We start from the raw sequence: 72,089 nt of genomic DNA on the forward strand, positions 1-72,089 counted from the left end.
TGTGCTGTCCCAGAGTTCACTATGTAAGATGTCATTACCATCAGCCCAGTTGTGCACATCAAAATATTGGTTCATTCTTGCTCCCTTTCCTTTCCCTCACCTTCAATAAAATCAACCACTAAGTCTTGACCAAGCCAGTCTCCAACGTGAAGCCTTCAGGTCACTTTCCTACCAGCCTGCCTGGTTGCTGTCAGTCACTTGAAAACCTTGTGCAGGCTCTCTCTCACTCCTGAGATTTCTAGTGCTCCATTTCCTGGCTTAGACCAATCTGCTCTCTGTAGAACACTCTGAATCATGCTTCAGGATCCAGAAAAAGAGGCGCTCCTTTGAGAATGCCTTGTCTCACATCTGGACTATATCTTTGATCCTCCTATTTGTGACTGTATTTTCCTCTGCTACAGCACTTATCATAACTTAGTGTTAACACTTGTTAATTGCCTGTCTTCTCAGCGACATGTAAATCCCTTGAAGGCAGGTATCTTATCTATCTGGTTTATCATCAGAGTTCTTGGAAAGTAAAAAGTGCTGAGTACTTATTTGTTAAATGGGTGAATGGATTCATCTTTCCTCAGGAAAGAGATGCTTGAAAGAGGCAAGGGAACACAAAGAAACAGTCACAAAGAAAACGCAGATCTCACTTCCCTCCCGTCACTTTGCCTACAGAGAGTAGAACTGTACAAAGTGAGGCTGTTGTGAACATGTGTATATTTTGGCAAGGAAGCATGATATCCTGAGTGTGAGAAAGAGAATACTGGAGAGGTAAGCATGGAAAAGTGATGGCATTGCATTGGTCAGGGACTTGAGCAATATTACCAATGATTGATGGCACTATTATTACATTATACTTTACAGATTTCAGACTAGATCCCAATCTACAAGCCAAAAGAGGCCTTTACAATATAAGGCCAGTTAGTCTCTTCTTCCAGTTAGTCTCTTGCTCAAGTAACTCAAGTTAAAAGCAAAGCTGTATCTCTATAGAGACACAAAAACCCTTCAAAAAATCAATGAATCCTGGAGCTGGTTTTTTTGAAAAGATTAACAAAACAGACATCTAGCTAGACTAATAAAAAAAGAAAGAAGAATCAAATAGACACAATAAAAAATGATAAAGGGGATATCACCACTAATCCTATGGAAATGCAAACTACCATCGGAGAATACTATAAACACTTCTACGTAAATAACCTAGAAAATCTAGAAGAAATGGATGAATTCCTGGACACATACACCCTCCCAAGACTAAACCAGGAAGAAGTCGAATCCCTGAATAGACCAATAACAAGTTCTGAAATTGAGGCAGTAATTAATAGCCCACCAACCAAAAAAAGTCCAGGACCAGACGGATTCACAGCTGAATTCTACCAAAGGTACAAAGAGGAGCTGGTACCATTCCTTCTGAAACTATTCCAAACAGAAAAAGAGGAACTCCTCCCTAATTCATTTATGAGTCCAGCATTATCCTGATACCAAAACCTGGCAGAGATACAATATGAAAAAAGAAAATTTCAGGCCAATATCCCTGATGAACATCAATGTGAAAATCCTCAGTAGAATACTGGCAAACTAAATCCAGCAGCACATCAAAAAGCTTATCCACCATGATCAAGTTGGCTTCTTCCCTGGGATGCAAGGCTGTTTCAACATATGCAAATCAATAAAGATAATCCGTCACATAAAGAGAACCAAAGACAAAAACCACATGATTGACTCAATAGATGCAGAAAAGGCCTTTGATAAAATTCAACATCCCTTCATGCTAAAACTCTCAATAAACCAGGTATTGATGGAACACATCTCAAAAATAATAAGAGCTATTTGTGACAAACCCACAGCCAATATCATACTGAATGGACAAAAGCTGGAAGCATTCCTTTTGTAAACTGGCACAAGACGAGGATGCCCTCTTTCACCACTCCTATTCAACATAGTGTTGGAAGTTCTGGCCAGGGCAATCAGGCAAGAGAAAGAAATAAAGGTATTCAAATAAGAAGAGAGGAAGTCAAATTGTCTCTGTTTGCAAATGACATGATTGTATATTTAGAAAACCCCATTGTCTCAGCCCCAAAACTCCTTAAGCTGACAAGCAACTTCAGCAAAGTCTGAGGATACAGAATCATTGTGCAAAAATCACAAGCATTCCTATACACCAATAATAGATAAGCAGAGAGCCCAATCATGAGTGAACTCTCATTCACAAGTACTACAAAGAGAATAAAATACCTAGGAATACAACTTACAAGTGACATGAAGGATCTCTTCAAGGAGAGCTATAAACCACTGCTCAAGAAAATAAGAGAGGACACAAGCAAATGGAAAAACATTCCATGCTCATGGAGAGGAAGAATCAATATTGTAAAAATGGCCATACGGCCCAAAGTAATTTATAGATTCAGTGTTATTCCCATCAAGCTACCATTGACTTTCTTCACAGCACTAGAAAAAACTACTCTAAATTTCATATAGAACCAAAAAAGCCTGTATAGCCAAGACATTCCTAAGCAAAAAGAACAAAACTGGAGGCATCATGCTACCTGACTTCAAACTATACTACTTTATTTATACTACTTTGATTTTTGTAACCAAAAGAGCATGGTACTGGTACCAAAACAGAGATATAGACCAATGGAACAGAACAGAGACCTCAGAAATAACACCACATATCTGCAACCATCTGATCTTTGACAAACCTGACAAAAACAAGCAATGGGGAAAGGATTCTCTATTTAATAAATGGTGCTGGAAAAACTGGCTAGCCATATGCAGAAAGCTGAAACTGGATCCCTTCCTTACACCTTATACAAAAATTAACTCAATATTGGTTAAAGCCTTAAATGTAAAACCCTAAACCATAAAAACCCTAGAAGAAAACCTAGCCAATACCATTCAGACATAGGCATGGGCAAAGAGTTCATGACTAAAACACCAAAAGCAATTGCAACAAAAGCCAAAACTGACAAATGGCATCTAATTAAACTAAAGAGCTTCTGCACAGCAAAAGAAACTATCATCAGAGTGAACAGGCAACCTAAAGAATGGGAGAAAATTTTTGTAATATATCCATCTGACAAAGGTCTAACATCCAGAATCTACAAAAAACTTAAACAATTTTATAAGAAAAAACAAACCCCATCAAAAACTGAGCAAAGGATATGAACAGACACCTCTCAAAAGAAGATATTTATATAGACAACAAACACATGAAAAAAAGCTCATCACTGGTCATTAGAGAAATGCAAATCAAAGCCACAATGAGATAACATTTCATGCCAGTTAGAATGTTGATCATTAAAGAGTCAAGAAACAACAGATGCTGGTGAGGCTGTGGAGAAATAGGAATGATTTTACACTGTTAGTGGGAGTGTAAATTAGTTCAACCATGGTGGAAGACAGTGTGGAGATTTCTCAAGGATCTAGAACCAGAAATACCATTTGACCCAGCAATCCCATTACTGGGTATATACCCAAAGGAATATAAATCATTCTACTATAAAGACACATGCACACACATGTTTACTGCAGCACTATTTACAATAGCAAAGACTTGGAACCAACCCAAATGCCTATCAATATAGACTGGATTAAAAAAAATGTGGCACATATACACCATGGAATACTATGCAGCCATAAAAAAAGAAAAGAATGAGTTCATGTCCTTTGCAGAAACATGGTTGAATCTGGAAACCATTATGTTCAGCAAACTAACACAGGAACAGAAAACCAAACACCACATGTTCTCACTCATAAGAGGGAGTTGAACAATGAGAACACATGGACACGGGGAGGGGAACATCACATATCGGGACCTGTCAGGGATGGGGGCCAAGGGGAGGGAGAGCATTAGGACAAATATCTAATGCATGTGGGACTTAAAACCTAGATGATGGGTTGATAGGTACAGAAAACCACCATGGCACATGTATACGTATGTAACAAACCTGCACATTCTGCACATGTATCTCAGAACTTAAAGTAAAATAAGAAAAAAAAGAAAAAAAAAAGCAAAGCTATATCTCAAATTGAACTTAAAGGACAGGAATGGGGTGTTAGGGGCAAGGTGTGGGCCTTGGAGGTGTATCTGCTAGTTCCACTTACAGTTTCCATGATGCTTCTGAGTGTTCATGGCTTCTTATAGGATATACTGCCAGAGGTATGCATGGTAATTAAAGCAGTTTCCCAAGGCATATGAAGAGGAGTATTTCTGAACTTTTCAAGTAAATACCCTAAGTGTACTTTGGTTTGCATTTACAGCTAGTCTTTTGGTTTGAGACAGACTGAAGAGGAAAAACTAAGAAAAAATTAAACTGAACAAGATAGTGATGGTTCAAATATAATGCAAATTATCATTTGAAATAATGCAGAGGTATGTATAAACATGTTGTTTAAAGTTATGGAGATTACTTCTAGAACTAAAAATACCAACAGTTCCATATAGCTGCCTTGTTTCACAAAGAAGCTGCAGAAGCCAATGGTAGAACAAACCCAAAATTCTCCCTCCACGTTCTCAGCTCCTGATAAGGTATACACAAAATTAAGACAGGAGCATTTAGATTAGAGTAAGTATATATCTCTGAAGAGTAGGCAGCTCTGAGATAGAACCAGGGATGACAAAAGGTGATCTCAGTCTACAAAACACTTTCTTCACAAACATGAAGAAGTCCTAAGATCCAGAATTTGTGAGGGCATATAGACCCAAATGCAGGTGAGGTGAGCTGACACACTAGAGGAGAGCTTTCGGGAAAAAGGGGGAATTCAGGATAGCAAAGATTTGCACTTAATGTGAACATCATGGAAGCTCCTCTATACAGTATCATCCTAGTGAAAAAGATCTTTGAATTTCTGCAGATTCGACTTTTTTTCCCACTCACTTCTTACATTTGGAAGTATTTTCCTTGTTGAAAAAATAGCTCTTTTGAGATTATTGGAATGAGGCTGACCAATGATAAGCTGTGAGCCTTGATATCCTAGATGAAACAAGAATATCTTCAGGAGAATTTTATAAATATATGGACCTTCCTTCATACCCTGGATGTCGATGGCATCACATTTGTACTGGTGAGAGCTTATCTAAACCAAGTGGCAGGTGAACCACACTTCCCGCACTGGCTGTTCAACATAACCTACTTTCTAAACCAGGTGGGCCCCACTCAATTTTTAGCTAGCTCTATGTCTTGGATAAATTCCCCTTGGAGTGCCAGCTCCTTGTTGGCTTTGTCATGTTCTCCTGCCTCATCATCACGGCCCAGGATAACACAGTACACATCTTTGATTCCCTGATTATTCTGGAAAATGTTGTTAGTGACCTGACTCAGCCTCAAGTCCTGCGGGTCCTGGGAGAAATTGGAGCAAACTCTGGAGGGTCTTAGACATTATCATCATCTCTCAGGGCATCTCTCCCCAGACGAAGAGCTTAGTCAAGGGGTATGCAGCATATTTGCACTTGAATACAGCAGAAGTAAAAGGGCACTCAAACAAGATGGCAGTCTCTGACTATAAAGGAGAGGCTTCACCCACCAAAGTAACAAGGAAGCATTCCTTTAATCTATTCAAGATCAGCATATGTCAAACTGAGGCTCATACCCTATGAGTAGGTCATGAAACAAATTTGCAGGGTTACAGCCAGGATTTTGTTATCATTTATTCCTTTAGTTTTGTATCTTAAGAATGTTTCTGTTAACAAATGCCTATGTTTAAATTAACTTAATTATGTTTTCGCTTTTTAACAGAAATCTAAAATTAAGTATTACTTTATAATTTTTTCACTTACATATCTTGTGTATGTGTCTGTCTATCTGCCTACTGGGTTGTAATACGAAGTATACTTTTCTTTTATATGTGGGTCCTGATGTTTGTGAAACATTGTATTTGTGTGGTTATGGTACTGCCTTATTTGCTCACTGGGACCAGGCTACAGAAAGACTCAGGCTGATACGCTCATGATCACCTGTACCAAGTTGCTGGTCAGTTCAAATGAAAGCTAATCCTAAAACTCCACTGCCATGATCAAAATAACAAAGAAAAAGGTAACAGCTGAAAGAAGATGCTGAATTGTCCCAATATCAAGGAGTAGAAAAAGGCAGAGGACCAGAGCATAGAAAGGGAAGCCTCAGAAAATCAGCCCTCTTGAGTTGAGCCAACCCTCCAGCAGCTGCAAGAAATTCATGGGGAGAATCCTGGCGTACATACAGGAGGAATTGTGGAAAGTCTTACCAGGTCCTCAAGAGGATTTCTTAGTGCTCAAGTGATCACTGTAGAACTGATGAGAATATAATTTCTAGTCAATTATTCACATTCTGCAGTTTGGATCTAAGCAGAGAATAAATAGGTGATGGGTAGTGTCAGGCACTCCCAGAACTTCAAAAATATGACCTAGGAGGGTGAAATTACAGAGGATAAATATGCCATGATTGAGGCTGGTCAACTGTAGAAATGGAAGTGTCAGTAAGTGGCTACCGGGAAGATGTGGCCTGATGCTGTCCCCATGCTGTGAGCCTCCCTCAAACTCTGGATTATAGAAAATGGGTGTTTGAGGATTTGAAATAAATAGAGGCTGTCTTCCGGAAACCTTCTATTATACAGGCTTTTATAATAGAATCTTCTCTGGGAAGTCCTGTCAAGATTCTTGTCCAGAAAGTTTATTAAGACTTCATAGCAGGTTTTATATCCTCACAGATATGATTTTACCCACAAATAAAGACATCTCCATTCATTTAGGATAATGTGGCTCACAAGTGGCCAATGGTGAAAATGAAATGCCTAAGAAATGATCCGCAATGGCAATTATAACTGGAAAGAAACCCAGACCTTCCAGTTATCCAGGCAATGCAGTGCCTGTGCGATCTAATTGGCAAGCTAGATAAACCACCAGAAGCTTTTTGGATGAGCTGATCTTGGTGCAGGAGATTAAGTTGTGGGATTTGATTGTTTAGTTTGCTCAGAGGAGGAGTTGAGAAGAGTGACTTGAATGTTGGCCTTGAGTCTCTCTCAATAAGGAATTAACCAACCAGATTCTAGCTTGTGAAGTCTGAGGACCAGAAACATGGCTGTCTCTGTCCGTATGCCCATCATTTGCCATTTTCTGGCTCTGCCATCATCATTTTCTCTCTCTCTCTTCACACCACTTCTACAGTAATAGAATTGTTTACAAGAAAAGGCTTCCAACGCTGTAAATCTTTTGTACATAATTTAAAGATTTTCAACAGACATCTATGAGTTCATTACAAAGAACCCAATGGCATTAGGTTGAAACAAGTGTACAAAATTATATGCACACTACGTTGTCATTGCATATTCTTCTCCCAAGAAAAATCATATCAATTTTCTACTCAAAACTATTTCATAATTTTGCTATTTAAATAATGACTTTGCAGCCAGGCATGGTGGCCCACGCCTGTAATCCCAACACTTTGGAAGTTCAAGGTGGGAGAATCACTTGAGCCCAGGAGTTCAAGACTAGGCTGGGCAACACAGCAAGACCCCATCTCTACAAAACATTAAAATTATAAAAAGCAAACAACAAATAATGACTTTGTAACTTTTTGTAAAAAACTATTTGGCATTTTATCATGTACATTTATTACTCTAACAAAATTAAATAAAAATTTCTTATTTTATCTTAATTCAACTAAGTGTAACTCTCACTTAACTAACTTTTTTCCTCAGCACTAAAGAGGCATATAAAAATATAAAAAGCTATTCATTTGAAAATTTGAACAAAACTAATATCCAGAGAATGGTCAGCAATGACAATTTACATCCATTACTAAATTACTGTATCATGGTTTTTGCATTGATTACCCTTAGGAAATGCAAGTGGATATTCCCTATTACATTTTGGTGATTCATATTTCTCATATAACCTTTTTTGAAAATTAGCTACATTTCACCAGCCCTTAAATTTTACAACCTCATTTCAAGATTTGTCCCGTGACTCCCTCACAAATTCAGAGCCCCAGAGTCGACGTCAGTATTTTGCCTTACCATCTCATGTGTTCCACCTAGTGGTCAGAATGAGACCAGCTGACTGAAAGGTCAAAAGATGGTTATGATGTAAACTGTGGATGCTGCCACCCAGGTATCTTTAGTGTCTAGAAATCCAGCACTTGGTGACAATGGGGGCTCCCTGTGTGATACAATGGCATAAAAGTATGAATTTTAGACTGACAGTATTGGAAAATCAACTCAGAAAAAAAATCAATGTGCTTTAAGTAATCAGCGATTGACTAGTGCCAGGAGAGCCAATGACTAGTTACTTATTTTAACAAAAATGCGTTATTGAAAAAAAAATCCAAATACTAAAGGTCACAATTATTAAAATTATGTAGTTCACCATAAAATTTTACTCCTCAAACATAGCCACACGATTATGCTCCAAGGTAAAGCTGTGGGCAAACTCTCTATAGTACAGACACCTGAGGTTGGGGAAGCATAAAAAGAATTACAAAGCCAAAGTTCTTCTGAACAGTTTTTCAGAAACGTTTTTAGTGATTTTTAGTCCTTACCCAGTATCAATCCATTTCAAAGTGAGTTTCCATTCATTCATTCAGCAACTATACTTTGACAGGCATTCTTCCAGGAGCTAAGATAAAGCAAGAAACAAGGCAACTAAGAGTTTTCCCTCATGAACATGATATGTTAGTGAAGGGAGACAGTTAAAAAATAAGTAGATCATAAAAATCACGAAATGATTTTAGATGGTGATAAGTGCTATTAAGACAGTATAGCTGAGTGCAATAGGATACAGAATGATGGTGGGAGTTGAGGGGATTCTTCCTTTGATCTGTGACTTGAACGTTGAAAAGGAGCCACCATATGTTGAGACGGCACAGAATTCCAGGCAAAGGGGACAGCACACATGACTGCCTTAAAGTTACACTGAATGTTTTCTGATTGAAGAATTGCTAGGGGGCCATTACTTGGTTCAAAATTATCAAAAGAGAGGAGGTAAATGGTAAGAGATGAGAGTAAGGATGTAGGCAGGAACCATCATATTTAGAGCATCAAAAGCACGCTAAGGAATGCTACTTTAAACATGAAATAAAACCAAAAAGTCAAAGGATAATTTGAGAAGGAACAATAATATAGTCTAATATATATTTTTTGAAAAATTATTTTTGCAATCATTTAATGATCAGACTGAGGGAGCCAAAATCAGAGACCAGCACAGGTAAGGATCTTATTAAAGTTGTACAGATGAGAGATAGTTATGGCTGGAAGTGAGGCAATAGCAGAGGAGGGATTGAGAAGAGTGAGATTCTGGGTGTATTTTTAAGATAGAGTCAATATGCCTTGCTGATAGGATGGAATCAGGAGAAGAAAAGAAGCCAATGTTGACATCAAGGATTTGAGGCATTAAAAGAGACTTCTGGGGATGAGTATATTATTTAAGTGGGGGGGAGAAAGGAAGAGGGTACCAACAGTCCTGTTTGACATGCAAAGATTGAAGGATTCCTAGCCTTCCAGAGGAGATCAGATGCCACCACATTTTTTTCACAGATTTTAGTTTCATAGTTGTGTGATCATTACATCTTGAGGTAATTACTATAATCAACAACTTCTAAAAACCTAGGATATTTCTCAGCAGCTAACTGCTGAATTTGTGTCATGACCAAAAACTGAATGTTAAAAACCAGTCTTAAACTTCCTTATATTACTGTTACTCTACTGCTTTACCTGGGAATCCTAATCACATGGAAGTGTAGAAGCATGCATTTATCTCAACAGTATTTTTCGAGGAGATGTTTGTGCTGAAATCAGAAGCAAGAGCCACAGTTTAAAAAGTTGCAGAGAGAGAATCCCTCTATATAAGCACAGAAATAGGTTACTGCACATGTCTTTTGGGGGGAATTGACGGAGACCAATATGACTGGACCCAACAGAGAAAGGGAAAATGTGGTGGGACAGGAGGCAGGAGAAATAGGAGAGAACGGAACATAATAAAGAGTTTTGGCTTTACCCTAAAGGCAGTGGGAAACAGGAAATGGCAAGATCAAGTCCTACTTTTAAAAGATTATTGTGCTACAATATGGAGAATGAATTAGAGGCAGGGCTAGAATCAGACCTTTTGAGCCAATGTTGCCTAAAACATGATTATGTTCCTCAATTACAACACCCCCCCAACCAGACACACACACACACACACACACACACACACACACACATACCATTCTGTGATGCAAAGTAAAAGCAATCATATAATATATAAAACTGTATTTAATCTTTAAGTCACCCAAATGTACATGGGTGCTGATATTTAAAGAGCTTTTTTCTACTTTTTTTCCCATTCCCTTTTGTATGTTTATATGGGTGTCTTCCCCTGAAGACATTTATGTCTGATTTCTTGGTACCCTAAGCACAGGTTTAGTTCACCTGTTGGGTAACTCATTATTAATCAGACAGAGGCAGTGGTTGAAGTGAGAAATGCTGGTGGCTTGGATGAGGATGGTAGCAATAAATTTATTAGGAGGTAAACAGAGCTTGGTGATGAACTGCTAATAGGAAAAGAAGGGAAGGAGTCAAGAATGACTCCTTGGGCTGTGGGCTGGGCAACTGGCTGTATAATGTCATTCAGTGAGACAGAGAAGTGGAGGAGGACTATGTCTAGAAAAGACTCTTAGTGATGATCTGATCTAGGGCCAGTAAATGGAAGGCACCAAATACTTCTCTTACCCCCAGTAGAAACTGATTGTTAACCACAGTAAGCATTCTATCCTGCTGTGACTTAGAATCATGCTTCAGCTAAGATCAATCTGTCATCTCAGATCAGATAGAAACCCCTCCTTTAGAAGGTAAAAAAAAAAAAAGATCCAATTTTAAAAATCCAGCTCTACAGAAAAGGCATTTTGAATAAATGCATATCCTTAAATTACTGTTTTAATTTAAAATTTTAATGAAAACATTTAAACAAAATTCTACATGTCTGTGTTATACTCTACCATTTTTTTAGGCCTATAATTTAAGAATATTACCTGAGTTCATATCCAGGACAGCATTGGCAAACCAATGGAGAAATAAAGATAAATCGACATTAAATAAAAAGGTGTTGTTTGGGTATATAAGTATCAATCGACAACTAAAACTTAAAAGTTGCACGCTTCCATCTGATGGTCTTATATCTCATAGGAGTGTCCTTTGGTTCTAGAAAGAAAACAAGAGATCACCTGGACCATCATTTGAAGATGAGGATGAGGATGTTGAGTCCCAGGGTGGCAAAGCTTTTGGCTCGAGGTCACAAAGCTTATTAGTGACAGAGGTTAGGTAGAAACAAGTGCCTCCTAATTCCCAGACCATTGCTCTTACCTGTGGACTACACTGACTCCACAAACACACGTACCCTGGAACCCTAACTGGATGACAGATATGAAATGCAAGAGAAGTCAACATACTGGATTGAGTGCAATTATTACCAGTCACACTCATAATTTTTTAAATGACAATAGTGTTTTAACAAGAGAACATCTTTGATCTTCGTATTATCCTACCAGTACCCTTAGCCAACACTTGAGTGTCTAATAGCTTACTCACAGGGTAACAAGATTTTTCCTTTTATCTCCCTATCAATTTGAAAGAGGGTCAAAGAAATGTAACAATAATGGACGAGAATAAGACTTCATTTAAGAAAATTCAATATTCATGTATCCAAACCTACAAAGAGACAAATTAGAGGAAATTATTCAAATAATGCAGACTTTCTTATAGGTTCGCTTTAAATAGCTTGCTCCATTAGAACTTTCTAAATATTTATAGATCATTAAGTAATTGACATGAAGATTGGGGGTGGAGGAAGACAGCCTTAAAATTAGAGCATTAAAATATTCATCTAACTGATGGAGAAGACATTTTTTCAAAAAAAAAACTTAAAATACATTGCAAAACAATGCAAAATATAATCTTAAGCATCAAAATAATCTCATATGAATTGAAAATGCTGTTTCTCAGGAGAGAATGATGGACATTTTATTGTCTGATTCTTGCATTATTTCCATCTCTAATTCAGTGAGTTAAATGTAAACATATGCATTGAAGGAGCTCTGGGATATGTGTCCCAGGAACTTACTAAAATGGTCATGTATTTCACTTTTGGAAGACTTTACGCTTTTGTCCTGACTGCTTCAAAATTAGAAAATAATGTTATTTTAACTACAGTTATATTCAACACAGGGATGTTCTGATCTGATTATTTTTTTCTTGAGATTCCCTCTAATGTGTAACATGTATTCACTCTCAGAAACCACACTGAAACACTCATACTCCTCCAGAGTATGAGACTCAAGTCACATACTTGATCTCAAAATCATACTCCTCTGTTTTTGGCTTTGTTGATCTTACAAAGCTTTGGGGCAAAAGTCACCTAAATTGATCCAGAGTATTGACCATCTAAAAGTCATCTAAACTGATCCAAAAGTCATCTAAATTATTCCACAGTTTATAAAGTTTTCCATTGAAAAGGTGAAGGCAATAAAAACTAACTTTGACTTTTTGATGAATTTTTTTTCTGATGGGTTTTAAGTGCTTGGAAGGAATAGTATGCAGCCACTTTAAGAAATCAGATTTTAAAAAGTGGATCCCTCTCCAGTAAGGAGGGACTCTGAAGTTTAGGAATATCTGTAGCCCATGGTTCATGGTAAATAGTTCAAAAGCACTTGGTGACAAGGAAAGGAGAAGAGACTTGGAGCTCCAAATTTGAGGGATCCTGGCCTAGCCAGCAGAAACTGTAGATGTTTGGGGACAGTTAATGCTAAAAGTACATAACAAGGTATGGCAACTGTATTAGTCCATTTTCACACTGCTGTGAAGAAATACCTGAGACTGGGTAATTCACAAAGAAAAGAGGTTTAATTGACTCACAGTTCTGCATGGCTGGGGAGACCTCAGGAAACTTACAATCATGGCAGAAGATACTTCTTCACAGGGCAGCAGGAGAGAGAATGAGTGCAAACAGGGGAAATGCCAGACACATATAAAACCATCAGATCTCATGAGAACACACTAACACAAGAATAGCACAGGGAAAACTGCTCCCATGATCCAATTATTGCCACCTGGTCTCACCCTTGACATGTGGAGATTATGGGGATTACTATTTGTGGTGAGATTTGGGTGGAGACACTGAGCCAAACCATAACAGCAACCAAATATAACACCTGATCTTGGACTAAATCCTAGACAGGAGGAAAAAAGAGAAAGACAGAAGGAGAGGAGAAAGGTGAGAAACGTAAGAAAGAAGAAAAGGGAAGGATAGAGGGAGAAAGAAAGAGGAGGGAAGGAATAAAGAGAGAGAAGATTGCTATAAAGGATATTTGGAACAATTAGTACGATTTGAATGTAGAATGTATATTAGATTATAGCACAGTATCAATGTCAAATTCTTTGAATTTGACAACTATATCATGGAAAATAATGTTTATGTTCTTCAGAGATACATGTTGACTCATTCACAAGTGAAGGGTCATGATGTCTATAACTTACTTGCTAATAGTTAGAAAACAGTAATAAAAGAATAATAATGAAATAAATATAAATGAATGTGATGAAGAAAACATAGTAAAACTGTAAACAATTGATGATTCTGGGTGGAAAGTATATCCAGGGGTTCATTGCATTATTCTTGCAACTCTTCATAATCTTGAATTTGTTCAAAATAAAAAGTTAATTGAAAAAGCCTATAGCACAGAGGCACTAAGGAGTTCAGTAGCCCTTGTATTTTTAAATACACACTGGGGCCAGAAGAAAAACCAAAATACATACATACATAGATTTCTCTCTCTCCTTGAAGAGATAGGTTTTTTCTACAAAGACAGAAAAAATAACGGTTATGTAAATGCATTCAAACATAGGTCACACAGATATTGGCTAAAAATATTGATATTACAAGTAAAATTGTCTTGGTTCAAACTGTGGCTCTTTTTAGTTGCATAATCTTGGACAAATTATTTAACTACTCCATGCCTCAGTTTCCCCATCTGTAAAAGATAAGAAACTGTCAGCATTGTTATAAAGGTTTAATAGAATAATCCCCACTAAGTGCTTAGAATCCACCTGGCTCATGGTAAGCATTTGATAAATGTGCAGTACTCCTACTTTAAAATGTAAAGTAGACTATGGCTAAATCCAACTGTGGCTAAAAAAGATAAGAATAAAAGTAGAAAATCAATTCCAAGGTAAAGAAGACTAGAAGTCCCATCAAGTGGCATTAACAAAGATGTCAGACATATGCATTAAATTTGAATCTGGCAGTCGGCATTTTGAACTCCAAAGTAAAAAGACGATGTAGACAAGTACATAAAATTAATTATCAGAAAATGGGGATTCGTCCCTATTTCTCAAAGGAGGTAAAAGTTTTCCTAGTACTAAATCTTATAAGAATTAATTTAGGAAGCAATGAATATTCTAAAGAAAAATATTCTGTCAAGATTGCTACAAGAGATGTAGTTACAAATTTGATGTGGCTTTTAAAATAATACCATTCTCTGATAGAAATTAAGTGAATGCCATTAAAAGAAAACTCAGTTAAGATATAATTTTGAAAGCAGCTAAGGTAAAAATTGTTCAACTGTGTATTGTCCTGAGAATACCCAACTTGATCCAAGAATAGAAGCTATAGTATCTAGAGCAGTAGGTGAACAGCAGATCCTTTGAATGGTCCTTCATAAAATATTACATCTCTTAGCAGGGCTTTGCTAAGGATCAAATAGCAGAGCAATAAAGATTTTACTCTGTCCAAGGCTGGGAATAGAGATGTTCTATGTTGCTTCTTGAAGGCCAAATCCTTTTGTTTAGGAGCAGCGCTGGGACATGCCTGACCCTAAGAGTAAGTATCTCCTTAAATGTTGTGCCCTAGGTGCCTCTGTTGCTTTGTCCTAATCCCACTGCTGTTTAGATGAAGCAAATAATAGAGAATATGTTAGTCCCACCACATTTTATATACGTGACAGTTGTTAGAAAGGGACAAAATAATGTCTTTCATTGCTCCTCACCAAAAAAATAAATAAATAAAATAACACAAGATCCATTCAGAGGACAGGTGGGGAAGACTGTGGATCAAGAATATCACCTTGATCCAGTTCAATGATTGCATTGCAGTAATGCTTAGAGTAATTTCTGGGTCAAAGGTTCAATCGTTTTCTAACTACAGACCATTGTTACTCCTCTTAATAAAAGCTCAGAAAATCTAGTATTTCACTTGCGAAGAGCTTGCATCTCCATAAATGATATGGATGTCTACATACAAACAGTATATAGAAAAACACCTTTCAAACTTCAATACTTTTAATCTTGAGGTTACAGTTTGCCTGAGCTATTTACAAAATCAGTGCTTAAAAAAAAAAGAGAAATACTTCCACCCCATAACCACGATATTCCCCAATCCAAAGCCTGAAATAGAGGCATTTTGCGGCCACCCTAGCGACCGCCTTGGCCTACCTATTCTAGGAGGCAACATGAACTCTATAAGCCTTACGCTCAGGGTCAAGGGAGAGAAGTGCAAGCTACTCAGACCTTTCCCCAGTTTCCCAGGGGCTTCTTCCCAAGACTCACAGACCTTTCAGTCTTAAAGAAATAATTATTCTGATACTGTTGAATGGTAAGTAAGGCTTTATTCAAGATTATTACACTAGGGGTATTGCAATAGGGAGAGAGATTAAACTCAATTCCCAATACAGCAAAGGCAGCTGAGAATTTATAGGCAGAGTGAGGATGTCATTGGGAGGGAAATAACTATGAGGAGACATCAAAGGATGGGGGATTCTTGCAAAACTGACCTAACCGGATTCTTGCTAAAGGCCCCCAAAGATTTTTCCAATCAATGATGGAAGATAAGGGACTTGACCAGATATTAAGCATGACTATACATCAAGGGCACAAGATTCTCCCTAAAATGACTTTGCAGGATTCTTGCTACCACTGGGTGAGGCAGGACCGAAGCCCAGGTCAAGGCTTGTTGAGAATAAAGCTTAGAAGAGCCTAACTAAAGTTTAGACAAGGGGAAAATCTCTGTCAACAGATATGTTGAAGCAGCAGGCAGAAGCAAATTCTAGTTCTTGGTTTTGTGGTCCCAAACTAAAAAGAGGAAATCAAGAGCCATTACAGAAAGAAATTAAGTTTTTACAACTTTGGAAGACAATGCATTTTTCCCAAAATAAAGCATTCTAATCCCTCAGCATGTTCAATAAAGATGATATCTTTCATATCTTATATTTATTCCTGATTCCATTAAGACAGATTTCAATGGCACCAAGAAATGTATAATGATTTACTGACCTCATGTTTTTCCTGGATGGCAATCAGGAACTATCAATTTAGAATTCCATTTTCAGCAGATTAGCTTTTTAGCTGGAAAGTATGTGTGCGTGTATGTGTGTGTGTGCACGTGCATGTGTGTTAATGTGTTTGTTTGCTTTCATTTATTCAGATCATTTCTAAATATTGCCATATGCTAATTGAGTTGTAACGTTGCAGCCTCTTTAAAAGGAAGACAGAGTATGAAACGGGTCTCCAAACAATTCAGCCCAGCCAACGTGGGCCATAAAGGGGAGGGAAGAGGAGGGAAATATTCTATTTACCATCTTTCCTCTTGGAAAAATGTCATTTCCGGGGAGGTCAGAATTCCACACTCCAGTGCCAGTCAGAATTAGAACAATCTATTCTAATGTCCTTTATGAGCCCAGAACAACTGTCAAAGCTCTGTAGAAATTGAGTGGATCAGCAAGTATTTGGAATAAAACAGCTGTGCCTGGTGGTTGCTTTACTTGGTTAACACCGTTAATGGCTCAAACACAGAAAACGGGAGAGCCTGGGAAACACCTTCCTGTCCTCATTGGCAAGGCTCCTTCAGCCCTCACCCTTGAAGTGACTCTTTTCTCTCATGGGCTTGGCAGGGACATGAGTGTGTGTGTGTCTGTATCTGAGTGTGTTGGAGGCACATGTTCTCCTGGAGTGGGGTAGGGGGCAGGTGGGGAACTGTGCAGGTTTTCCTGCCCTTTCTCAGTTTTTATATTATTTCCCTATTCCTTCTCCACCCTGAAAACTCAGAGAAGCCTATATGATGCCTTTTGTTTAGCAGAAAACACAGCCAGTAGAAGATAATACACATTTTTAAATCTTGCTTTCTTTCTGATACATTCTTTTTATCTCACAGTGGAGCCACCAAGTTCTCCAAAGACTGATTGACTTCAAAAGTTCCCATCAGCTTAAAACAAAAAAACAAAACACAGAGCAGTCTTGGTGCTTTTGAAATAGCAACCACAAGCAAGCAGCAAAGTCAATAATCCGAAAAACAACAGCTGGGGGCGAAGGAGGGGCAAAGAGGCTGGGGTAGGCCAGGACTTATGTTCAGGGAAGATTTTTGAAAGGCCCCTTTGTATATACACCAATGATTCTGTGTGATAAAATGCTGTCTGCAATAAAAGGCATTCTCGCATGGCTTCTGCATGCTAATGACCTCCTGATCCACATTCTCTAGGCTCAGAAGGGGGTGTGGAAATGTTTCTCCAAAACCAGCTGATCCTTCTCAGTTGCTGCTGACAAATATTTTAGCTAGAAGACCAGATTAAATAGTAATTGTTAACTGGCACTGAAAGCCTTAATGTTACTTCCAGAAACAAACAGGAAAGCAGTGGTAAGACAGCTCCCTTGCTTAACAAGGCAGCCAACTCCACCTCGCTGAAAACTGGGATCTCCAGAAGGACCCCTAGGACCTGGCAGCAGCCTTTAACTATTTTCTTCCCACAGCCCTTGGAACAGGCTTCAGTGATTTGAAGAGTATTTGGTAAACGTGCCTCTAGTTTGTCATTCCTACAAGGGCACCGAGGACCCAGAAAACACTTATCCCCCAAGGGAAGTCATTAGAACAGGTGTCTGTCAATTTATATGGGAATACTCCACCAAAGGACATAAAAAGGCTATGAATTAATCTAGAGTGATCGAAGCAGGGATCTTTTCTTCCTCTCACCATATATATTTTTAGCAAAAATCACCATCTCCCCACTTTCAAATACATTAACCTTGCCATCTGTGGCCTCTTGCTTTCTCTTTGAAATTAAAGCACGTTTAGGGAAGTGTATTTATTTGTCCCCAACTCTCTTTTTATATATTTGTTTCCCTTTCCTGCCTGTTTGCCTCCCCAACTTTCTTGGACAATGTCTTTCTAGAGGGTAAGAACATTGACTTTGCAGTACCCTCAAGTCAGGGACTACGTACTTGCCAGGACCTGGCTAAGATCACTCATGAAAAGGAGTCCTACTGGATCTATTGTTTTGCTTTAGTAAATGAAAAACATGAAATGATTATAGATTTAAAGAGGTACTAACATCAGTCTAAAAAGAGGAGCACACCTTATATTCAGGATAAATAAAACTGAACGAACCATTATCCCAAGTCCTGCTCCTCTACCCACAGGCTTCTCATCTCTGCAAATGGAACCATCACCTGCCCAGCTGCCCAAGTCATCAACTTGCTAGTCCTCCTCATTTTATCTTTCTCACTCACTTTCTATTCAGTAGAACAGATTCTACCTCCTAAAAGTCACAACTGTGTTACTTCTGTGTCATCCCACATGGGTGAATTTATGCTTGCATAACAGTGCTGCCATGTGTCATTGATAACTCTGTTCAAGTTATTGAGTATTTACTATGTGTTCAATGCTATATGGAAAGCTACAAAAAGTGGATAGTGCCTTTATCTTGTCAAATGCAATTTGTTTGCTAGGGCTACCATAACAAAGTGCCAAGTTGGGCAACTTAAATAACAGCAGCTTATTTTCTCACAATTCTGGAGGCTGGAAGTCCAAGATCAAGGTGTCAGCTGGGGTGGTTCCTCTGAGGCCAATCCCCTTGGCTTGTAGGTGGCCTCCTCCTTGGGTCTTCACATGGTCATCCCTCTGAGTGTGTCTGTATCCTAATTTTCTTTTATAAGGGCACCAGTCATATTGAATCCACCATAATGACCTCATTTAAGCAGAATTACTCCTTAAAAACTCCATGTCAAATAAAGTCACATTCTGAAGTACTAGGGGTTAGAACTTTAATATATGAATTTTGGAAGGAGAGACACGAATCAGCTGGTATTAAGGCTCTTCGTGTTTGTTACCATTTTTTGTTCTCAGAGGTCTTTAAGAAAATTTCTGTGGACCAGGACAGGTGTTAGTATTGACATGAGAAAAATGAAACCCAGAAAGACTGACTGATGTCCGAACTCACTAAGTTGTTGCTAGTCCAGGCCCAGCCCTGACTTTCTCAAACAATGCCATCTCTCTCCCGTTGTGGGAGTAAATTTCTGCTGCCATGATTACACTATACTCTAAAAAATTGCCTATGTTATCCTTTACTTTTCACTTCAAGTGCCTTCTATGTACCCCATTATTTTTCTTATTAATTCTAACTCTTCGGTGGTCCTCAGTCTTTTTCAGTTAATTTTCTTTTTTCCATTTAATGTACATGAACTCTTCCCACTATCCCTCCTATCAAATTTCAAGTAGAGTATAAAGTCAGCATCATTTTATCTGTTGTTCTGCTTCTGGGGTGTTATTGTTGGGGACAGCAGCTTATCATCATAGTGTGTTATCCACTGAGAAAAGTCTACATCCTACATGCATAATAAACTTTAATCTAGCCCCCACATTAATCCTCCCAGCTCCAGGAGGAGGAGGAGGTGACATGCATCATGATTTCCATTTCCTGAATGGAGAAACAAATACAGAAATTTTAGCTAATTTATCTAAGGCAATGTTTCCAGCCAAGGTGTCTGTCAGTTTATTCTTGGTATTTTACAATGGCCTAGATTTCTTTATTCTATTTCCCATTTTGTACAGGAATCTGGGGGTGAAAATGGCAAGGTTCTGGAGTAAAAGGAGACTGGCATGAGATGGACAGGCAACTGGAAAAGAGCTGCCAAAAAACTCACCTAATAACTAAAATCAATATAGTAAGTGTTATAAATTATTGTGTGCTCACTTGAGTCAGACATTGTGCTGAACTCTTTGTTTTCTTATCTGCCAGCCCCTATAATACTAAAGTATACAATTGTTATAGTACCAGAATATAAGCTCCCTGTAGGCTAGGACCATCTGGTTTTATTTACCATTTTAGAGACTCCTCTGTTCTAGGTCATTATCAACAGCTTTACCTCGAACCTATTGTACAAAATGCGGAGTGGAATAAAGACAAATGGGCCACTGTTAAATACCAAGAATAAAATTACAATGCCCCTGCATAGACTGACACTTTGGCTGGGGAATATAGCCTTGTAAAAATTACCTTAGATAAATCCCTTGTACTTCACAGTGTCTGACACATTATAAATGCTCAATAAATATTGGTCAACAGTATGAAAAAGTGAATGAATGCCTACTTTGTGCAGCTGCAATAGCAGTAAGACATTGCCCTTGCTAAGAAACAGTACATTGTTACAGGAGGTATAGATGATTATGGACCATAGGTACACAGGCAAGTCAACATTTAATTTAATATGTTCTAATTTCCATCTTAATTCTTTCTCATATGAGTAAATAGCAAGATTAGAATGAAATTCAAAAAAAAGTCAGAAATGTAATTATTAGAGAAAGGTGATTATGACTGAATGTTACACTGGAAAGAAGCAACTTACTCATTAAGTCTGCTTTCTGCTCAGCCAAGAAATATTCTTTTCCAAAGTAAGAACTAATCACTGATCCTTGCACAATTAGTTCTGCACCAGGAGAATGGGGACAGTTCAACAGCCCCAGAAACATTTGCAAAACTTTCCCGTTTAATCTATTAACACCTCAGAAAGGAACATATCATAGCAGAGTTACAAAAGTCTGGAAGTGAGGTCTCCTTTTGGGATGTGGTAACTAGTGGATTGCTGTTTGGCAATTTAAACACAGTGAGGAGGAATAATTTAAAATATCCTGTGTGCATTGAGGAATAAACATCTCAAGATGGAGTAACTATGTTGGAAACAAAGTCAAATGCTAAGCCAGTGTCTCTCTGTTTACTTTTCTCAACAAGATTATCTAATTCAAGGTAATACATAAAATATTTAATAATTTGTACAGCATAGGCACTGAGCTATCAAAACTGACTCTGCCCATGTACAAAACAACAAAATAGTCAACACATTGACTGACTCCCAGCTACTCGGGAGGCTGTGGCAGGAGAATCACTTGAACCTGGGAGGTGGAGGTTGCAGTGAGCCGAAATTGCGCCACTGCACTCCAGCCTAGGTGACAGAGCAAGACTCGGCGGGGGCGGGGGGGTGCCGGGGGAAGCAAGCCCTTTAGTTTTATTTATCTGTAAAGGATCAATATGAACATAAAACTTTGTGAAGAGAAAGACTTAATCGACTATCCAACCTGCTCCCAGCAACTCTTCTTAATTTGATTTCTGGGTTTATCTCTTATCTCCCTAGGTGACTTGGTGACATCAGACAGACTCTCCTACTGTGGTGAGTGCAAACCTGTGCCCTGGGAGTCAGAGAATCTAGGTTTCGGTCTTAGCTCTACGCATTTTATGACCTTAGGGAAGTTGTTTCATTGTTCTGTGCTCAACTTGCTTCTTTGGGAAAACAAGGAGATTAGGAGATTGGGCTGACATTTTTCAACGTGAGTGCTATGGACATTGGCAGGCAAGGAACAGTTGTTTATGATGTAAGTCTGTCCAGCACATGGCAGGGTATTTAGTACCCATGGCCTCTGGACGCTAAATGCCACTAGCACTGCCCAGTGATTGTGCTAACCTGAAATGTTCCATGAATTTCTACTGTTGCAAAACAAATGGACTAGACAGTCTCTAAGGCCCTTTCCACTGTTAACCTTTTAATATTTCTTGCATATCCAGTAAACAGCTCTATGTAAGTAATGTCTGTTTTGCACTGGGTGTTTCCTTATTCTCTGTAATGACAAGCTTACTATAATATTCCAGGTCAAACATTTCTGAACAGCTCACTGACTTAGAAAGCCAGGAAAACTTGCCATCTAGGTAGATGAAAAAAGAATCAACAACCCCGTTAGGCCAGCAGTCCAGCAAATTAGCAATTCTCAACTTTTCAGAAGTGCATTGGCAGGATCCAGTTATGAGAAACAGACACCTGATTTAGTATTTTAAGTAGAATGAGATTCAATATGGGGAACTAGGTCCTTTCAAAACTTTAGAGGGTTTGGAGGAACAGGTTCTAGGCTGAGCCTCCAGAAATGACTCCTAGAAAAATATTCAATGATTCATCAAGGGAGCTGTTATCCCTATCTCTAACAGGAAGGTAGGGAATAAGAAGGCTGCTTCTGGAACTGTGGTCTTCATGAACATATTCTTGCAATGGTGATCTAATATTACAATACCATGGCCTTCATTGCCACTGCCACCGCACTGCCTCTTACCACCCATGATGCTCTTGAGTGGTCCCTGGAAAGGTAATATTGAAAATCCAATGTTGTACCAGCAGAAAACAACCAAAACAGAAGAAATATGGTCCCCGCCTCACTTCAGCTTTATAAACCTAAAGCATATACTTGGGAGATCTAAATTTATATCCATTGCAATAACTATACAGATAGTTTCTAACCGTCAAGTTTCTACAGTGCAGGAAGGGACAAGAGAAGAAGCTTGATATTAGGTATCAAGCTACCATACCTACCATGGAGGGCATGAAGCTGTCATAATCTGAAGAAAGCCATGACTCTCCACAGAAAAAAAAAAAAGGTACACGCTAAATATATATAAGTTTGCATATGTTTTCATGGTATGTACAGATGTCCCAAAATCCACAGTGGACCCTAAGAACACTTACACTAGAGCAGAGTTTCTGAACCTTGACATAATTGACATTGGAGGTTATATAATTCTTTGCTGTGGGAAGCAATTCTATGCATTGCAAGATGTTTAGCCACATCCTTAACCTCTTCCCACTACATGCCAGAAGTACCCTCCCACTTTAGTTCTTACAGCCAAAAATGTTTTGCAAACATGGCCAAGTGTCCCATTGAGGGGCGGGAGGTAAAAAAAGACCAAAACAACCAAACAAAAAGTCCTTAAGTCTGGCCAGGCTCTGTGGCTCAAGCCTGTAATCCCAGTACTTCGGGAGGCCAAGATGGGTGGATCACCCAAGGTCAGGAGTTCAAGACCAGCCTGGCCAATATGGTGAAACCCCGTCTCTACTAAAAATACAAAAAAAAATTAGCCAGCCATGGTGATGTGCAACTGTAATCCCAGCTACTGGGGAGGCTGTGGCAGGAGAATCACTTGAACCTGGGAGGTGGAGGTTGCAGTGAGCCGAAATTGCGCCACTGCACTCCAGCCTAGGCGACAGAGCAAGACTCGGCGGAGGGTGGAGGGGGTGCCGGGGGAAGCAAGCCCTTTAGTTTTATTTATCTGTAAAGGATCAATATGAACATAAAACTTTGTGAAGAGAAAGACTTAATCGACAGTCATGCATACAAACATCATGAACTACAATAGGTAAAACTGTTGAAGAAATATGTACATAACAAGAGCATGGACAAGAGCAGCTTCAAAAATGGATTCAGAAAGGGGATTTAACATTGTAATTAAACAAACAAAACCTGGAATTTAGACTCAGAAGACCTGTGTAGTGGTTAATTTTATGTATCAACTTAACTGGGCCGTAGGATACCCAGATATTTAGCAAAATAGAATTGTGGGTTTGTCTGTCAGGGTGTTTCTGAATGAGATTAACTTGTGAATCAGTAGACTCAATAAAGCAGATTGCTCTTTCTAATGTGAATGGGCCTCATCCAATCAACTAAAGACCAAAAGAGAACAAAACGGTTTTGTCAGAGGAAATTCCCACTGCCTGGCTGTTGTGCTAGGACATTGGTTTTTTCTGGACTTTAGAACTTGGACTAAAACATTGGCTTTTCCTGGATCTCAAGCCTGCTGGAACTTACATCATCAGCTCTCCTGGGTCTTAGGCCTTTGGATTCAGATGGGAACTAAACATTGGCTCTCCTGGGTCTTCAGCTTGCCAATTGCAAATCCTGACCCTTGTCAGTTTCTACAACCACGTGACCCAATTTCTTTTTTTGTTTGTTTTTTTTTTAAGTTCTGGGATACATGTGCAGAACATGTAGGTTTTTTACAAAGGCATACGTGTACCTTGGTGGTTTGCTGCACCTATTAACCCATCCTCTAAGTTCTTTCCCCTTGTCCCCCCACCCACTAACATGCCTGGGTGTGTGTTGTTCCCCTCCCTGTGTCCATGTGTTCTCATTGTTCATATCCCACTTACGAGTGAGAACATTCAGTGTTTGATTTTCTGTTCCTGTGTTACTTTGCTGAGGATGATGGCTTCCAGCTTCATCCATGTCCCTGCAAAAAACATGATCTCATTCCTTTTTATGGCTGCATAGTATTTCATGGTGTATATGTACCACATTTTCTTTATCCAGTCTATCATTAATGGGCATTTGGATTGATTCCATGTCTTTGCTATTGTAAATAGTGCTGCAATAGACATACATGTGCATGTGTCTTTATAAAGATTTATATTCCTTTGGGTATGTACCCAGTAATGGAATTGCTGGGTCAAATGGTATTTCTGGTTCTAGATCTTTGAGGAATCGCCATACAGTTTCTCACAATCGTTGAACTAGTTTACATTCCCACCAATGAGGTAAAAGCATTCCTATTTCTCCACAGCCTTGCCAGTATCTATTAGTCTCTTGACTTTTTAAAAATTGCCATTCTGACTGGCGTGACATGGTATCTTATTGTGGTTTTTCTTTGCATTTCTCTAATAATCCATTATATTGAGCTTTTTTCACATGTTTTTTGGCCACATAAATGTCTTCTTTGGAGAAGAGTCTGTCATATCCTTTGCCCACTTTTTGATGGGGTTGTTTTTCTCTTGTAAATTTAAGTTCCTTGTAGACTCTGGATATTAGACCTTTGTCAGATGGGTAGATTGCAAAAATTTTCTCATTCTGTAGGTTGCCTGTTCATTCTAATGATGGTATCTTTTGCTGTGCAGAAGCTCTTTAGTTTAGTTAGATCCCATTTATCAACTTTTGCGTTTGTTGCAATTGCTTTTGGTGGTTTTGTCATGAAATCTTTGCCCATGCCTATGTCCTGAATTGTATTGTCTAGGTTTTCTTCTAGGGTTTTTGTGGTTTGGGGTTTTACATTTAAGTCTTTAATCCATCTTGAGTTAATAATATTTGTATAAGGTATAAGGAAGGGGGTCCAGTTTCAGTTTTGTGCATATGGCTAGCCAGTTTTCCTAGCACCATTTATTAAATAGGAGATCCTTTCCCCATTGCTCATTTTTGTCAGGTTTGCCGAAGATTAGATGGTTGTAGATGTGTGGTGTTGTTTCTGAGGTCTCTGTTCTGTTCCATTGGTCTATATGTCTGTTTTGGTACCAGTATCATGCTGCTTTGCTTGCTGTAGCCTTGTAGTATAGTTTGAAGTCAGGGAGAGTGATGCCTCCAGCTTTGTTTTTTGTTTTGTCTTTTGCTTAAAATTGTCTTGGCTATACTGTGTCTTCTGTGATTCCATATGAAATTTAAAGTAGTTTTTGCTAATTCTGTGAAGAATGTCAGTGGTAGTTTGATGGGAATAGCAGTGAATCTTTACACTATTTTGGGCAATATGGCCATTTTCACGATATTGATTCTTCCTATCCATGAGGATGGAATTTTTTTCCATTTGTTTGTGTTCTCTCTTATTTCCTTGAGCAGTGGTTTGTAGTCCTTCTTGAAGAGGTCCTCCACTTCCCTTCATAACTGTATTCCTAGGTATTTTATTCTCTTTGTAGCAATTGTGAATGGGAGTTTATTCATGATTTGACTCTCTGCTTGTCTATTGTCAGTGTAAAGGAATGCTTGTGATTTTTGCACATTGACTCTGTATCCTGAAACTTTGCTGAAGTTGCTTATCAGCTTAAGAAGTTTTGGGGCTGAGATGTCAGGGTTTTCTAAATGCAAAGTCATGTCATCTGCAAATAGAGATAATTTGACTTCCTCTCTTCCTATTTGAATACCTTTTTTTCTTTCTCTTGCCTAATTGTCCTGGCCAGAACCTCCAATACTATGTTAAATAGGAGTGGTGAAAGAGGGCATCCTTGTGTTGTACCAGTTTTCAAAGGGAATGCTTCCAGCTTTTGCCCATCGTGGGTTTGTCATAAATAGCTCTTGTTATTTTGAGATATGTTCCATCAATACCTAGTTTACTGAGAGTTTTTAACATGGAAAGATTTTGAATTTTATCAAAGGCCTTTACAGCATCTATTGAGATGATCATGTGGTTTTTGTCTTTAGTTCTGTTTACGTGATGCATTACGTTTACTGATTTGCTATGTTGAACCAGCCTTGTATCCAGGGATGAAGCCAACTTGATCATGGTAGATAAGTTTTTTGATGTGCTGCTGGATTTGGTTTGCCAGTATTTTATTGAGGATTTTCACATCAATGTTCATCAGGGATATTGGCCCAAATTTTTTTTTTATCTCTGCCCATTTTTGGTATCAGGATGATGATGGCTTCATAAACTGAGTTAGAAAGGAGGCCCTCATTTTCAATTGTTTCAAATAGTTTCAGGAGGAATGGTACTAGCTCCTCTGTATTTCTGGTAGAATTTGGCTGTGAATCTGTCTGGTCCTGGGCTTTTTTTTGGTTAGTAGGCTATTAATTACTGCCTCAATTTCAGAACTTGTTATTGGTCTCTTCAGGGATTCGGCTTCTTCCTGATTTAGTCTTGAGAGGGTGTGTGCGTCCCGGAATTTATTCATTTCTTCTAGATTTTCTAGTTTATTTGCATAGAAGTATTTATAGTGTTCTCTGATGATAGTTTGTATTTCTGTGGGGTCAGTTGTGATATCCCCTTTATCATTTTTATTGTATCTATTTGATTCTTTTATTAGTCTAGCTGGTGGTCTGTTTTGTTAATTTTTTTCAATAAACTAGCTCCTGGATTCATTGATTTTTTTTGGAGAGTTTTTTGTGTCTCTATCTCCTTCAATTATGTTCTCATCTGAGTTATTTCTAATCTTCTGCCAGCTTTTGCATTAGTTTGCTCTTGCCTTTCTAGCTCTTTTAATTGTGATGTTAGGGTGTCAGTTTAAGATCTCTCTACTTTCTGATGTGGGTATTTTAGTGCTGTAAATTTCCCTCTTAACACTGCTTTAGCTCTGTCCCAGAGATTCTGGTACGTTGTCTCTTTGTTCTCATTGGTTTCAAATAACTTATTGATTTCTGCCTTACTTTCATTATTTACCAAGGAATCATTCAGAAGCAAGTTGTTCAATTTCCATGTAATTGTGTGGTTTGAGTTAGTTTCTTAATCCTGAGTTCTAATTTGATTGCACTGTGGTCTGAGAGACTGTTATGATTTCAGTTTTTTGCATTTGCTGAGGAGTGTTTTACTTCCAAGTATGTGGTCAATTTTAGAATAAGTGCCATGTGGCACTGAGAAGAATGTATATTTTGGTGATTTGGGGTAGAGAGTTCTGTAGTTGTCTACCAAGTCTACCTGATCCAAAGCTGAGTTCAAGTCCTGAATATCCTTGTTAATTTTTTGTCTCATTGATCTCATATTGACATTGGGGTGTTAAAGTCTCCCACTATTATTGTGTGGGAGTCTAAGTCTCTTTGTATGTCTCTAAGAACTTGTTTTATGAATCTGCGTGCTCCTATATTGTGTGCATATATATTTAGGATAGTTAGTTCTTGTTGAATTGTTCCCTTTACCATCATGTAAGCCCTTCTTTGTCTTTTTTCATCTTTGTTCGTTTAAATTCCATTTTGTCAGAGACTAGGATTGCAACCCTGTTTTTTTGGTTTTGTTTTGTTTTGGTTTTTGTTTTTCGCTTTCTGCTGAGAGGTCCACTGTTCGTCTGATGGGCTTCCCATTGTAGGTGACTTGGCCTTTCTTTCTGACTGCCCTTAACATTTTTTTCCTTCATTTTGAACTTGGAGAATCTGATGATTATGTGTCTTGGGGTTGATCCTCTCGTGAAGTATCTTAGTGGTGTTTTCTGTATTTCCTGAATTTGAATGTTGGCCTGTCTTGCTAGGTTGAGGAAGTTCTCCTGAAGTGCGTTTTCCAGCTTGTTTCCATTCTCCTCGTCTCCTTCAGGTACTCCAATCAATTATAGGTTCGGTCTTTTTATGAAGTCCTGTATTTCTTGGAGGCTTTGTTCATTTCTTTTATTCTTTTTCCTCTAATCTTGTCTGCATGCCTTAATTCAGCAAGGTGGTCTTCAAACTCTGATATCCTTTCTTCTGCTTGGTGGATTTGGCTATTGATACTTGTGTATACTTCACAAAGTTCTTATGCCGTGTTTTTCAGCTCCATCACGTCATTTATGTTCCTCTCCAAACTGGTTATTCTAGTTAGCAGCTCCTCTAACCTTTTATTAAGGTCTTAGTTTCTTTGCATTGGGTTAGAACATGCTCCTTTAGCTCAGCAGAGTTTTTTATTACCCACCTTCTGAAGCCTACTTCTGTCAATTCATTCATCTCATCCTCCGTCCGGTTCTGTGTCCTTGCTGGAGAGGCTTTGCAATCATTTGGAGGGGAAGAGGCACTCTGGCCTTTTGGGTTTTCAGCGTTTTTTCATTGATTTGTCCTCGTCTTGAGTTTGTCTCGTTTCAATCATTGAAGCTGCTGACCCTTGGATGGAGTTTTTGTGGGGACTTTTTTTGTTGTTGACGCTATTGTTGTCACTTTGTTTGTTTTTCTTTCAATGCGTCAGGTCCCTCTTCTGTAAGGCTGCCATGGTTTGCAGGGGGTTCGCTCCTGTGCCTGGAGATGTCACTTCAGGAGGCTGGAGAACAAGAAAGATGGGTGCCTGCTTCTTCTTTTGGGATCTCTGAATTTGAGGGGCACCAAACTGATGCCAGTAGGATTGCTCCTGTACAAGGTGTCTCACAACCCCTGTTGGAGGGTCTCACCCAGTTGGGTGGCACAGAAAAGAGGACCCATTTAACAAAGCACTTTGATGGCCCCTTGGTGGAAGGGGTGTGCTTTGCTCGGGGGAACCCACTCATCTGGGCTGCCTGGATTCCTCAGAACTACCAGAGAAAGGGTAAGTCTGCTGGTCCGCAGAGACTGCGGCCACCCCTCTCGCTAGGGGCTCAGGCTCAGGAAGATCTGGGTTGGGTCCCTGAGCCTCTGGCTGGAGTTGTTGGAGTTCCTGCAGGGAAGCCCCACCCAGTGAGGAAGGATGGGTCAGGGTCAGGCCTGAAGAGATGTTCTGCCTGCAGTCTGCCACAGCCAGTGTGTTTGAATGGCGGGGGACACCTCTAGGGGCCAAGCCGTCCAGCCTCCCTGGCTCCAGCAGGGGAAAAGCACAGCCTGGAGCTTTGGAGATGGATGCCACCCTTCCCCCACCCAGGGAGCTGTGTTAGGCAGTTAGAAGTCCCAGAGCTGGCTGCTGTCCCTCCCTCAAGGAGCTCAAATGGCTTAGACAGCAGGCAGCCACAGCTGTGGTGCTGGTCACCCCTCCCCCTAGGAGCTCAGCAGGCTTAAGCAGGAAGCTGAGAGGCTGTTGAGAATCTGCTCAGCTCCAGGGTTGAAACCCTAGGCCCTGGTGATGTGGGCTCGCAAGTGGGATCTTCTGATTCATGGGTTGCACGGTTCCATGGAAAAAGCACCATTTCCCAGGCTGGGTGGCACATTCACTCACCGTCTCCCTTGGCTGGGGAGTGGGGGCTTCCCTGCCCCATGTGGCTCACAGGTGGGCTGTCACACCACACTGCTCTTCCTTCCTCTCCACGGATCATGCCAGCCACCTCACCAATTTCTTGTGCTAAATCTCTTTCTATACATATACTCTCTATTGGTCCTGTTTCTCTAGAGAACCTTAATACAACTCGATTTAAGTGTTAGTTCTATTGCCCAATCTGTGAACTTGGACAAGTCAGTTTAACTCTCTGAGCCTCTGTTTTCCCACCTATAAAATGGAGATTATGGAAACACTTATGTCACAAGATTACTGTTTGATTGAGGCAAGGTAGACTGAGTAGCTCTCTTTACCTGTATTTTACAAGAACTATGTGTCTTTTAAGGCATTTCCTCCTTCCTACCACAGCCACCCTGAGTCACTGGGAACAAGTATCTACAGCTGTACCTGTGCCCCTATCTCAAAAAATGGAACCAGGTGCACTCTGCTCCACTTGGTGAAGGTTCTTCCTTCTGATCCATTTGAAAATCATATGAAGGTGGTTTCCGTATCATTGGCATGATTCTTAAGGATGAATTTAGAAGAGTTAAACATTCAAACTTTAGCAAGTTTTTATCTTTTGGAATTTTTGTTTTGTTTTGTTTTTTGAATTTGAAACATTAAAGAAAACAATTATTGGGGATCAAAAAAATGTTATTTCCCTGCCAAACCATATGCATTGGAATTGTTTCTATCAATGGAAACAGTCCAAGAATTTGAAAAACAAATCCCAGCGAAAACACACAAAATTAAGTTGGCAATTTCTTCTTTTTGATTTTTTTTAAAAAGAAACCATAAACTAGAAGATATAGAGTTTTCTTTTTTAAATGAAATTCTCATCTTCCAGCAGGAGCCATTCTTTTCACAAATCAATGCTTACCGCTAAAAAGAGAAAGCTTAATGGATGAACATTGTGGTAAAAGTGAAGGCCCCTCCGAACACATTTTAAAAGGAAATTACAATTCAGTAAATTCTCCTTCCTCTCTTGTTCTGTTTGTATTTCCATTCTGTGCTGTTGCTAATTCGAAAAGCCAGATTTTCACTCCAGTCCTCATTCTGTTCAACTTTGCAACCTGGATAAGTCTTTCTGACACAAAAGACTTTATGTTGTGGGACAAGAGGTTCTGGATCCTGGATTTAAAGTCTAATTTGGAGCCCTCCTGTGTCAAATTCATTCACCTCTGCAAATACATTGTAATAAAATAGTGACGGTCTGATTAATCTACAACTGTTCAAATGTATCTGGAGAAGCAAGTGCTTTTCCCTTAGGCTCAGATTGGCATAAGGGCACAAATATTGTCCTAAAGCAGTAATAAAGATCCTTTCCTATTAAAATGAACAAGTCAACAAAAATATCCCTGTGTTTCAAAGAAAATATCCCTCTAGCAGATGTTTATCAAAAGTTATTCATAGAATTATACGGTCATCCCTCTGTATCTGCAGGGAATTTGTTCCAGGACCCACTGCCCTCATAGCAAAATCTGTAGATATTCAAGTCTCTGATTTAAATCTTATAGTATCTGCATATAACCTATGCACATCCTCCTGTATACTTTAAACCATCTCAAGATTACTTATAATACCTAATACAATGTAAATACTATGTAAATTGTTGTAATACTATTTTTATTGTTACATTGTTATATATACTTATGTGTATATATATGTAATGTATATACATTGTTTTATATTTTCAATCCATTGTTAGTTGAATCTGTGGATATGGAACCCAAAGATATGTAAGGTCAACTGTACTAACTACCATAATCAATTTCACTAATGTGAAATCATAAAATTTACAAAGATTGTTTAGAACAGTATGCTCAACCTGTGTTATCCATGGCATTATTACTTAATAAATATTCAAATAATAATAGATGCTGGTATTAATTACCTTGAAAAATGCTAATCCCCTCTTAAAGTGTCATATATTACATAGTATATTAAATGAACTGAGAAATTCTTCAGTAAAGAAATTTAATCTTATTCTCCAAGATTCTTCTAGACTTACTTGACTACAGATCTCTTTTTTTCATAAAAATATGTCTTAACAGATGTGAGATTAGAAATCTTTGCAGAGCGCTTTGAAAAATGTTGGTTGAGGATCTCAACCTACCATATCACCCACCTCATTCTGGCACACATATGTGCGTGCACACACACACACACATATCAGTATCATAATTGCTCCTTTTGGAGGCACTGACTTTTCTCTAATACAGCTCTCCAAAACTAGCTTCCTCTCACCATCAAAACATGTTTATCTTCTGTATACATTCCTAGGATCCTGCTTTCTGCTAACAGGCAACTTATCTAATCAACTAGTTGAAAATTTGAAGGTAAAAATGAGAGCTCTGGAATGAGAATACCTAGATTTAAATTAGGGTTTCATAATTTATGAGCAGTATGATCTTGGGCAAGTTACTTGACCTCACTAAGCCTTAACTTTCTGCTCTATAAATTAAGCATGATAATGGTGCTTATTTCATTAAGTCACTGTGATGTTTAAATGAGATGATTCCTATAGAAATGTGTCTGACACAAAGTGTTCGAAAACATTTTAAAGAAACAAATATATACATGAATTATACCAATTAATCTCATGTGGGGCATTTTTCCTTCTGCTTTGGAAATATTTCCTTTAGATAAGGTTGTTGTGTAAATCCTTCGAGGGAAGCCCATGAGCCTTGATAACAAGACCACACCAGACAAACTATTTGGTCCCAACTGCCCAGCTCCATCTCATGCCTCCCTCCCTCTGGCTGTCTGTGCCAGTCCCAATGAACCTCTTTCAGTTCTTAAAACAGGGCTATACTTTGTCTTTTGCACATGCTGTTCCCTCTGCCTGAAACACTCTTCTTCACTACTGCTTTGCTTTGACGTAATCAGGCTTTCAGCTGAAATGATACTTCCTCTAAGAAGTTTTCTTGATACCACCTCCCCACCGGACTAGTATAGTTACCCCATGTGCTTCCCCTATAATAATATTCATCGCACTTGATTGTAACATTATCTGCCTCTTCAGCCTTAGGGACTGACTCTGTGTTTTTCTCTCTCTCTTCTCCGCTCCCCCTGCCCCCGCCACAATTTATCACAGAACAGAACATACTGGTGGTTTTATGAATACCCAGCCGGTATAGGAATCCTCACTTAACCCTCCAATCCCATCCTCCATTTTGCACATACCACGAATGCATGTCTTCCACACATAAGTCTTACGCATCCCTAACAGGGGAAGCCCTTATGATGTCTGAGGAAAACTTTTTTCATGCGCCAGGTAAAAGGGAGCTAGAACCTGATATATTATAAATTAACTTAAAGAAAATAAGGAAGCATGACTTTACTACAAAGTAAATTCTGCCACAAAGGTAATAGGATTTCCATTTTGAGGATGCAGCTTAGAGAAGTAAAGCAACTTTCCCATAATCGCACAACTAGTAAATGACAGAGCTGGAATCTAAATCTTGGACTTTCTAACTCTTAAGCAAGCTCCCTTCAATTTTCACAACACCATCCTGTCTGCTTTAGATACCATGCCAATCAAAAATAGGATACCCAGAAAAATGTTCTGAATATAGACATCTCAAGACATATGGGGTGCAGCAGTGCCAGCAGACCAATGCCAAGCAGCATCCATAGATAAGAGAGATTAGCACTGCATGCAAGCAGAAGTCTCCTCCAGGATGAGTTCTTAGCAGGCATAGGAATTCTGTGTTCCATAGTGCCCTTTCAGCATGACAACTTGGAAGGATGGGAAAAGCCCAGACTTTGAATCAATCTTCAATTTTAATCATGGCTCTGCTACTTTAATGTTGTGTGATTGTGGCCTGGTCACTTGCCCTTTCTGAACCTCAATATTTTTATCTATAAAGTAGGCATAATTCTACCTATTTGTCAAGGATAGTGTGAGAACCTGTGTAAAACTGCCTAACACAGCTCTGGAGCCCATCGGATACTCCCTCTGTTCCCTTCTCTTTGACCAGTGGTTTCTGATAAGAGAAAGCTGTCTTCTTGAGCAAAAACTACCTTTCCCTATGAATAATCTCCCTGTTCATTGACGCCACCATAGGGACTAGCTCTGGGTGTTGGTATCTGGGCCCTGGGAAGAGGTGGGGAGGTTGACAGAGGAAGTCAGTGGATCTCTTTTCCAAGTTGGCTTTGGACCCGTGGACCAGAGATAACAAGGAGTTCTGTGCAAACAGAACACATTGGAAGCCCGTGTGCTCTGATGTGGGATAAAGCTGGGTCATGCTATTTGAAGTGGCCTCCAGATTGTGAAACTCAACTCTGTTCATCCTCCCCACAAACATCCTGGTGGCTGTGTGGTCGTGGACAGCTATCATTTTAACATTAATCCATCTCTGGCCTCAGACCTCCCAGGGCCATCTGAAAACCAAACTTCTGGCAAGGATCAAATGGAAAGGACAATAAGTTTGAGCCCAGAAGTTGGAAATGTGAGGCTTGGTAGAAACCTAAAAAAAGGAACAATCAGGAGCTACTCTCATTTAATGCTCTTTCTACTGAAGGAATATCTTTGTCACTACAGTTCTCCAGGGAAATCTAATAAAGTCTCTGTAAAAGAATCTGGCTCCACGCATAGGCTGCCTATTGATTTCATCAGTAATTCTTTAAAGGGTTCAATTCAGGGTAAGAAGGAAAGCAAAGCAAAGTTGTGTCTAAAGAGTGGGAAAACCTGGATCCAAAAAATGTGAAGCTGGAATTTTTCAGCCCTTCTAAAATGTGATGAGGATCAGAGTGTAAGAGAGGCAATCAAATATGTCATTAGGACAGGTCACAAAAGGGAGAAAGAGAAGAAACACAGAAAATTATTGACAAGTGCATGAAGACAGTGCCTAACAAAGATGGTGCTTTCTCAGTCCTCCAGGAAAATACCATATCTTTTCTCCTCAATATTCACATCTTCCTCATTTTAAAAAAAGTTATAGCCAGCCAATTCCTATTGACTGTCATTATTCTTTTATTTATTCAAAATGTGTGCTTGGATATTAGTTTTAGACCCTGTGCTAGACAGGTGGAAAAAAAGGTGAACAAAAATAAACACAGTCTTGCTCTCAGAAGATTCAAAATTTAATTGGGAAGATAGACATTAATCAAATAATCACTTTCATTAATGTTTGATTACAAACTGATACGTAAGTGTTCAGGAGGAAGAGAACTTGGTAATATGAGAGGGAAATTGACCCACACTGGATAGGGGCACCATTGAAAGTTTCCCTAAGTAAGTTACTCATGAGTTGATGTCAAAAATATGAATAATAAAGCAAAAGTGTACCAAAATAGGAATGAATAAGGAAGATATTGGGTGATGCACCAAATTACAGGAAGACCGGAGGGAGGAATAAACTCAAAAAATGTCGAATCAAGAGAAGCTAGCAGCAGAAACTCTCCTGGACTTGCTCCCAAGCACATAGCCACTCTTGCTCCATGATGTGGCTGCTGAGGTCAGTAATTAAGTCTCATTGTCCTTTGTCTTTTTGTCACTAAGTCAAGATACAAATCCTGGAGTGGAAACTCCCAGCTGTACAAACCTAGGTCAGGTGCCCAAGAGATAGGCTCCCCTCCTTTTGAGTCACATAATAGGAGTTCCCAAAACCAGGAAGAGGAGTGGAACGCTGGATGACAAAAAAAAATAAAAAGAAAACTTCTACCATGGGGGAAAGGGGGAGAAAGGCATGGCAGAGAGTGAGAACTGCATGCACAGTAGCCCTTGCCTAAGTGTAGAGACACTTAGAGAGATAGAGATAGAAGAGGCTGAAATCCAGGCAGAGTCATATTGATTCAGTTCTTGCAAAGCTCATAAGATTTGGTCTTTACCTTGAGGCAATAAGAAACCATTGATGACTTTATCAGCAGAAGAAAAGCATATTCAACTGCATTTTGGAAAGATAATTCAGAATACAGGAGAGAGAACAGACAGTAGGGACACAAGAGCAAATGGGGAGCAGTCCACATTTGTAGATACCGTGGTGTGTAGATAGTAGACACCGTGATGTGTATCCCAGGTCCCCACTTCAGGACTGAGGCTGTCAACAGAACAGCAATCAACAGAACGGTTGGTTGCTGACAACACACAGTTAAATCCCTTTTTGAGACTAGCCCTTGGCGTAAGGAAGCTGCCACAGGGAGGCTATGTCCCTCCCTGGAGAGAGCTGGCATCAGATGACTAATCAGCATTGCTACAAAGGCTTTATTTGCGGCGGCTCTAAAGGGCTATCTGAGCTCCAGAGCTCCCTGTGGGATCAGCTGAGGTCTCATGGCAACTGCATCACAGTTTCAGTTCTCCTCCTGCCCAATCCTCTACCCTCACTCCTCATCATTAGTGACTCCTGAAACAGTCCTCAGTAATCTTTCTGCATACAAATCTCCATCTCAATGTTTTTTTCCTCAGGAATCTCGACCCAAGACAGCATGACAATCAGAAGACTATAGGAGCTAGCAATGAAAAGAGGGTAGCCTCGACTATGGTAGAAGTGGATACTGGGGAGAGAAGTGTGCTGATTAAACTTTTCAAGGCCCAAGGACCTGAGAATCATATGAGAGAAGAGATCATTTGCAGAGTCAAGGAAAGAAACTCACCCCTTCCTAGATTAGATGCTTCCAACTTCCCTAGTGGTTGAATGGAAGAGAACAGTTATTCCTTTACACACTGGCCCAAACACAATTTCAAACCTTATCCCCATTCTAATAACCACTAATGCTCCTGCTGCAGTTGGCATCTGCCATAGTGTGTGATGTGTTGGGAGCTGGCTGCCTCCAGAGCTGAGACTCTTAAGACTGGAGCAGCTGTTACAGCTCTGGCTCTCCTGCCTGATTCTTTGTAGCTATATCACTAAATTTCCAACAGTCAGTTCACTTTATGGCCTTTTTTCCCCTTCTCTTTGTAATGCTGCTACCGCCCAGTGCCGAGGCTGGCAAGAGGGTTGATTCCAAACACAGGGCTTTTAAAAGGTGACAGATGAGATGATGTCATGACATGGAAGGTAAAAAGCCCCCTTCTTCCTCCAGAGGGGTTTAACCAATAAAATTAATTTGCCTGTTTAAAATGTAAAATAAAGACAAGATGGTTTAATTTTTCAATAAAGAAGTTTGGCAGGAAGGAAGGGAGTTATTAGCATGCTGATCAGGTTGAGGGGGAAACCAAATGTAGACAGATCTTCCTGAAGCCACACTGAAGGGCCTCACCTCTCTCCTTCTGTCTGCTGGTTGCAGAGGGAGCTGTCGTGATGCAGCTCTAGCCAAGGGACAAATGGGCAGGCAGCGTAGGAGCTGGTAGAAGCTGTGGGCATTGCACAGTTGGCCCGCTCAAGCCATTAAGAGAAGTGACCTGTTCAGAACCATTCTCAAAAGACATTCCAGGGCTTAGCAATGACAATCTCCCATCAGCCTCCCTCTCTGTAGCTGAGGCCCAGCTCTCTTTGCCATTTGTGGCAACCATCAAACAGATGAACTTTGCAAAGCCTCATGAATTCCTCGCAGCTCTTCTGCAGTGCTTCCATCTCGCTCTTTCTCCCCAGCTGGCTACAGATGGATCGGCATTTCCTCCACAGCTAGGACAGCAGAACCAAGTCCCAAAGAGGCAATTTCATTATCTCACCCTCTGCTTCCACCTTCCAGCCTCCCCATGACCCACCATTCAAAAGAATGACTACAGCTCTCCACTGGAGGACGACGTTGACATTGAATCTGTATTCAAAGTTGGAGAAACTTGAAAAATTCCAAAGATTTCTAAGGACTTTTGAAAGACTCTGCTTACTCCTAATAGCCCATGTTTTACCACGGTATAATTAATACTTGCAAGATTATAAGATTCTGTTTTACAAAGTGCTCTTGCATATATTATCACATGTGATACACATATGATTATCCCATTTTCTAGGTAAGCAAACTGATGATCATGGGGAAGGTAAGGAGGGTAACAATATTTTTTGAGACTAATTTATGCATTAGAAGCTATGTGGAAGCTTTACCCCATAACTTAGCTAAATCTTCACAATCAGCCCTGAAAGGTAGGAAATTATGTCCCATTTACAAATGAGGAGATGGAGACAGTATTTACATGATCACCCAAAATCACGTAACTGGCCTTGGATTTGTAGTTAGGCCAGGTTACCTTCAAATACTTTCCCTGCACTGGCTGCAGGTTTACTTCATTTTCCCGACAGACGGATAAATCTGTCTGGTCCATTCATTCCTCAGCTGCCCTTCCAAGCTAGAATGTCTAGCAAACTCTCTCCCCAGCGAACATATTTTTGTGCACCTGTTAAAAAATGCAAAATGCCTTCAATACACCTGGAAAGACAAGTTACACCACAGTTCTCATCTTCATTCAGCATCCAAACAGGGAATAAATCCAATATTGCCATCACCATCATTGCCATCTCCATTATCCTAACATTATCATTATCATCATTATCATCATTATCTTCATCAAATTCTGTCTTTGGAGCTCCCTCAAGCACTTCGCCTTCCTTAGAAGGCATTTTTTAGAGGACAAAACAGACACAGCCCTTGCTTTTGACTTGCATTTTGCAGTAATGTTCAGTGAGAATTTAGTCTCTAGAGCTAGTGGAATTAATGAACACTTAGGATCAGTGACTAAAGAAAATTCAATGGTTGAACCAAAGTAATAGGAATCTGCTTACAAGACAACCCTCATAAATAGCATAAAATGAATATGCTTCTCAAAAAAAAGGAATTAATTAACATTTAACTACTGTGCATTTTCTGTCTATTAACTAAACATCTCTACAAATGGCTTGTGGAATGGACAATTTATTACCACCCTTTGGGTTTTCAACATTAATGGTGGAAGTGAGAAGAGGAAAATGCTTGACGTATCAGCAAAATAACCATTCCATCAAGGTTCAGAAGAGTTCTGTAAGGATGGGATAACAACAGAGAGTTGGATGTATCCCTTTCTCCACAGTCCCCCTCACCACCCCTACATTCACTTTGCAGAACAGAAGGACTTCCAGGAAATGTGGACAAGTGCCTGGCATTCCCAACAAGGCCAGCTGCTTCCCAACACCTAGTAGAGTTCCTGCTGCATCACACACATATAATACGTATATGTTAAGTTAATTAATGACCAAACTCACCTCTTCTAATTGCTCTGATAAAAAGTCTCTTTGCCATTATTTCTCATTGTATATTGCAACTTTCCCTTTTTTCCACCCAAAATAAAAGCAACTCTGAAATATGTTATAGAGTCAATAGTAATCACTTTCCCATGTTCAATCTTTTCATATCATTAGCATTCTGAAAATAGGGCAATTACTTCGTATTTGTTCCACCTCTTCAAACCCCCAAAGCACTTTTTTCTTTCTCTCCAATGCTGCTTGTTATCAGTTTTCTTTTCCCCAATTCACTGTGAGTTGGAAGACAGGGATCCTACCTGGTAGCATCCTCAGCTACTTGCTCAGGAGCATGTTCATAGTGAGTGCTTAATGAAAGCTTTTTATTTCTGAATGGAATCAAACGTTGTTTGTTCTCTGGAAACCTAGACTATTTCTCTATTTGGGGCATTTGAGATGGTGTTTCCCAGAAACAGAGAGATGGCCTCAATGACTGTGGACTGATCCTTCCCTCTAGAGGTTCCCAAGATTCTGCTCACCCCATCATTAGTGAGTCAAGGGTGAGGGAAAGCCAACTCTGCAATCCATTCGTCTGGGTTTTAAGAATATAAGTGATAACCTGCAAGCTAAATTAATGGAGCCTATGCCTCAGTGATGACTTATATGCATCATGGGGCCGAAATACAAAAACAAGGCCATTCACGAGACTCTGAGGTTTAGTGGGGAAGAGTGAGGTCTGGAAAGTGGGGCGGGGGAGCTGATTAGCACCATTTTCATTAACTTACAGAAAACCATTAGTGTTCAACTTATGGACAAAAAGTTCTCTCTTGGCTCAACTAATTCATTTTCCAGGTCAGGCTTTCCTGTGTGTGTCTGAGTGCACGTGCACTGAGATGTGTGGGAGTCATTCTTTTTTCTGCTGCATGGTTGATGTGTGCATGTGTCTGGGACTCATTACATGACTGAAAATGTAAGCAGCTGGAAATTCATGGGACAAAAAGGCAGAGCTCATTACCAGGAACATTAGAGACATGGCCTATGGGGAGGTAAATTGTTTAATGTTCAATTCATAGAATTATTTGGCCTTTGACCCTGATGACCACCCTCTTAGACATAATTGTCTCTACTTTGGGCTTTTTACCACCCCAATGCTTGTTGGTTCTCTTCTTGTCATTCAGCTCCCTTCTTATTCAAATTATAGATCTCAACTCATCTGAAGAATATGAATGTATCCCAAATTTCTATAGCACTCTTCTTGTCTAACTACCTAATTTCATTGGATGAGCTCATATTCACCCCCATTATATTCCAAGATGCAATTCCCAAATTATATCTCCAGTCCCGACCTTCTTCCAGGCTCCAGACTGATTATGTAAGCTCTCAAGTTCATTTCTTCTCTTGTTTCTATGCCAGCTGATGGCACCAGCATACACTCAAGTTTCTCAAGATGGGGCCTCAGATCTGTCTTCCATTCTTCCTGCCTCCATCTTCACTCGTAATCTGTGGCCAAGTGAAACTGATTTTCTACTATGAATTATGTTTTTGTCTAAAAAATGCTCATCATATTCCAGATCCTGCCTTAAGAGCTTTGCAACTCTGTGAGGAAGGTACTACAACTGTCTCCATTTTAGAGAGAAAGAAATGGAGATATTGAGGGGTTAAGTAACTTGCTAAAGGTCACACAGTTTAAAAATGACAGAGCTGGGAAAACCCAGGTGGCTGGGTTCAGCATCTCCATTCTTGAACCCTGTTCTCTGCTGCCCATATATATCCAATTCCACTGCCTGGTCAAGTCATTGTCTTTCAATTAACAGCCATCTCTTTATTTTCCTCCTGCACAGCAGACTTTTCTTTCTAAATCACCAACCTCTTTTCTATTATCTCTAATCTAATCTGACTTAAGTAGATCTGATATCTACTAATTAAAATCCAAAGCTTCCAGAACCTCTGAGGCCCTTCAGAATACATCCCCGACTCAACCCCAACCTCATGTCCTGCTACTCTTTTTCCAAGCACCTTGCCTCTGCCCCATCCCTCCTCTGGCCTTCCCTTAATCTAATAATAATTATGCTAGCATCAAAGTACTGAGTGTCTAGGATGTATCAGTCTTTGTAATAGGCACTTTATATATTCTCACTCATTATCATAACAACTCTACAATGTAAGTATTTGTCATATCTTCTTTTTGCCAATGAGGAAACTTGCACTCTGAAAAATTAAAACTAATCTAAGGCCTCTTTGGAAGCGAGTGGTTGAGTTAGGATTTGAATGTAAGTTCTGAACACTTTTACACTGTTGGTGGGAGTGTAAATTAGTTCAACCATTGTGGAAAACAGTATGGAGATTCCTCAAGGATCTAGAACTAGAAATACCACTTGACCCAGCAATCTTATTACTGGGTATATACGCAAAGGATTATAAATCATTCTATTATAAAGGCATGCACATGTTTGTTTATTGTAGCACTATCTACAATAACAAAAACACAGAACCAACCCAAATGCCCATCAATGATAGACTGGAAAAGGAAAATGTGGCACATATACAATGTGCAATACTATGTAGCCATAAAAAGGAATAAGATCATGTCCTTTGCAGGGACATGGATGAAGCTGGAAGTCATTATCTTCAGCAAACTAACACAGGAACAAAAAAACCAAACACTGCATGTCCTCACTCATAAGTGGGAGTTGAAGATTGAGAACACATGGATACAGAGAGGGGAACAACACACACCAGGGCCAGTTGGGGGTGGGGGTGAGGGAAAGGAACTTAAAGGATGAGTCAATAGGTGCAGCAAGCCACCATGGCACATGTATACCTATGTAACAAACCTGCATGTTCTGCACATGTTTCCCATTTTTTAAAGAATAAAGAAAAAATAGGTTCCAAATTCACACGCTTTTTCCTATTCAATCAATAAATACATGTAACAGCATACAAATAAATCTTAGAGTTATTTTCTGGGTTGCAAACGTGCTGTTTGACAATATTGCTGTGCGTGTACCTGGGAAATGCTCCTCAGCATTCCTTAGGACATTTACAAAAGGTGGTGGTAGGAGTGCGGGGTGGAGAGAGGACTATTGAGTTGCAGCTGACTTGATTAGGGAGGGCCAGTGCACTTGGCCACCTGGCTGCACTCAACTCAAATAATCAGGAACTCCAATCCCAAAGAAGCGTTAGCTAATCATCATCAGAAAACAAACAAACAAGTGAGTAGCCAATCATATAGCCTGAGCCTTGTAGCTTAAATGAAGGGATGGAAGGTTCATCAGACTCAAAACTGGGCAGCCAGAAACAAGTAAAAATGGTTGTGTTAGAAGTTCCCCTGAAGTTCTCTTTTGGCTCCTGCTGTGCAAAGGAAGGAGAACACGTGGCTCCCACAAATTGTGCAAACTATCCCCACATCATAAAGTGAAGGGAAGTAAGACAGCAAGCCTCATAAAGTGTATGTTGGGCCGCTGAGCCTCCTGCTGCCACCCTCCTCGATCAGCCAAGTTATCCACATCGCCAACACTAGAGGGCACTCTGCCTTCTAGCAGACAAATGTGTGTGCCTGGGCCCTGAGGTTGGGGATTGTGTTGTCCACACGCAAGATCTTTACTCAGTCCCAATGCAGATCACCCCGATTTATATTTTCTAGTAGGGTACAGGATGATATAGCAGACAGGACTTCTTGCTAAGTACAAGAAATAAATGTTTTTCTCCCCAACTGTCATGTCAAATTTTTGCCTGAATCTCAATTCCCTATAAGGGGATGACAGAAACAACTGCCTGTGGTGAAAACTCACCTCAGGGCTCCATATTTTGATCCTGAAATGGAGAGTCCTATTTTTCCCAGTCTTGACGTCTATCCTCAGATAAAACCTCCCTGGCTACTTATTGCCCTGGCCATAGTCCTCTAATCAGGACTGCTAATTAGAAAAAGTGACTAGAGGTTAAAAAAAAAAAAAAAAGTTTTATTTCATTGAGGCTGTTATAACACAATATAATAAACTGAGTGGCTTATAAACAAAGAAATGTAATCCTCACAGATCTGGAAGCCGGGAAATCCAATATTAAGGAAGAGTCATGTATGATGAGGACCTGCTCTCTGACTCAAAGAAGGTGACTTATTGCTGCATCCTCACATGGTAGAAGAGGGAAAGTAGTCTCTCTGAGTTTTGTTTTATGAGGACTCCAATGACCTCTCAAAGATCTCACCTCCAGATACCATCACTTTGGGGAGTTAAGATTTCAACATTTGAATTTGGAAGGAACATAAACATTCAAACAATAGCAGAAGAGAATGAATGAACTTAACAGGATGCTAGCTATATGTTACGCAGGTTACTTTGGTCGGGGTGATGGTTTTGAACATATATCTTCTTAATCTTTGCAGTAGGCCAATGAAGTCAATGGCACAATCCCATTTTACAGATGATAAAACTGAAGTTCAGGGAGATTAAAGAACATGTCTGGGTACAGCATAGATATGAATAACAATGAGAATTCAAACAGAAAAATAATTCCAAAGGCCATGCTTTAGGCTAGAGGTTAGCAAACTATGGCCAATGGGTCAAATGCAGCTTACCACCTGATTTTGTACTAATGTTTTGCTACAACACTGCCATGCCAATTTGTTTATGTAATTGTCTATGCCTGTTTTTAATACCACAACAGTAGAGTAGCATAGTTGTAACAGAGACTCTACGGCCCCCAAAGCCTAAAATATTTACCCTGTGGCCTTTTACAGAAGGTTTGCCAAACTCTGCTTTAGGCATATGTGATTTGAGGCACAAAGAAAAGCCCTAACTTTAAACTTTTTCATAATAGTGCCTAAAATTTTACTTCTACTCCTTTGAGATCAATATCACCCTAGGACCCTATCAAATTTGAGGCATTGAAGCAGAATTATACATCTGCATCATAATTTCTGAATACCTTAAATAGTAATAGGGTTTAGAGCTTGGAAGGAATTGAGGGTTCTGGGAGATTAATTTCAAAACTTCTCATCTGTACAACTGGCAAAGAGGAGGTTCTAAATTTAAAGGACTGTATCACTAAGTACTGTGACATGTTTGGGCTCAAGCAACTTTGCTGTAGGACTGAACTTAACTGAGCAAAACACAGTGGGGCACTCCTGCCCATTTCATAAGAGTCTCATGGATCCTGGGTTTTCCAGCAGCACTGAGAATTCAGCAGAGCTCTGGGTTCCTGGATCAGTGCTATTCCAGGGTCTCCAGATCCACCAGCAGTGAAAACGTGTTGGAGAACTAGTAGATTTCTTGCTCCACTCACATCTAAAGGGAGTTTCTCAGAGAAGTTGGAACAGATTCATAGCTAGAAACAGCATCTCTGTGGAATTTCCTGGAACTGAGGCTGAGCACTTCCTGCACAGCTAGTGAAGCAGCAAGAAGACACAAGGATAATGTAAGAGTACGCTTTAGGAATTATCAGAAATACTTTGAATAGGGAAACTATGAAAACTTACACTTCTAGCTCTTTAAGACTTAGCAACTGAGGCTCAGTGCCATTGAAACTAGGTTTTTGAATTTTAATCAAACCATATTTGTACTCGCAAGCTGGCAAAGCTAAAAAGCTTTAACTTCTGTATCAGTCAACTGGAACAATGAGAATTACACCACCACCACCCCCTCCAGGAGTTAGAAAGTAAATTACTTTCAAGGCACTTAGCATTTTTCTCTATGAGGTGGCTCTGACAGCTAGGTTAAGCATCTTTTCACTCACTATGCATCTGTAATAATAGGGACCTGTAATTCTCTGTTACCCTACCATAGAAACAGCTCCAACATGTGTAAGCCAAGCTGTCCTCCATCCTGCATCTTGTCTCTTCCTTATAGTAGTGCAACAGTTACAGCTTTTGTAGCTAATCAGATCTTAATTTTAATCCCAGCCATTATCTTTAATGGTTATGTCATGTCAGCTTGAACAATATATTTAGCTCCTCCAAATGGCTATTTCTTAATCTAAAAGATGGGCAATAAAATATCTACGTCACAATGAGATGGGGTATGTAAATTGTGTTGTATGGTGTCTTCTGGTTGCTCAATAATATGTCTTCTGCTCAAAATACCAGAATGAATCATTTGTCTGATAGTGAAGGAGCCATGCATCATCCTCCTCTTTCTTCGGGCATATCTGCCTTCTGACTACCTCTAATCCATTTCAGTTCTCAGGGCTGGGTCAGTGACTGGGAGGGTTCTGTGTCATCTCCCTAGTGTTTCTACCTCCTTACCTGTCTGTCTCTTTTCACTTCCTGGGTTTCTATTTTTTTTTTTTTTTTAATTTTAGGAGGGAGGATTTACTCATAAACCAGCAGGTGCACTGTCTACAAAATGACATATGATAGATTTCATCAGTCTTAGATTTACACAAGGCAAAAAATGAAATAAAATCATCAATGCTAGGCATCAACAGTAGCCCATAGGTGATACCAAGACTCAGGATAGTCAGAAGACATGGCCCCTGTATTCTCCCCTTTCACATGTGGTGAGTTCCTTGGTTATACTAATGGTGGTGTCATGGTGAGGATGGTGTGGCAACCATTTGTTAAGTTTCTGTTATATATCACATATTCTATTTGCCCATTACAGAGGGAGTCTTAATCCTCTACAACTCTATATAATGGCTATGATGTTCATTTCATAAGAGGGCACTGGGGTTGACTTGCCCAACAGCTCAGAAGTAGCTGAGCCGGGATCCAAATTCAGTTCTGACTCTAAAATCCATGGTCTTTCCTCTCTGTAATACTGCCTCTTAGATTTAGGCTTACTACATCTTTCTTCTGCTTCATTTGCCCTCCCTTACTCCTTTATTTCTTCACTCTTATTTCTTTCCTCAAAAAACTAAAATGTTTTAAAACCTCATTTTTTCCGTTTCCCTTTCTTCCTAAGAAACACATTTGAGAAATCATCTTTAACAATATCAAATCATTTTTATTGGCGCTCTGCAAAAATGATAGTGGTGTCACACCAGGCACTCTGAAAGGCTGGCATATTATAGAGGAAAACTGCTCAAACTGCAGCTTCATGCTGTGGTGCTGTTCACAACTACTTCTTAATCTGCTACCCTGGGGCTATGAATGACAACCTGTAAAAGTTCTTAGAAAGTTAAAGTGAGGAGGGAAAAAGAGGTCTAGATTCACATTCACTTATTTAACCAATGTATATTAAACTTGAACTATCCTTGAGACTCTGTACTAGGCACGGGGGATAAAATGGTAATCAAGCCTTGATGTCTGCCCTCATGGCGCATACAATCTAGTGTGAAAATACAAACAAGTGGCGGGGCGTGGTGGCTCACGCCTGTAATCTCAGCACTTTGGGAGGCCAAGGTGGGCAGATCACAAGGCCAAGAGATCAAGACCATCCTGGACAACATGGTGAAACTCCGTCTCTACTAAAAATATAAAAATTAGCTGGGCATGGTGGCATGTACCTGTAGTCCCAGCTACTTGGGAGGCTGAGACAGGAGAATTGCTTGAAACCTGGAGGCGAACATTGCAGTGAGCCGAGATTACGTGCCACTGCACTCCAGCCTGGCAATAGAGCAAGACTCCATCTCAAAAAAAAAAAAAGAAAAGAAAAGAAAAGAAAATACAAACCATTTAGTTAACTGTTAATTAAAATATAGCGGATTGAGGGTCAAGACAGATTCGTGGAGGGCGCTATGAGAGAAAAGGAAACATCTCAGACATAGAACTTGGTCAATGTCACAATCTCTTAGGATGACATTTAAACTGAGATATGAAGGATAAGTTCACATTAGTCAGGTATACTGGATAGCTTCCTTCCAATTGCCCCATGTTCTTGTCATTTGCTGAATAACAAACTAATCAAGAATTTGAGAGATGGAATAGGGCTCTCCACTCATGAAAATAAGCTGATAAACCAGCTCACCAAGCTGAGCTCATCATAGCCTGATGCTATGTATTGTAAGAATCTGGGGGTTCAAGGAGGCTGGAGAACACACACAGAGTCTCCACATACCAGGAACTGAGTTAAACTGTCTTCCAGCTTAGTCGTAGAATTTCCAGTATCTCCAATACCATCATGGGCTGAAAGTCCCAGGCCACCATTATAAATCTTGGTTTTAGTCTGGTGCATAAGAAACAGAATGGAGGATAACATAAACATGATACATGGGGAAGAGTGATGACATAGAGAAATAACAAATCAAAGCCCACATAATGTTCAATTTAAATGAATCCAAAATACAGAATTCAAAAGGAATATGAAGTTAGACAATATTAAAGGGAGAAGTCTCTCTGCCCCCCAAAAATGAACTACATAATCATGAATTTACTCTGGAAATATATATTTTAAAGACATTTGACAAAGAATTATAATAAATTTGCTTAAGATGCTCAAAGAGATGAAGAAATAAAAACTTTTAACATTTACAAATTTAAGAAGTACAAGTGGATATAAAAGAAAATCAATCAGAAATCTTAGAAATAATGCATGTACTCAATGATACTTAAAAAGTCAACAAATGCAATAAATTACAGATTGACATGGTCAAAGAATTCATGAAATAGAAAATAACACTGAGAAATTCATCCAGAGACAGTAAAAAGATATAAGGAAATAAAGTGTAAAAGAGTAATTAAAAGATAGGAAGGAGAGTTCGGGAGACTCTAACATATATCCACCAGAGTCCTAGCAGGAAAGAATTATTTTTACACGCACACACACACACATACACACACACACACAGTTTTATACATATACACACATACATATATATATGAGAGAATTTTCCAAAATTGAAGAATCCTAAGTTCTCAGATTTAAAGTACACTTTAAGTGACAAGAAGAATAAAATAAATCTATATCTGAGCCCATTATAGTAAAAGACAGATCATCAAGAGTAAAAAGAAAACCTTAGAAGTTATTGGAGAGGTTTTAGTTAACCCTAGCATAAAAGCAGCTTCCTGAATCCTAAACTCTATACATTTGACGAAAATGTCTTGAGCTCAACAAGAAGCTCAAACAAAACCAACATAAACCACCTCTTCAAAATTACTAGAAGATAGATAACACCACAAACCTGTAAGTAGGGGAAGAAAACCACCAAATTCCAATGAAGCTCTCATGGCCACTGAAACCTTGTAGGTTTAGAGGGTGACGAGTTGCCTTTGGGATCTCCAAGAGAGGGGTGTATAAGACTTAACATAAAACCCAGGTAAAAGTAATTACCAGAAAGAGAACATGCAAAGTCTAGGACTTGGTGGTTTATACTACTGGAAACAGAGAAGAAGCTTGTAAGTGAGTGAAACGAGAAGTTCTACTGATAACTCTAAAAAGCATTTTGGGCGAAGAAGATAGAAAAAGACAGCTACCTGCTCAAAGATGTGGCATTAAAGCAACATAAGAAAATGGGAAGAAAAAAGTTAAGGGTCCTGCAGAAAAAAAGGGAAATACAAGTTACATGAACTCCTACTCTAATATCTTCACCAACAAAACGATTATTCATTAAAGAAACTGCCTTAACTATTCTAGCACGAGAAAGTCGTCTTCAGTAATGAGCCCTGTCACTGAATTGCCTCAGAATATAAAAAAACAAGAACTCAAAGTCTATATAGAGCAACTGTAAAAAAAAAAAAAAGGGGGGAGAATTCTAATGCATACATTTCAGTTGATGATAAACTCCCTCAAGAAAAGCAATCATGAAATAAAACTGGAATCCAATATTGAAAATGTAATTTCCTCAATCATTTGTAGATATTAAAATATCTAAAGTCAGAAATTTAAAAATGAAGAATAAAAGCAAAACTGGAAAAAAACAATAAATAGTGATTGAACTTCAGAAAGAAATTAAAGAAAAAGAAAAAATCTCAAAAATGAAGAAAAAAATTACAAAGTGTCTAAGAAAAATAAAATCAAGAGTCATTGAATAAAGATGAAAGAACAAAGAATGAACATGAGAAAATGGAGTAAAAAGAGAGAGAAAATGGTTGAAAAGGAAAGCAAAGAAAATCCAACAAATGTATAATTGAAGTCACTGAAAGGACATTCTTCTCTCTATGTATAAATTGTATATATATTATATACATATATATAATACATATATATATTGTGTGTGTGTGTGTGTGTGTGTGTGTGTGTGTGTGTGTGTGTGTGTGTAATATCAGAAACTTTTCCAGAATTAAGAATAAAAGAAAATCTACATACAAAAAGGGTTCGCCTTGTATCTGGAGAAACTGACCTGGAATGATCAACTCTGAGACGGAGTCTAATAAAACTGAAGACTTAACTAATTATGATAAAGGTAACAAATTGCACAGGTATCAAATTTCTCAAGCAGAAACCTACAAAGGAAAACAAGAGTTAATAGTAATTTCAACAAACTCAAGGAGAGAAAGCAGGAGCCAAGGATTGTATATGAAACTAAGCTCTCCTGCAAGCAGCAAACCTACAGAAAGATAACTATAAATGTGCAAGAATTCAGGAAATGCTCTTCTTAGAAGCATTTCCTAAAGAATCTACTAGAGCACAAGCTCCATGCAATCAAGAGATGACTAGGAAAATTCAGCCAAGGGACTAATAATGAGAGGTTAATACATTTAATCAAAGATTCAAGACTAAAATAAGGGTGGGGCATGGATGAGAGAATAGTATGTAAACATTCTATGTTTTGATAAAGTGTAAAAGTGCAACTGAATATGAGAAAGAGAACATTAAAATGGAATAATTGATCATTTAATAGGAAGTAGGAATCAAATGGTATCATTTAAAACCAACATACAAGACAGTGAAAAGTTAACTAGGAAAAAAAAAGGGCACCATAAAATGTATAGACACAAAACTAATCATTACATTAAAAATACAAACATTTCTAAATACTAAAAGACATTTACTAAAAGAACAGAGTGCTATACAAAGACTCTGTTGCATAAAGAAATATGACAGTGTTGAGACCAAACATATTAGTCACATCAACAAATGTAACTAGGCTTAATTTGACTTTTCTTTTCTTTTTTTCAGACCAGGTCTCACAATATCTCCCAGGCTGGAGTGCAGTGGCACCATCACTACTCACTGCAGCCTTGACCTCCCAGGCTCAAGCAATCCTCCCACCTCAGCCTCCTAAGTAGCTGGGATTACACATCATCATGCCTGGCTAATTTTATTTTTGTTTTTGTAGACACAGGATTTCGCTATGTTGCCCAGGCTGCTCTCAAATTCCTGGGCTCAAGCTATTCTCTCGCCTCAGCCTACCAAAGTGCTGGGATTACAAGTGTGAGCCACTGCACCTGGCCTGTTTACCAATAAAAGAAAATGATTTCAAATTGACTCAAAAGTAAAGCCCAACTCTGTGCCGTACAAGAGAACATCTAAAATAATGTAACTCAAAGAGGTTTAAAATAAATTGATAGAAAAAGAAATTAAAAGGTAACAAGTAAAAAAGAGAGCAGAGTGGCAATCCTAATATCAAAGTAGAATTCAATAAAAAAGCATAAATGAGACAAAGCATATTTTATAACATTAAAAGCCAAAATTTACAATTTTATATATATACATATATATAATCACAGACATATATATATATATATGTATATCTCCCAACAAGTACCTATATAAAGCAAAACTACAGGAGACACAAAAGAGGTAGAAAAAAATGCAAAATCATCAGAGACTTCAACATGTTCTCAGTACATGTTTGAGTTTACAATATTTAGGTAGTTTTAGCAGGCTGAAAGAATGCAATCAATAGTGTAGATCTTAATAATACATATATAACAACTCACCCTGATAATAAAGAATATAACTTCTCAAGAACAGGAAGCACTCATAATAATTGATCATACATTCTTTTGCAAAGACAATGTTGGTAACTTCCATAAAGTAGAAAAATTACAAAAATACTCTCTGATCACAATGCAATATAACCAGAAATTTAAATTGACACCAAAAAACAAAATATGCTATCAGCAGAAAAAAGAAATTTCAAATGAACACTTTTTGAGTAAGTGGAAAAATGCAAACAGGAATTATAGAATTTCTATAAAAATAATGCTAATAAAAATACTATATATCAGAATCAATGAGATATATTTATAAATGATGATTAGAGTAAAATTCTTAGCTTTGAAAACTTATATCAATAACATCTAAAAATGGAAATAAATTAAATACCCAGCTGAGAAATTAGGAAAGGACAACAAAGAAAACTAAAGGAAAGCACAAGAAATAATAATGTTTAAAATGAAAGTTATTATGAGGTAGAGAGAAAAAAGCAAATTCATAAATAAAAATTCTAGTTTTTTTAAATATATAAACAAAATAGACAAATGGCTAGCCAATTTAATGAAAAAAAGGGAAAAAATACAGAAATACAGAATGAGAAATGACAAGGGATAAATATTAATACAGAGGAAGATTTTAAATCATGAAATTAATTTGCATACATGTATGTAAAAAATTAGAGAGCTAGATGAAATGCATAATTTTCTATTAATATTTAATTTACCAAATTTACTTGAGTAGAAATAGAAAGATTAAATGATCCATTTCTGAGGAAGAAATGGCAAAAACTATGAAGGATCCATCTAACAAAAAAGCACAAGTCCAGGTGGTTTCACAAGGGAAATGTTACTAAAACTTTAGCAGTCACCAGATAAGCCTGATGGTACATCAATTGTCTCAGAGAATTGAAAATGGAAGAGAACTTTCAGATCCCTTTAATAAAGCAATTGTAATATTTATATCTAAACCTGATAAAAATAGCACCAAAAAAAGATAATTACAGACTAATATAACATAGGATTATTGATGCACAAATCCTAAATAAAATATCTTCAAGTAAACTTCAACAGCACATTATGAACACACCATGACCATGCAGAATTTATGTTAGAAATGCAGGAATTGTGCATTATTAAGAAATTGATTAAAAGAATTCAACAGATTAATAGGTTTAAAAAGAAAAACTTTATAATTATCTTCAAATATGTTGAAAAGACATTTAACAGAGTCAAACACCTATCTTAATGAAAATAGTTAAGATTATAGGAATGGATATCATTTTCTAATCTTGGTAAAATATATACAGATACCTCAGTCCTAAAGCTAACATCTTACCTAATGGAGAAACATTAGAGATGTTCTAACAAGAGTGAGAACAAGGCTAGCATGATCCTTACCCCTATTACATTTGACAATACATATTGGGGATATTAGCCCATAAAATTAGAGAAGAGCAAAAAGTTAAAGTCATAAAAATTGGAAAAGAAGTAAAACTATTGCTATTTGCAGATAAAATTATGATATGCCTCAAAACCCTTAGAGAATATAATAAACTAACAATTTTTTTAAATCAGTAAACTAATATGCTATAAAATTAACATCTAAAAATTAATAGCCTGCATATGCACAAATAATAATCAAGCAGGTATTATATAATGGAAAAGAAATCCTATTTATAATAGCAAATGTATAAAATGAAATAAACTTAGTAAGAAATATAGAAAACCTATACGAAGTAAACTTTTTAAAAAAAAAGGCAAAAAGTACATTTGAACAAATGGGAAAATGTTATTTATTTGGCTATAGGAAAACTGCTTTGGACTGAGTGTTTGTGTGGTGTCCCCCTCAAACTGTATGTTGACACCCTAATTACCAATGTGGAGGAGAGGCCTTTGGGAGGTGGTTAGGTTTAGAGGAGGTCAGGAGTCCTCTGATGAGTAGGTCCTTAAAGAGAAAGAGACTTAAGATCTCCCTCCATCCTTGCATGAGGAAAAGGCCATGTGAGAAAATAACTAAGAAGCATGCCCTCCCTAAGAACCTGACCATGCTGGCACCCATATCTTGAACTTCCAGCCTCCAAAACATGAGGAATAAATGGTTGTTGTTTAAGCCATTCTATGTCAATTTGTTATAGCAGCCCAAACTAAGATAGTATCTCAGTTGAGCAATCCCAGCTGATGGCACATGGAATAGAAGTACCCTTCCCACAAAGCCCTGCCCAAATTGCAGATTTGTACTCAGATCTTGATTTCTAAATACCATTCCCCATCAGGAGAAATGGCTGATTTCTGGGCTGGAACAAACAAAGTAAAGATGAGCCTAAAATATATTGTTATGCCAGAAAGTAAAGGAACACTAAAAAATATAAAAGCAGAAATATGTTATAAGGACACATGAGTCACCTGGAAAAAGCTCTAACTGGCCAAATGTGGGGGATTTGATCATTGAAATAAATAAGGATAGCAACAGATTACAACCTATTAATAAAATTGAACTCATTAATCCACACTGTAAATAAACAAGCAAGCAAATAAATACATTAAGAAAAGAGAAAACTCATTCCTATAATAGAATTCTGACTTATAAAAATATAGGGAAAAAGTATGAATTTTGAAAACCACCTTTTTGTAATCATCATAGTAAGAACTGATCCAGGCTAGAATCATCATAGATGTTAAATCTGAGGAACAGAAGAGTTTGATGGGAAGAGAGTACATCCCAAAGTATCTGCCCACATTAAATTATTAAGTACCAAAGGAAAAATAATAATTATATGGTGGAGAAACTGAACAATGCCTAAATCAAATGATCAAAATTAACATCATCTATAAAGGAGAAACAGACATGATGTCACTTCATAATATCTTGACAATAACATAATATAATTTATCTAGTAGTGCTTTCAAAAGTTATAACCCTGATTCTAAACATGAGGAAATGTTGGAAAAATCACATTTAGATACATATTATTAAATAAACAGCCTGTATTTTTTAATGCCAATGGCAGGAAAGACAATGAAAAGCCAAGAAACTGTCTCAGATTAAAGACTAAAAGTCATAACTAAAAGCAATACCTGATCCTAAACCGGATCACACAAGAGAAAAACCAAAATTGCTTCCTATAAAAAAAGTAATGGGATAATCAACAAAAGTGGAATAGGATTGTAGATCAAAGTAATCGAAGTTAAATTTCCTGATTGTAACAGCAAAGGTCACTTCTGAGGAGTAGAATGTAAGACCGGATCCCTATTCTCAAAGACTCTCTATTCTAATTGAGAAATGGAAACTACCACATGTAACAATCAAAGAATAATACAAAAATTGGTGGCAAATTATGACAACAGAAAGTGATTAACTGAACCAGTGATTTAAGAAGTCTTCACAGAAGATATGACATATTAACGCTACCTGGAACGAGGGGTTGGTTTGAGGTAAGCAGCGAAGAAAGGACAGGCTATCCTTTGTAGACGTGCTACCAGTGTAAGCTAAGGCCAGGAGGTGAGAATAAATACAGCTCATAAAGTGTGAGAGATTTGGGGTAGAGAGTCAGTGATGGGGAACGATGGGAAAGTCATTCTATATGTAAATGGGAAGCACCACAAATTTCAAATACACCTCAGTTTGGTTAGAAGAAATTAGGTTGTACAAACGTGGGTTAATTTTTTTTTTAACTTGGGAAGCTTTAAATATTTTGCACAAATGATTTTTTCCTGAGAGTAAGTCCTGTCTTACGAAGGAGACCTCTATCTACTGCTGTCCATAAAACCTTCTGTGATGACGGAAACATTCTAAATCTACACTATCTAATGTAGTGGCCTCATGTAGCCAGTGTGGCTGAGGAATTGAACTGAACGTATAACTACACTTAAAGTTAACTAACAAATTTAAATAGCAACAGGTGGCCACTGGCCACCATAACTGGACACCACAGTTCTGTACCAAAGCACTCTCACAGCAGGTATGAGTGATATAGACATATAGATGTATGCCCTCCTTTCCCATTTGACCTCTCACATGTAGATATACCTGTACCAAAGCACTCTCACAGCAGGTATGAGTGAAATAGACATATAGATGTATGCCCTCCTTTCCCATCTGACCTCTCACATGTAGACATACTTTCAGCACTCTCCTCCAACCTTTATTTTTGTAAAGGTAGCAGAATATTACATAAGGTATGACAGTATCGGAAACCTTAGAAAATAATTAGGTCAGGGTTTCTCATTTCTGAAATGTAGAGGTCACTCTGAGGGATCACGAAGGTTGAAGCACTGTTGAAAACTAAGCAAATGTTTGGAATTCCAGCTTTTTTCCTTCTTTTCTTAAGCTCACCCTTTTGCTTGCTGTAATGAAGTCTGCAGCTCAAGTGTTCAAAAGCTTGAAGCAGTCTTCACAATGACCTCCCACTAAGGCTCCTACAGGAAGGACATGGACGCATCATAAGGCTGGGAGCTCTTTTCACTGTGATCTCAGCTCCTTGAACCCCATGGGAGAGAAGCAAATTAAGCTACCAGTCTAAAAATTCAGCTCCCAACATTTTGGCACATTTAGGCTTTTCCTTGGGTATAAAAATCCTTCAGACCCTTATGCTCAAGAATGTATATTTTCTCTCCTAAAAATAAGTGAGCAGCAGGTGCCATACCAAACAAGTCTTAAATGATATAAGCTGCAGTTGGGAAGGCTCCATAATGTAATTAATTCCAGTTACTGCTCATTTGGAGCTGGGGTAGGCTTTTGATCTAGCTGCATGAATTTCAGATCATTTCTACTGGACAGTTATAATTTTGGTATCAGTCTTTCCAAGTTGAACTTCTAGTCCATTTAGAGTAATGGGCATGCGCAAGCACACACATGTCCCTATCAAAGGTCAACATCCGTCAATGCTGCTAAGAATAGGCAATATGCAATATTTAAGGATTACTTCTAATTCCTTTCTATAATTCCTTATGACATTTTATGCCTTGGCTCTATTTTATCACTGCTAGGAAAATGCCATAAATAATTGGCTTGGGATGGGCAAGGGAATGTGCTCAGCCTCTCTTCTGATCATGAAATAATGCGGAGTGTTTTGTAAAAGAGGCATAGAAAACTTCTTCCTGTGTGTTCAGATAAATTCAATTCCAAATAGTTTATTCTCTTGTTCCCATAAAAACTTGCCAGACATTTCCATGTTGTTTTGGCAAATCAGCATTATTACACCTAAAAATATTTAAATCTCCACAAAGGGTGACCAAAAAGGGGTAGAAAATCACAGATCAAACAAAATTTTTAGTTGTTTTTGAAAGCATGCCCATGTTAGTCTTGACTATGTATGTACAGAGCTATGCCTATAACGTTATGCAAACAACATGTAAGAGGGCATGAAACAGGAGGCTTTTCATGAGAAGGTGAGAAAGGTCAGTTGCTGCGACATAGAGAAGGCTGAAGATGTAGCCTCATAGTCTTGGATGACACCTGCAATTCTCACAGACAGTGAGCATGTTACATTGAAAGAAGAGATCCAATGGGGGCACTCCGTTAATGAGCACACGCTCCCACATGAACTTGCAAGGAGTAAGAAAGGGGATAGAGACCAATGGAGCCTCATAGAGGTAAGACAACATGAAATGCTTGTTTCTTTGTACCACAAATCCTAGGCAGGTGGTATTAAGCCGGTTTATTTCCAGATTCAAGTCTATTCCCATATAGTCTCCCCTCAAAATGGTTTTCTCTGTGCCCCACATCTAAAGTGATTAGCTCTCTGATGAGTTTGTATGGATATTTCAGTTCCAAAAGTAAACCAAAAGAATCTCACGATTTGGTATCAAATGAACATTTTAAATCTCACAAGTTATATTACATGCAAACAAAAAAGTATAGAGTTTTATCATTCCCCTCCTCTAAAGCAGTAGTGGTGCCCAATGCTGGAAAACACAAGGTGCTGTTTTTTTTCCACAGACGCTCCCTCTTTCTCTCAAGGCCATGAAAAATTAATGCCATAGAGAATGGAACAAAGAATATATAAACAAACCAAAATATGACCAACATCATTTGAAATCAGGAAATGAGAGTCAATGTTCAGTTATAGTGGATTGCATTATTTCTCCCAATTCTTCACTTCCCCAAGATCTACATCCTTTGCCACTTGACTTTCCAGTTGCTACCACTGAAGGGACAGAGTGTTTTTCCCCTACCCCTGACTTTGGATTAGGACATGTGAGAAGCTTTGGCCAATACAATGAAGCAGAAATGACCATGTGCAAGTTCCAAGTCTACACCTTAAGAAGCCTGTGTACTTCCACTTGTCCTTTTATTCCTCCAGCATTGGCATGAGCAGAACATTCTCCAGCTTGCTCACAGGCCCTAAGCGTGTGCTGAGCCATGTGGAGCAGAGCTGCGCCAGTCACCACAGAGTGAAGCAGAGCATCTCCGGCCAATCTGGAGACCGGTGGTCATTAAAGCCACTCAGCTGAACCCAGACCAGATCTGTGAAAACCCAGGAGAACTGCTGATATGTGAATGATTCCAAGGGATTGTTGTTTCAAGCTCTGTCTTTTGCAGAGATCTGTTCTGCAGCATTCTTGTTGTAATAGCACTCTAGTATCAGCCTCCACAAGATTCTTATAGCAAATACTACTTTGGGCTACTGCATACAAATAGGAAATAGGTTTCTGTCAATCTTAGAAATCCCTATGCCTCTCTTTCTACCCCCTACCATCTCCCAGTGAGGCCGTTCCCCTTCCTCCAGATCAAACATGAGAATCTCGCCTTCTCTTTACCCATACTGCAACTCAAACTTAACTCCCTGATGAGTTAGATTTTCCCGTACATGTATTTGACACCTTGCTTACTTTCTCTAAGCCTTAGTTTCTTATTTGGTAAGTGGGGCTAACTATAATAAGTTTTCATTATTGTTATATTAAGTGAGATAATACATGTAAACTACCTAGTTATAATAGGAACATAGAACTCAAAAACCAATAACCACTATATTCTGACCCTTGAAAATCATTCTCTTTTTAATGAGTGGCTGAAACCCAGAGAAAATATTTTCCGGATAAGATCATTTACAGATAGTTAAGGCAAAAATAGTTACCAAGTAATACCAACTTTTAAATAAATACTTAACACGTGACTAGAAAAAATTCCTTTGAAAATATGGGGTTTTTTTTTGTTTGTTTGTTTTTTTGCTATCTCTTCTAAGTAATTCTGAAGTTTAGAGAATTCTTAAATTACCCACAAAATGTTCTCATCTCTTTGGAGATGTTTTAGTCTGATTAGCCTGAAAATTTGAGACTCAAATGATCCATTAACATTTTAGGCATTCACTGAACCAATGTTCAGGGATCACCTACAATACACCACTCCAAGCTAGGTGGTGCATGAGATTAAGGGGGCATAAGATAATTCCTTCTCCCTGGCAAATTATGAAATCAAAACGATGGGAAGTTGGTGCATTGACATAGTAACCACCACCCAGCATGGCATGTGCTGAGTCAATTATGAGTGAAGCTGACATTAACTAGCGTAGAAAACGAGGTAGAAAATAGGTGGAATACTTGAATTGGCATAATTTAAGGAGAGACTAACAAAAGCACTGTGTGCACAGAGGAGAGCAGAGCATATGGAGATGGCAAAGAGAACGCAGTACTGCAGGGGTAGTAACAGTGGAGCACTATCACCACCTCATGCCTGAAGGGGTAAGCGAAGAAAGCATTTACCAAATCCAGGAGCCAGAGGGCTGTGTGGAGAGGACCATCTGACAGGAACTGTGATTTGATGGAGGAATCCAGCCAGGCAAAGGGCAAGGGAGCTTGTTGATGTAATCCATACTTGTCAGCCTCCCAGGACAGAAAGCAAGGTCGAGAGAGGATCCCTCGAGCATATACTATATCTAAGTAAGAGCAAGCATAGTGTTCTATCTAACATGCTAGGTCACAGGAACCAACACCCAAAAGGATACTTTCTTAGCGTATTGATAGAGACATACTTGTGAGTACAATGGTAGCCACTGTCAGTGAAAAGTTACTCCACCTGGACTCTGCCAGGCATTTGGAATTTGAATCATGTTAGAACAGTCCCTGGGAAACTCTCCTACAAATCCAGAGGGCATTAGAAAAGATGAGCCTTGGATGAGATTATAGTAGGCTGGAACTTAAACTATAAATGAGGAATTCTGGGCTCTTTCCATATCTTTCCTCCAGGGGAAGAACACAGGTAAATGGCCCTCCGAATTATCTCCACTTTAGTCTTGCTTGTTTATGGTCAGAAAAGATTCTGCCAAAACACCCCATAAAAGAAAGAGAACGGAGATGATAAGAGATTATTTTTTTAGCTAGGCTGCTATGTAAAATTTTAAACATCATCAAACTGGAATATTTTCATGCTAGTTAAAATAGTTGGCACAGGATATTTTTCATGACTCTATTGTACTAAATCTTTACTCTTAGACTCTCCTGGTGGAAATCAAAGTTCACAGTTTCCAGTGGGACCCTATACTTCCCGTCAACATAATTGTGGATGATGGTACCACTTATAATAGAAATAGCAATCATCTTCCATACTATAAAATACTGGTTTGGGTTCAACAGAGCTCTGAAGAGAAAGTGGTATTTTGGCATTTTCAGTTTCTTGCTTGCAAAATGCGCTAGCCTGCATACATACATAGTTGCTTTCCAATTCAAAATGAGGCTTTTCTTTTGGATCTCTGTAAGTCTTCCATCCTTCCTGCAATCTCCAAATGATTTTTTTCGCCATTATTTTCTTAGCATCATCAGTGGATGAGAATGCAAACAAAATTTCAAGTCCTCCTTGGCATCTCTAATTCTCTGAGGGTTCTATTTATACTATCATAATAGGGATTGATTGTACTATAGGATAAACAACCTTCAGCTTATGTAGGAATGTTTTCAATATCACATTTTCCATTCGCACATGTTCTCAATAAGTAACTCATCAACCAAGTCTTACTTTGTGTGATCCTTAATGCTCTCCTTAGGGCCTCTTCTTTTTCTTAATATTGCAAGATAGTAGCAAATAATTCCATAGTTAAGATTTCAAAGGCACAATATTATAGCCTTCTTATCTCTATTACCCATAATGAAAAACCGTATTGCAACCATAGTTTTCCAAAGGACTGTCTCATAATTAAATAGTATGCTTTTTGGAAATCCGGCTACTGCTTTTTTCTTCTTTTCATCTAAATCTTCTGCTTAAAAATCTTTTGATGGCATCTAGTCTCTTTCAGGATAAATGCCAACCTCCTTGGTACTATATTTATGCATTCCACAAATATTTATTGAGCGTCCTATCACAGGCACTGTTACAGATGCAAAAAGTATTTTAAATATCAACCACACTGAGGTGCTTGGCTCTCTCCCACATTCTCCCCTTTCTAGACCCTGATCTTGCCCGTGTTGCAGCCCAGAGCACACTTCTAATCAGCCCTCCCCCATTTTCCTGAAAATTTCTACTTCTCTTCTTCACTTTCCTAAGCAACACCTTCTGTGAGAATCTTCAACTCCCTTCACTATAGTTTTTTCATGACGTTGGCTGAGATTGTGGGCATTCCTATCTCTCCCTCAATCTGAGTTCCATGTGAGAAAAGTTGGAATTTTGTTGATCCTAGGGACCTAGCATGGTGTACATGCCCGAAGATTTGCTAAATGAATACAAACCTAACCAGTAGAGAACAAAGTTACTAGTTGAAACCCTGAGAAGAAATTTTCTCACCCACAATTACGAATTACTCAGCTGGAACTAAAAGCCATCATTGAGACCATCAGTTATTCAGAAACTTTTCAGCACCAGGTGGGAGGCTGATCCGCTAGGGGATTGCAAACCCTGGCATGCACATTACTTGTTCTACATCTGCCCCATCCCCAACACAGCACAGCAGAGTTGCTATGTCTTTTGGGAAGCTGCTCGGCAGAGCAGCACATCCTCAAAGACAGGAGATAAGCCTTGGGAGCTCAGGGAGATCCGCCTGCCCTGAGTACATACCTGACTGTCAGAAATAGGGTAATTGTCTAACCACATTGTAATTTTCTCCAAGGAAAGATGTTACATGTAACCTCTTTATTTCCCCTTTCCCCAACCCTTTGCATTGCACAGAACTGAATGCAACATATGCTTAATAATACTCTTTCGAACAGGTGTGGTGGCTCATGCCTGTAATCCCAGCACTTTGGGAGGCCAAGGAGGGCGGATCACGAGGTCAGGAGTTTGAGACCAGCCTGGCCAATATGATGAAACCCCATCTCTACTAAAAATACAAAAATTAGCTGGGCGTGGGGTGGCACGAGCCTGTAGTCCCAGCTACTTGGGAGGCTGAGGCAGGAGAATCGCTTGAACCCGGGAGGCGGAGTTCGCAGTGAGCCAAGATCAGGACCATTGCACTCCAGCATGGTGACAGAGTGAGACTCCGACTCAAAAAAAAAAAAAAGTGCTCTTTCAAGGAAGAATATATTCCTGGAAAAAAAAGAAAAGGAGGATGAGACTGCATTAGTTAGTGAACCCCAGCTGCTCTAACAAGTATATCCCAAGTAAGTGTCCACAGCAGAGTTTTCTCTCTCGCTGTGTAATAGCCCATTGCAAATGTACTTCCAAGACATTGCTTTGCTCTGGGTGATGGTTTAGAGACGGTTTAGAAGCTTCCATCTTGTGGCACCACCAACAGAGGCTAGAGCATCTTCTTCGTCTATCTAGTTGGGAGGGAAAGAAAACCTGAAGGCAGCACACTTGCTGCTTGAAAACCTTAGCCCAGAATGGCACACATAATTTCTGTTCCAATTCCGTGGGTTAGTACTAGTCACATGGCCACACCCAGAAGCAAGCAGCTGGGAAGTGCAGGCCTAGCTGAGCAGCCTCTTCCTAGTAACAACTCTGCCCTGGAAAAGGGAACCCCAATTTTGGTGTTCAGCTCCTCTTTCCTGACACAGAAATTCTTTGTTTAGGAAGTGGTAATAAAGAGATATACTTCTATAAAATTAATCAAATTTCTCCAAAAATGAAGCTGTGATCATAAAATACAAACTTCTGACTCATCCGTCATTTCTATATATCCCACTTCTTTTGCTAGGATTACTGCCTAATTTCTAAGAATCTCCATAAAGAGTCAGAGCTTTGAGTTCAGAGATCTTTCTCTTTCCTTGAAGAATGTTCTGCATAAGATACGGCATTTCTCAGATTGTGTTCTGCAAAACATTTCTCTCTTCTGTGGAAACGTTTCCTAGCAATTAAATTTGGGAAACTCACCATGTTATACTTCGCTCTTGAAGTGTAACAATGCATATTAGCGTATGTTACAAATACAAAACAAACACTCCTCAAACTTACTTAACCACTAAGTTTATGTTATGAAGGATATCTGTGAATCACAAAATGCTATAGAAGACAGAAACATAATAATAAGAATTAGCATATATTGAAACCTCTTATGTGTTAGATACCATGCTATCTAGTTAAATGCCACCACCCTGTGAGGTAGGAATCATTTCTCCCTTTAAGAGAAGAAAATTAGGCTCAAAGAGGTTAAGTGTAAAAGTTCCACTATTAAAATGTAATTTATTTGGGTCACTGAGAAAAATGACTGAGAGACCATGTATTTCAGTTCTTTTAGGGATGTCATCTATGAAAATGACAAAAATGACAAAAATGACAAAAAAAAAAGACCAGTCCAGCAAAACTTGCAAGAAATACTCTATTTGCTTTCTAATCAGGCTTTACTGACATGTGTATTCAGTAGTGAGAATGAAAGAAAAACAGAGGGAGGTCCAGGGCTCTGAATATAGAATTTCCCACAGAAGTTTCTCCCTCTGGGACCAATAAGTTCCAGTTCCCAAGAAGTGCTGGGACTGTATGGGGACTAAATTTTTACCAAAAGCCTTGCTAGTTAAAGGTAACACCTCATTAAGCCATATAGGCCCACTCTTAAAGAGCTTAGCTATTCACTTAGGGAACTCCAAGAGCGGACATTGTGTTCCCACTTACCACCGGTCTCCTGGAAATGCCTGAATTTCCGGAAATCATGACTGTGTCATTTCCATCATTGCATTCCTTTTGGGAAAGAAACAGTTTAAAGGATTCAAAAAGCTATTTGATCAGGAATCAAATCTGATAACAAATTAAATTATATTAACAATTATTACTACTTCTATGTATATACCTGTTATCATCTGCCAGATTGTTATGGTAAGAATTCTTTATTCATTATCTCATTTCATCCTTACTTCCTTTTAAAATGGGCATTTATCATTACCATTTTACAAATAAGAAAATTAGGAGAGAGGTCAGAAAACCTGCACAAAGTCACAGAAAAAGTGGTAGAACTTTAGCCCTATGATTCCACAATCTAGATAGATGGGAGTCAAAGATCCATGGTTGTACTAATTCCCTATACTGTCTGCTCTTTAGGTTTCATATTTTTCATCCCCAAATCACTCTATAAGGTTTCTACTTAATTCTTCTGTGATCTACAAAACACACACTTTTAAAGTTATTTACTTCCTTCTAGGAGCAAGCTGTGATTTCAGTAACTGCCACTAATTAGATAGTAGCAGTTTTCTGCATTATAACATGAAATCTCAGATACTAACTATTATGACATGGAATCTCAATTATTAACCACCCACCTGTAGAAAAGTATGTGGTTCAGTAAAGCAAATGATGTCATTATTATTTCTCCAAAAGTTTAACTCAAAGTGATACGTATTGTAGAAACAGGTAGATTTACTCTGAATCTAATGAAGCTTATGTTTCCAAGGCCATGGGAAGGGTCTTAGCATTTCTGTATTAATAATTTTTGTATTATTTTTTTCAAAGAAGGTCCTCCAATTGTGTAAGCTTAAGGATCCACAAAACTCAAAGGTATCACTGTAGTAGTAAAGAGTACAGGCTGTATGGTTGGTCTGCCTTGGAAGCAAATCCTGGCTGTACAACTTAATACCTGTGTGACCTTGAGTGCATTACTTAGCCTCTCTGTGCCTCCATTCTCCTTTTTAAAACATGGGGTTATGATAGAGGATCGATCATAGGATTATTGTGTGAATAAAATGATTTATTGCAGCAAAGCAATTGGCAAAAAGCCCATAAAGTGATCAAAGGTAAAACTATTATATTATTTATTACTTTAATAGCATATGTGGATACTGACAACCTATTTGAGCAAAATTTAATGAGCTTCAATACTTACACACAACTGCTATTTTGCCAGCTAGAGTGCCATATTATCTATTACCAATCACCATTTAAAGAACTGTTTTCACTCAGATCTATTAATAGTATGAAAACAGATCTTGAGTGAAACTTCCTGGAATAAACTTATCATTGATATACTTCATTGTATCAAATAATTTAAATCGAGTTGCTGGCCCCAAGAGTTACTTTGGGGTTCCGAGCTTTCCTAATAAGTCTCTTCAACTCTGAGTTATTGATCACCCAAACTAAAAATTCACCTATCTTTGTGGTCTAAATGTACATACTAGCCATGATATTTTGGTATATTTTCCTGTTTAATTGGCAGCCTACTAAGCTAACTCACTTGCTCATAACTTTCTAAGCACAAATAACTATAATGGTAATCACACTGGTTTAGTATTTTACAACAATTTCATCTAATCTTAATCATAATGCTATACTGTAGTTCAAGCAAGTGTCATTATTCCATTTTGCACAAAGAGCTGAACTTCAAGGTAGTTGAATGGCTTGTCCAAGGTAACCCAGTAAGTAAATAAGGAAATAGAAGAAACCAGAATTTCTAAGACTTGAGATTTACATGGAATAAATTTTTCAAAGTTCTAATCCCTTAGTAGTATAATGCATTTTCTTTTTTCCTTTTTTTCCCTAAACCTGGATTCTCACTAAAGACACATATAAATGGGGTAATACTTTTTTTCTACAAAATACATTAAACACGTGATAATAGTGCAGAAGAGGTGTCAATAAATGCATGTAATACTCTTCTAGTGATTGCTGCTAATAACTTCAGGCAGTGTCACCTCTGGAGAAGCCCTCATTTAATAAGCACCACTGTCAAGTCCAGTCTTATGCATGGATAAATGTAATGGGGATTGTCTTGTGAACATTATTTGAGGGACTGAGAAAAACTTCCCACCCAAGAGAGATCCTTCTCTACACTTACTGCCTTGCCAGAGAATCTGCCATTATTCCTTTTCAATTAAAACAGTGCTGACCCAAGGAAGCTTAGTTTTCACATGCAAAATTCCGTGGAATAGTCAGCTGTTTAAAGGCTGCCAAAGACAATTAAGAATAATGTCACAGAGGTGCAAATTGGAAGCATAATTAAGAATCTGATGTGCCTCAAAGCAACATTATCAGATTTGGAGTTGGAAGATCTAAAATTTAATCCTACTTTGATTTTTCTACTTTAGTATGCTACCTTCTCAGCTTAATGAACTGATTTTTTTTAAAAGCACTACTTAGTGCACTCTCATTCCGACTAGTATTCCTGGATTTTTTAACCTTCAGAATTTTCATTTTTTCCTAACCAGTTAATCAATTCTATTAGTGATCTTGAAGAAGGAGTGAATAGCACATTAATGAAATTTTCAGCTGATATTTTCAGGAGGATGTAGAAACACCACTGAGGATACATAAATAAGGCAGACTGACAAAGATATATGGAGGTCTAAGTTAGGAAGGAAGTGCAAGATATTTCCCTAGGAACCAATAATCCAAAATACTAGCAATCAGATAAAGTGAAATAAACTTGGTCATAAAATCAAGATATACAGGCTGGGAAAATGAAAGCATATTTGCTATCAACAATAAATAAACAAGTCACAAAACTGTTCCATGTCTGGAAGAATTTAATATTATATAAAGCTACCCCATGAAGCAGGAGCCTGGAAAGAGCCACCAGTAACACAAAGAATGACTTTCAGCCTAAGAGCCAAGAACTGGATATCAGAGAGCTTGGGATGGTAGAAATAGAAGTGACACTTGTAATTATCATTGTAATAATAGTAAAGCCTTCTGTCTGCATAGCACTTTAAAATTTTGAAAGCTCTTTCACACATATAGTTTCATTTGATCCTCAAAAGGACTCAGTGAGGAGAACAAGAAAGGAATCGTAATTCCCATTAGAAGAGAAAATTAGAAGTTCAACAGGAAAGTAATTTCTACAAAACTATTCAATTCATGAATCCAGGACCATCATACAATTTCAGAACTCAACGATTCTTTAGCAATATCTAGTCCAATTCCCTCTGTTACATATTAGGAAACTGAGGCTTAGAGAGAGAAAGTGACTTTCTCCAGAGAACTTAATTAGTGATAAAGTAAGCACTCGAACCCAAAGCCTAGTCCATCAATCTTTTCAACAAACTGTTGCCTTCTAAATGTTCTTGAAAGGAGAGGATGATTAAAATAGGCCAGGTTATGAAATCTGGTAGGAAGAGTCCAGAGCTGCTTTTAGAGTTAGATGAGAAAGATTTTCACGAAGGTATTTGCAATAATAATGACACTTGCAATGGAATAAATGAACGTAGTGAACACTCGGAATCAGAAAGATATAGATCAAATAGGCAGAGGGGCAAAAGTGACACCAGCAATATGGGCATTGATTTATGAAGAGAGACTGGAAGATTAAAAGTGCTAAATATGCATGACTTGGCTAATAACTAAGGAAAGACAAGGAAGTCTATAAATATCTGAAGGGTACAAATGCTGTAGAGGATGCAAAAATATTTTAAAAGCAAGAAGGGAAAGCCAATACCATTAGGATTAATGAAACCCAATGAAGAAAGGGAAAAATAAAAGTTGAACATAAGGAAATAGTTAAAATGAGATTTCTTTTCCAGATTTGTCTTCCAAGTCCAGAGGTGGAGTCTGGCATTTGGGACATTTAAACTCTGATTGGACCAAAATCTGTAAGCCAATAACATGGAAGCCATGTCCCAAGGATACACAGGGGCTGAGCACATGCCCTCAAAAGTGGTTTTTATCTCTTATTTTTATAATCCTGGAACCATACAACATTGTTTGGATTATCATTCATTTTGAAGACTGAGGCTGTGGAGCTTTGTGTAGTAAGAGTAGTGTGAACTCCTCTGTTCAATGCAGAGCACTAGAGATGAGCTTACAAACTCAACCAAATGGAGCAAATCAGAATTGACTTTACAAAACTGCCTCGCAAATAAATGAGACATAGCATAATAGCATAGCAGAATAGATGTGTATTGACCTGGCTTCACCCACCTGCCTGTTCCCACATGAAGAATTAGGCAGGACTATCTCTTGCACCAGCAAAGGACATACAAGAAGCACGCTGGCTGATGCAAAGGTTGGATCCTATGCTTTTCTCCTTGTTGCTGGTATTTTACATATGTGGCCTAGGTTGTTAGCCTGGGTTCCAGGTTTATAGCTTTGCCATGCCTCTCATTATCTGAGATGCCTTTCTGGGCTGGGCCTACCTTGTCTTATTCTCAACACCCATGCCCTTCTGAATTATGTTTTCTTGGTCAGCTATTGCCCTGCCCTGCATCCTAGTCCCCATGAGGTTTGATATTGAGATGTAGCTGATGTAATAATTGTGGTAATAAAAATAACAGCCCTGAGAAAAGACAAGATACCTGCTAAGTGATGAGAAAACAATGGTTAAGTCTACTGAAGCCTCTGCATGCCCTCAGCTTCAAAGGCACCTCTCTGACTTGCCTAGAGCTCAGACTCTGGCTGTCCTACACACTATTCCCTTCCCAGGGATGGTGTCTACAGCTCATCACCAGCACCTATGAACACCATGTCTGGCATAGAGTGTTCAATAAATATTGATTAAATGAATAAATGAACCCTTTCTGTGAAACTCCATTAATTTATTCATTCAATAAATAAATGTGTTAAAGGAACCCCAGCCCGCTCGATTGGCCGAGGCTTAATTATCCTAATCTTTGCGTCTCCAGATCTTAGGGATTTATTTTTTGGCCCCATATCTTTACCCACCAGAGGGAGTCTGACTGAACCTGAACCTGGAATATGGACATAAACCTGTTTTGAAATATCATTACTTTCCAGAAATTGTAGTGGTAGGGCCCTGCTTACCATAGGAGAATAATATAGACTTTGGCACTAGCCATCCTGAAACTCCAGTTTATCCCATGACTCTAGACCATTTGGGTATATGGCCACCTCCAAGGTTCTCAGTTGGTTAACACTCCAGAGCCCGGTCCCTCCAATTTCTTCCTCCCCAAATACTGCTGGAATGGCACCTTATCTCCCACCAGAACCCATTCCATTTACGAAAACAAATCACTTTTTCATTTTAAATCTTTTTTCTCTGTCTCTTCCCTTTGGAGACCCGTTTGTTCTTTCAAAAACAAAAGGGTAACTGAGATTCTCAGTAGGAATTCTGGTTGCCATCACATCTTAGATCACTCATTAAAAATTTGCAGTATGGAAAACCACTGAAGATCATTACAGCTGTAGTCAGAAGCCAATGTGCCAGGATAATGAAAAACAATTCTGCAGTTTCCCCATGCTCTGTTAGTTGTAGTTGTCATAAATGAGTTGTGGAGACTTGGAGTGAATGATCCATATCTTATTGAACTGTCCTTTTTTATCACTGACAATTGAAGGTGACTGAGAAGCAGGGCCAGTGTCAGACTGTATCTAATTGGAAACCTTCTCTCATTAATGTCCGATGTTGACTTGGATTGTTTGATGAAATCAGGACGACAACGGAATGGATTTTATTATACAAAATGAACTGGTTGAGCTCTCTTCCACTTCAGTGTTTTTTTAACCTCACCCCACCCCTAACTCTGTGGCAGAAGGAGCCAGCAGAGCAGGAATTTTGAGTAAGACAGGTCTGTGAACAAACAAAGCGAAAACAGTAATGCAGTGAAGGAAATTGAAACCATATGGACTTTTATGCCACATATGTTAGGACAGTTCTTGGGCACTGCTGTGGAACCAGAAGACCAGGGGGACCTCTGAGAAGTCATTTTGACTCCACATCTTTAGGCAAAACTGCCCTTAACCTAGCCCAGGCAGCTCAGAACACATCTTGCACGTAGAGGAGATGGTATGGAGAACAGCGTCCACATCCTCCCTCCATCCTTTCCCGCTCACTGGCTGCCTTCGTGAAATGTGCTCTTGGAAGCTCTTTTTAAAAGTTTGGGTCTTTAGCTAAGGTATTATATCCAAGAGAAAAAAAGAGTGTTTGGATGAAGAAATGGGGGTTTTACTTTAGCTATTTTCCCTTCTCCCTGACCCTTACCACTTCCGGAGGAAATAAGAGAAATAAGGGTTAGATGAAGAGAGGTGTAAAATCCCAGAAGACTACTGAGTAGAATATTCTAGGCTCATTGAAGAAAAATCTCCAGACCTTCCTACAAAGACAAAAGAAAGCAGACTCGTTTTGTATAAGGAAAACATGGCCAGTGCTCGCAGTGTGATTTTTATTAAGTATATGTTAGTGCCATAGAGGTTAAGTTTTGCAATCTGATTTTCGGGAAAACCGGTTTACTTTTTTTCTTATCTCTGGCGGCTTAAGAATAAACTAATGCTTACAATAACTACCTACTTTCTGAATGATTTGTTGAGCATTTCACAAATGTAAAAATGCTTTCACAATGCTTAACAAAAACTAAGAAATACAAAAAATTTCACGTGGAAAACATCACAAACCAAGACCCACAGATTTATTCACTTTCTCTAAAACCTTCTAGTCTGACAAATATGGCCTTTTACAATATACATTTTATTGGTTCAGAGATATGCACAGTCATCCTCTGTTTCAGAAGATGTAACAGTGGCTAATTTAAGCTATTTTTATGCCTAATTAATGCTCATATCTTTTATGGTCTTTGACTTTCCTGACCCTGAGATGCTATCATCCAGCAGAATTTAAGACAGAGACAGAGAGCCTGTTCTTGACACTATTGTTATATTAGTTTTTGCTCTGCCTCTTCTATCCACTTTTTATATTCTCTTCCTTTTTACCCTTCTCCATTTAATGCCCATCACTAAGATACCCCCTTCTATGGCAACAGATAAAAACCATCTTTTCTATCGTAAGCCTTTCAGTTGTTTCCTTAGATCCATTCTCAAATCACATTTCTTTGTGTTTCTTTGTAAGAATTAAACTTCCAAACAATTTCACTCTAGTGAATTTTATAATCGTAAACTATTAATGGTAATATCATATTTAATATGTTGCTCACCCTAGGAACATTTGGAAGTAAATAGAACTACTAATTCATTGTACCTATATAAAATTTTGTTCTTAAGCAACACTTCAAACTTTGTGTCATGACATTGATTATATCTCATCCATCACCCTTCTGGGTTTCAGCAAATCAGAGATTCTTAGAGCTGGAATAAGTCTTAAAAGGCTAAGTTGTATTTATCATTTTTCAAATTAGAAAATGGAAGCCTAGAAAATTGAAATGATGCCCAGGTCACTTAGAGAGTCAATGAATGAAGTGGGTCTAGGGCTCAAATCCTGACTCCTAATTCAGTGTTCTTTCCACCACAGCACATAACCAATTCCATCTTGTACTGTCTCAGATCCCAAGTGCTTCACTCAATGCTACTAAGAGACTCTTTCAGGCATAGAATTCCCTGGCTAAATAGGAGAAGATGGTAGAAAGGGCAATGTGATGTTAAGACAAAATCTACCTCCAGAATGCCTAGTGGTATTGATAAGCGGTATATGCTACCTGAACAGTGATCCAAAGAACACCTAATGCAGGAATAATTTGTAAAATATTTTATGCTATGAAAATATATCTCAACATTTTACCCATGCTCATACATTTTTGCATGACTACAACCTCCATTAGCAAATCTGCCAAGGGTGTCTTTGTAGAAAAGGGAATCAAACAGAACTGGAAAGTTGTTGATGAGTAGTTGATAAAAATGAAAATAAATTATATAGTAAGCAAAGTAAGCAGGATCCCATCATAGAATCAAAAATTATATTAATAGATGAGAAGAATTTCCTATAAACTGGAAGTGATGGGGGCCTCAAGAGAATGACCTTTGAAAGGATCTACTCACATACTGTGCTTTGTTGATATCAAACATCTGGCTGGGGAGAAAACCATTCAGTCAATCAACCAGATGTTTAGTCTACCCCCTGCCAAACATCTGGGCGACTGATGGGATCATTTCCTTTTCATTAGGGAGCTTGGCCACAGCAACCCAGAGGTGCAATCACAGCATGAGAACACAGCATGAGAATGACAGAAAGCTTGACCCACCAGGATCCCCAGAGTGGGACATTTTTCAGGTCTGTGTGGGTCAATTCAACATCACTTTAGTTTGAGATTTGTTGGCTGTTTGTTGCTCCGAGACACTTTGATGCCAGCATATTTTTAAATCCCTACTGCATAAAGAACCCATGGAGGTTCTGAGATGAAAACGAACACCTTCTTGACATTCAAAAATGGGAGACCATTGGCTGAAAGCTACACTGGTTTCCTCCCAAATTGTCATTAAGTGACCTTCCTTTGCTCTTTCTACTGCTGTGGGGGAAGACGTGGCGACATTTTGTTGGCACTGGCCTCGGGACTCATAATGAGTATAGAACTTGGCTCCATTATGAAACATAATCCATCTGACAAAAGGAAATTATTTAATGGGCACTCTCTTAATTATAACAATTTGGAAGAGGGAGAAGTTGAGGACAACAGCAGAAAGCATAACAGTGTCACTTAATGAGAATTTTGTCTTTAGACTCCCTTCTGGTAGACCAGCATCCCCAAGGATTGAAGAGGAAAATCAACATTTACCAATATTTTCTTGAATTCTAGTCAAAGACAAGGGGGAATAGGGGGAAATAAGGGAGTAGGAGCAAGCAAAAAATGGGGGAAATAAAGGGCAGTATTGTCTTTATATTGAAGAATAACAGGATGACTATGACATTTGTGATTTATCTTCTGGAATTTTTTTCTAGGGGTAGAAGAGGCCTCTGGAGTAAGATTATGGGCAGTCAGCCACGGGTCACGACTTACCCAGGAACATTGCAAGCTCTGATTCTAGGGGTCTTCCGAAAGATGATCTGCAATTTTACTGATAGCCTTGTAGGGAGGCTGACCCTCTGAAGAACACAGTGTTCCTATCCAAGTTCATCATCCTTGCTTACAACCATAACATGCTAATGCCTCACAGGTGTTCAGAACCCTGTCGTTTTCACAGTGCTTTCATACAGATGACTTCTTTTGATCCTTGCACTTCACTAGGTGTAGTTTAAAGAAAATGGAAGGAAGAACATAATCAAACCTGGACTCTATGCCTATTACTTTCCAGACACCTTGCTAAGTACTTTCTCATGGCATCTTATTGGGACTATACAAATAAGGGCATGTGTATTTGTACCTCCTTTTTAAATGAGGAAAATATTGGTCTCAGAGAGGCTAATTTACCTGAAGTCACCCAGCCAGTGAGTGGAATTATAAAACTGGATTGGAATTTGAATCCAACTCTCTTCCTAAAGCCATGCTTTATTAGACCATGTTGCTACCATAATCAACGCTTTAAATTTACCCAAGACAAAAAAAAGCAAAAGACCTTCACTATAGCACTCATATTCCAGAATATAATGTAGTGACATAAAATCATCATATGTATATACGTGTACATATTTTTTAAATATACAC

The sequence above is a fragment of the Pongo abelii genome, chromosome 13 (assembly GCF_028885655.2).
Source record: "Pongo abelii isolate AG06213 chromosome 13, NHGRI_mPonAbe1-v2.0_pri, whole genome shotgun sequence".
In the NCBI taxonomy this organism is placed as follows: Eukaryota; Metazoa; Chordata; class Mammalia; order Primates; family Hominidae; genus Pongo; species Pongo abelii.